The sequence below is a fragment of the Procambarus clarkii genome, chromosome 26 (genome assembly GCF_040958095.1).
Source record: "Procambarus clarkii isolate CNS0578487 chromosome 26, FALCON_Pclarkii_2.0, whole genome shotgun sequence".
In the NCBI taxonomy this organism is placed as follows: Eukaryota; Metazoa; Arthropoda; class Malacostraca; order Decapoda; family Cambaridae; genus Procambarus; species Procambarus clarkii.
Genome location: NC_091175.1, coordinates 19,311,508 through 19,379,286, shown reverse-complemented (window position 1 = coordinate 19,379,286; position 67,779 = coordinate 19,311,508). Strand labels below are relative to the sequence as shown.

At 42.5% G+C, this 67,779-nt stretch overlaps 2 protein-coding genes across 2 annotated transcripts in view; one reads left to right on the top strand and one right to left on the bottom strand.

Moving 5' to 3' along the window:
• The window catches only part of by (focal adhesion protein tensin), a 93,634-nt gene extending 91,228 nt beyond the window's left edge, over nucleotides 1-2,406 (top strand). Inside the window, exon 19 of the mRNA XM_069331519.1 lies at nucleotides 785-2,406. Within this exon, the coding sequence (XP_069187620.1) occupies nucleotides 785-941 (157 nt within the window). The 3' untranslated portion in view covers nucleotides 942-2,406. The remainder of the gene's footprint in view (nucleotides 1-784) is intronic.
• Nucleotides 2,407-39,818: 37,412 nt separating this feature from the next.
• Nucleotides 39,819-64,401, bottom strand: LOC123756849 (solute carrier family 66 member 2). Its single transcript, XM_045740231.2, has 5 exons — nucleotides 64,060-64,401; nucleotides 52,452-52,652; nucleotides 47,030-47,166; nucleotides 46,662-46,878; nucleotides 39,819-40,347 (listed from the first exon to the last, which is right to left on the bottom strand). Exons 2-5 carry the CDS (start codon nucleotides 52,643-52,645, stop codon nucleotides 40,173-40,175), a joined length of 723 nt encoding a protein of 240 aa, XP_045596187.1. The 5' UTR covers nucleotides 52,646-52,652; nucleotides 64,060-64,401; the 3' UTR covers nucleotides 39,819-40,172.
• Nucleotides 64,402-67,779: the final 3,378 nt, after the last annotated feature.

Genomic DNA, 67,779 nt, shown 5'->3' with positions numbered 1-67,779 from the left:
TGTGTATGGAATCAGCTTCCACCACATCACTTCCTAATGCATTCCATTTGTCTACTACTTGACACTGAAAAAATTCTTTATAACGTCTCTGTGGCTCATTTGGGCACTTAATTTCCACCTGTGTCGTCTAGTGCATGTCCCCCTTGTGTTAAATAGTCTGTCCTTATCTACCCTATCAATTCCTCTGAGAATCTTGTATGTGGTGATCATGTCCCCTCTAACTCTTCTGTTTCCTAGTGACGTGAGGTTTAATTCCAGTAGTCTCTCCTCGTAGCTCATACCCCTTAGTTTGGGTACTAGTTGTGTGTGTGTGTGTGTGTGTGTGTAATTACCTAAGTGTAGTTACAGGATGAGAGCTACACTCGTGGTGTCCCGTCTTCCCAGCACTCTTTGTCATATAACGCTTTGAAACTACTGACGGTCTTGGCCTCCACCGCCTTCTTACCTAACTTGTTCCAACCATCTACCACTCTGTTTGCGAAAGTGAATTTTCTTATATTTCTTCAGCATCTGTGTTTAGCTAGTTCAAATGTATGACCTCTGTGACCTATGACCTATGCTCTATGACCTCTGTGACTTAATTGAAAAGTCTGAAAATTATGGCAAATGCAGTGTCTGCCAAAGGGTCATATTTCAAGTAGCTGAACATGTACATATTTGTGTGTACAAGTGTATGCATAATATTAGAATGAAGAGATTACACTTTGTGAAAAATAATAATTAAAGGTACAGAATATTTAAAAAAAATATTGAATAATAATGAGGTTTTGTTTTGCTTTTTCAGTCGAGTTTTTGGATTTGTGGCCAAAAAGGGTGCAAGTAGAACAGAAAATCAGTGTCACATTTTGGCCGAACTGGAACCCGAACAGCCCGCTACTGCGATCTGCAACTTTGTAACGAAAGTTATGATGACCAGTGTGAGCCGACCCAACCTTGTATAGTTTACAAAAAACCAATGATCAACGTGTGCAAATCTCTCGGTGTGACTGACGTATCTCAATTAAGAGTAAAGAGCAATTTGTCTGAGGCTTAATTTTGGCTCACCTGCCTCATTATAAGAATAGGTTGTATATACACAAATAATGTCTTTTATAACAATGATGAATTAAAATTTATAATTTAATGGGAAGGTTGGGGAGCATTTCAATCAATTTTCATGAGTGATTACCTGTTGACTGATTAGGATAACCTTATCAAAAGATAACTTTAGTTAAAAGGCCAATAAACAGGGATGAATATAGTATTGTAATATCAGCATATGTGATATACATTATGCAATTTATTTTTGTTTTTTTTGTTTTGTTTTTTGTTTTACCAAAATTTGATTAGGGAGTAGACTGGCTATCAAAGTACCTAAGGTAATTTTATGTACGAACTAATTGTTCACAACAGTGACAAATTTTCTGCTCAAAATTATATAAAACACGTGAAGTGTAATTTGTTTATTATTTTTTATTTTTCTCTCTCTCCAGTGACGTGTTGCGTAATTTTGCACTTTTAAATATCATGCGCCTCATTTCCATGTAATTCATGTTTTACAATCAAACAAGGGGAAAGTCTCGTTGTTTTGCTTTAAGTGTGTGTTGCATAGGTTATGTGACCTATCATATGATTATACTTTATTAAATACTATAGGCAGATTTTAATATATAAAATATGTTCTTTTTCATTAATGTTTCAAATATATTTCTTCTCTGTAGAATATGCAATAATGACTGTTCAGTCTTGCTTTTATTATGCACTCTCAATCAATATGCAAATAATTCATTCTGCAAAAATTTAATATTATTCATTAACACATTCTGCAAATATATGTATTATTTGTATTTAATATAAATCTGCATTTATATTGTGCATAAATCTAAGGTGACTTAAACCAGTGAAATTTGACAGTGTAAATTTTGTATTTAGTGACTAATCTAGTTTGACCTTTGTATTGGCACTCTCGAGTCTCTGGGGAAAACACATGACCGTGTGTCAGTCAATGTTCCAGGCATATTTGAATGTTTTGTACATAATGTCCATATGTTTAAGTGATAGTAATACAAAAGTTTTATTAGTTTTAAATACTGTAAATCATTCTTCCATACCTTTACTTCCACCTACTGGATAAAAGACATTTGATCAGCACAGTTCACAGTATCAGCAGATTTGTAAAGTTAGCCAAATCTTTAGTCAAGAAGTGTTTGTACACCAATTTGTGGTGGAACAATTACACATTTTCATTAATGAATAATTACAAGTGCTAAAGACACATTTATACTTGCCAGATGAGGTAGAGCAGGTAAGAGGCCGGGCTGAACTGATAAGGAAGCAGGTAGTTCCTTAATAACACTTACAAGGTGCTTCTTAACTCATGTAAATGACCTCTTTCATGCTTCTTCCAGAAATAAAGAAAAATTTAAATTGTTTATTTATTCCTTTATTGAATATACAACACTAAACAAATCTGGAAAACATACTGAGCAACCAACAAAAGTTGATCCCCTAAACTCCAGTACATTATTTTTGCTGAATATAGATTTGTGATTACGCAATGTATTTAGACAATGTATTCAAATGTATTTGACAATGGCAATGTATTTAGGTATTACATTGCCATGTCTACCTGGCAATGTAATGCCAGGTAGACATTTAGAAATGCTTTCTACATTTCATCCAGATTTAACCATACTGAACTAATTTTGTAAATTTTCTTAGGTTAGCTGTTTGTTACAAAATATGCCAATTAAAAACAAAATCAAAAGTTATAATATAGTAAACGTGTGTGGCAATTTAGTTTTCAGTATCTGTGTGTGTGTGTGTGTGTATATATATATATATATATATATATATATATATATATATATATATATATATATATATATATATATATATATATATATATATATATAATAATGTGTGTGTGTGTGTACTCACCTAGTTGTGCTTGCGGGGGTTGAGCTCTGGCTCTTTGGTCCCGCCTCTCAACCGTCAATCAACAGATGTACAGGTTCCTGAGCCTATTGGGCTCTATCATATCTACACTTGAAACTGTGTATGGAGTCAGCCTCCACCACATCACTTCCTAATGCATTCCATTTGTCAACTACTCTGACACTAAAAAAGTTATTTCTAATATCTCTTTGGCTCACTTGGGCACTCAGTTTCCACCTGTGTCCCCTAGTGTGTGTGCCCCTTGCGTTAAATAGCCTGTCTTTATCAACCCTGTCGATTCCCTTGAGGATCTTGAATGTGGTGATCATGTCCCCCCTAACTCTTCTGTCTTCCAACAAAGTGAGGTTTAATTCCCGTAGTCTCTCCTCGTAGCTCATATCTCTCAGCTCGGTTACTAGTCTGGTGGCAAACCTTTGAACCTTTTCCAGTTTAGTCTTATGCTTGACTAGATATGGACTCCATGCTGGAGCCGCATACTCCAGGATTGGTCTGACATATGTGGTATATAATGTTCTGAAAGATTCCTTACACAAGTTTCTAAAGGCCGTTCTTATGTTAGCCAACCTGGCATATGCTGCTGATGTTATCCTCTTGATATGAGCTTTAGGGGACAGGTCTGGCGTGATATCAACCCCCAGGTCTTTCTCTCTCTCTGACTCTTGAAGTATTTCATCTCCCAAATGATACCTTGTATCTGGTCTCCTGCTTCCTACCCCTATCTTCATTACATTACATTTGCTTGGGTTAAACTCTAACAGCCATTTGTTTGATCATTCCTGCAGCTTGTCCAGGTCTTCTTGAAGCCTCAAGCTGTCCTCCTCTGTCTTAATCCTTCTCATAATTTTGGCGTCGTCAGCAAACATTGAGAGGAATGAGTCTATACCCTCTGGGAGATCATTTATGTATATCAGAAACAGGATAGGTCCAAGTACAGAGCCCTGCAGGACTCCACTGGTGACTTCACGCCATTCTGAGGTCTCGCCCCTCACTGTAACTCTCTGCTTCCTATTGCTTAGGTACTCCCTTATCCACTAGAGTGCCCTACCAGTTACTCCTGCCTGTTTCTCCAGCTTATGCATCAACCTTTTATGGGGTTCTGTGTCAAAGGCTTTCCGACAGTCCAAAAAAATGCAGTCCGCCCATCATCCTCTTTCTTGCTTAACCTTTGTCACCTGCTCGTAGAATTCTATCAAGCCTGTAAGGCAAGATTTACCCTCCCTGAACCCATGTTGATGGGTTGTCACGAAGTCTCTTCTCTCCAGATATGTTACTAGGTTTTTCTCACAATCTTCTCCATCACCTTGAATGGTATACAAGTTAAGGACACTGGTCTGTAGTTCAGTGCCTCTTGTCTGTCACCCTTTTTGTATATTGGTACTACATTAGCAGTCTTCCATATTTCTGGTAGGTCTCCCGTTTCCAGTGACCTACTATACACTATGGAGAGTGGCAAGCAAAGTGCTCCTGCACACTCTTTCAATACCCATGGTGAGATTCTGGCCAGCCCAACAGCTTTTCTCACATCCAGCTCCAATAGGTGCTTCTTGACCTCATCTCTTGTAATTTCGAACCTATCCAAAGTCACCTGGTTTGCTGCCACCTCTCCTAGCACTGTGACATCTCCCTGTTCTATTGTAAAGACCTCCTGGAACCTTTTGTTGAGTTCTTCACACACCTCTTTGTCATTCTCTGTGTACGTTGTCCTCGCCCACCCTAAGTTTCATCACCTGTTCCTTCACTGTTGTCTTCCTCCTGATGTGACTGTGTAGTAGCTTTGGTTCGGTTTTTGCTTTATTAGCTATATCATTTTCATACCTTTTCTTAGCTGCTCTTCTCACACTAACATACTCGTTCCTGGTTCTCTGGTATCTCTCTCTACTTTCTGGTGTTCTGTTATTACGGAGGTTCCTCCATGCCCTTTTGTTCAGCTTTTTTGCTTTCATACATTCCCTATTAAACCACGGATTCTTCCTTTGCTTCTCTGTTTTTTCCTGTCGGGCTGGGACAAACCTGCTTACAGCCTCCTGATATTTTTGGGTGACATAGTCCATCATGTCTTGTACGGACTTGGTTCCGAGTTCTGTGTCCCATTGTATATCCCATAGGAATTTATTCATCTCCTCATAGTTTCCCTTTCGGTACGCCAGCCTTTTGTGTGTGTGTGTATGTATGTATGTATGTATGTATGTATGTATGTATGTATGTATGTATGTATGTATGTATGTATGTATGTATGGCCGACAAGATGGAATCACATTACACCCATGGAAAAATGGCAGACAATTAGTGTGAGACTATACTTGCGTATCCACCTTGGCAGCCACATACATCACCCTCTCTGTCGGTCAAGCAGGAGCCTCGGCCACACCACAGTGAGAGAAAATCAATGAAATTCAAGGAAAGTGATAATTGGTACAACTTTGTTCCAATATGATGAGACCCTTGGTCCATGGGAAGATACAGGGAAGATGCACAAGGACGTTTCTTAAGGACCTTGGTTCTAGGCTTATCGGAACAGCAAGAGATGGTAAAGCAGCAAGCTCTTTCTTCCAGCACCTCAGTGTGGCAGTCCAGAGGGAAAATGCCTGCTGCATTCTCAGTTCCTGCCCTACATTGGAGGAGTTTGAAGAAATCTACAGCCTCTATGAAACAAACTTCCCTTGTTCCCTTTTAATGGCCACATTTTGTAAGCATACATATTTAGAGTCAAATGGTAAGTTATTCTCTGAATGCTCTGCCCTTTTTCCAAGTTTCTCTGATCTCTCCGAATTTATGCTCTGAATGCAGCATAAATATATTCAGTTTTTATAGAATATTCATACTGCAAAAATCTAAATTTCAAATCTTTGGATGTTTGACTTACGTAGGATTTATTACAATCTTCATAGTACTGAATATACATTCTAATACTGTATATGTCAAACAGAATTATAAAATCTATATAACTCAAGTTCACTATGGGCTCACCATAGCCCATGCTACTTGGAACTTTTGTTTTGAGTAGCTGAATCTAAAACAACAGCAGCAAATATACAAAAGTCTACTAACCTAGCCAAATCTAGTCTAACCTAACCTAATCCTAACCTAAAATTATTTAATAACATTTAACTAAACACAAGTGTCTTGTTATATGTTACATAACAATAACATAATATAGCAATATGATGACAATAACAGCATAAAGATTGCATAACACTATGTGATCATAATGCTATGTAGTCAGATAATGCTATGCATGTTTGTGGCTTTGCAAGAATGTACAGTACAACTAATGAAATCTCACCAACCCATTATACCTTCTTGTAAACAAAAATAGTATTATTATTATTATATTATAACAATAACATCAAAATAATATACCAGTAATATAACATAACATAAAATAACAATAACATCAAAATAACATACCAATATTATAAGATCTTCTTCAGGTTATCTCGAGATGATTTCGGGACTTAGCGTCCCCGCAGCCCGGTCTTCGACCAGGCCTCCTTTTTGTTACACACCCCCAGAAAGCAGCCCGTAAAAGCTGTCTAACTCCCAGGTACCTATTTACTGCTAGATGAACAGGGGCATCAGGGTGAAAGAAACTCTGTCTATTTGTTTCTGCCTCCGCCGGGGATCAATCCCAGAACCTTAAGACTACGAATATCAAGCGCTGTCCACTCAGCTGTCAGGTCAGGCCCCCCCCCCCCCCCCGACGTCTAATACCCTTAATGCATCCTCATATCCCAGCTCTTAATCAGTCCTATCCTAGCTTGTAATGTATCCTTTCATATCTCAGCGCCTGTCCTATCCTCATGTCCTATCTGTCTGAATTACCCAAAGCTTCCTAGCATTAAGTAAATAAGTAAGTAATTATCAAAGGAAGGCACCAAACCAGGAAGGCTATGTAGCACCATCAAATGTGTGGAATAATCAGAGGGCGCTAAATATCACCACGGATGCCAATACGAGAACAAAAACGCATAAGGCAAACGGTATCAAAAGTATCCGAGTCACCAAGAAGTCTATTGAGGGACACGTGACTGCGAGGGGCAGTCGGAAAGCAAGACACACGCTCGTCCTGGAAGTCAGGACATTCAAGAAGGACATGCACAACTGTAAGAGGGACAATGCAATTAGGACAATAAGGAGCAGGGCGGCGCTCCATCAAGTGACCATGGGTTAAGCGAGTATGGCCAATACGCAACCTCGTCAGAGCCGTTTCCCATCGCCGGTTACGGTGGTAGGAGGACGGCCACAAGGAAACGTAACATTTAAGAGTACGTAGTTTGTTACCAGTAACAGACGACCGAGAAGCCTGCCAACGGGTAAGGATGGAGGAATGGATGACCAGGTAAAAGTTGGAATATGGAATACCTTTACGAGAGATGGGACAAGAGCGGACAGCTTCCTTGGCGGCAGCATCCGTACACTCATTTAAAGACACACCAATATGGCTGAGAACCCAACAAAACTCGACCGACTTAAATTTACTGTGAACAAGAAACAGCCAATACTGGATCTCGACAACTACTGGATGAACCAGATTAAAGGACCCGAGAGCCATGAGGGCACTACGAGAGTCAACAACAACTACAAAGGAAGACTGACAATAAGAAAGCAGGAGACGAAGAGCATAGAGAATAGCATAAAGCTCTGCTGTGAAGATGCTAGTCTCCGGAGGTAAGCGACACATATAAGTGCGATCAGGAAAAACAACAGAGTTGTTCACTTGTAGGGTCAGTAAGTAATCGAATTATTTAAATCTGCATTATGCACAACAGGTAGGGACAGCAGTAAAGAAGCTAACAAAACCCTTGGAATAATCAAGCGTACCTCTGACTTTAAGGAAAAGAAGATAGTGATTCATTTGTATAGATCTCTTGTGCACCTCCATTTGGATTACTGTATCCAAGCACGGAGACCTCAACTTCAGAAAGACATAGCTGCTCTAGAGAAAGTGCACCATCAGACAACAAAAATCATTCTAGAGCTAAGTCAACTCTCATATCAGAAACGGTTCAGGGCCACGGGTAATAACACTGCAAACTACGCATGATGGCAGATCTCTTGGAAACTTTAAATACTGAACAATGTGGAGGATATGTTGATCTAGACAACTTTTTCAAAAGGTAAGATGTAACACAAACAAATAGCAACAAAAAGAAAAAAGTAAAGGAAAAATACTTTCTGAGGTTGGAAGAAAACGTGCTCAGATTGGGGACTTGTTTATTTTATAATGGTAAATAATAAATTAATATATAATAAATTAATAAATAATAAATTAATAAATAATAAATTAATAAATAATAAAATAATTATTATATAATAAATAATAATAATAACAAATAGTATAATGATAAGCAATTATTTTTAATGAATCAAATAGCTAATTAGGATGAATGATAAATAATTATTGACTAGTGCATAACAATAAAGTATTAAGGAATAATTATAATGAATAATCCTTAATGATAAAGTAGAAATCAATTACAATTAATAACTACATCCATAGGTAGTAAATGAAAGTTGCATTAATTTAATTACACTAAATACAATTCATGGGAATATTTCTTAGCTATCTGCAGGCTTATCACTTTGGGGGTTCCAGCGGAGCACCCCCAAAGATACAGCAAATGCTTAGCATGCTAGAGCAAGTGCCCCTTGAGCACGTCTGTGGGCCGTCCCTTTCAAAATTAAAACAGACGATGCAGAGGATCCCGGGAGGAGGGTGGGCGTTATGTAAGAGCAGCTGCTGGCTTGGGAAGAGGGGCCGCGCAGTCTCCGTCCAGGGGCCGGATTCAGGAAGGTACTTACGAAGGTTTTTCCTCTTAGCTAAGAACGAATTCCGTCTTAGCGCCGTCGTGGCGGCTAGGTCCGTATTCAATTAGCTACCCTAAGTGGAAAAACCTTCGTAAGTTCATTCCGGGATTTAAGTGTGGTTTCGACCACTCGTAGCTTTACGTAAACTGGATATAAGTCATTTTTTTCTCTACTACATAACACTGGGATCGATTTATGATATTGGAACATGACCAAAATATTATAGCTGGTGAATCTAGTGAAGAGGAGTCCTTCGTGTTAGTTATATATGCATTCTCTGCTTGAAACTTGAAGTAAATATGTGTTTGATGATAGTAGAATTAGTTTTATAATAGCAAGATATTATACCAGTAGTTATTAAGTAAATAAACACTGGTGAACATGAAATATGAGAGAAGGTGATGAGCCCTGCCTGATGGGATCATTTACTATCACCAAATGCCCCTGTTCACCTAGTAGTAAGGGTGTACCTTAGCTATACATACCCATTTCTAATTTATTTAGTTTGGTTTTAACAGGCAGGTTTTAATTTTTGGCAGGTAGCGGCGAATTTCGCCGCTACCTGCCAAAAATCGACCGATTTTCGCCGCTAGCGGCCAAAAACATGCGATTTTCGCAGCTGGCGGGCAAAAATCGCGATTTTCGCCGCTACCGGCCAAAAATAGCGTGATTTTTGCCTCTAGCGGCCAAAAACAATGCGATTTTCGCAGCTGGCGTGCAAAAATCGAGATTTTCACCGCTACCGGCCAAAAATAGCACGATTTTCGCCGCTTGCGGCCAAAAATCGGGCGATTTTTGCCGCTAACGACCGAAAACCGCGGTATTTTCGACGCTAGCGGCCAGAAACCATGTGATTTTTGAAGCTGGCGGGCAAAAATCGCGCGAATTTCGCCGCTACCTGCCAAAAATCGACCGATTTTCGCCGCTAGCTGCCAAAAAAGGGGCAATTTTTGCCGCTAGCGGCCAAAAAAGGGGCTATTTTCGCCGCTAGCGGCCAAAAATGGGGCGATTTTCGCCGCTAGCGGCCAAAAATCGTGCGATTTTCGCCGCTAGCGGCCAGAAACCATGCGATTTTTGCAGCTGGCGGGCAAAAATCGCGCGAATTTCGCCGCTACCTGCCAAAAATCGACCGATTTTCGCCGCTAGCGGCCAAAAAACGGGCTATTTTCGCCGCTAGCGGCCAAAAATCGTGCGAATTTTGCCGCTACCTGCCAAAAATCGACCGATTTTCGCCGCTACCGGCCAAAAAACTCGCGATTTTCGCCGCTAGCGGCCAAAAACATGCGATTTTCGCAGCTGGCGGGCAAAAATCGCGATTTTCGCCGCTACCGGCCAAAAATAGCGTGATTTTTGCCTCTAGCGGCCAAAAACATTGCGATTTTCGCAGCTGGCGTGCAAAAATCGCGATTTTCACCGCTACCGGCTAAAAATTGCACGATTTTCGCCGCTTGCGGCCAAAAATCGGGCGATTTTTGCCGCTAACGGCCGAAAACCGCGGTATTTTCGACGCTAGCGGCCAGAAACCATGTGATTTTTGAAGCTGGCGGGCAAAAATCGCGCGAATATCGCCGCTACCTGCCAAAAATCGACCGATTTTCGCCGCTAGCGGCCAAAAAACGGGCTATTTTCGCCGCTAGCGGCCAAAAATCGTGCGAATTTCGCCGCTACCTGCCAAAAATCGTGCGAATTTCGCCGCTACTGGCCAAAAACTCGCGATTTTTGCCGCTAGCGGCCAAAAACATGCGATTTTCGCAGCTGGCGGGCAAAAATCGCGATTTTCGCCGCTACCGGCCAAAAATAGCGTGATTTTTGCCTCTAGCGGCCAAAAACAATGCGATTTTCGCAGCTGCAGCTGAAATGCAAAAATCGCGATTTTCGCCGCTACCGGCCAAAAATAGCACGATTTTCGCCGCTTGCGGCCAATAATCGGGCGATTTTTGCCGCTAACGGCCGAAAACAGCGCTATTTTCGACGCTAGCGGCCAGAAACCATGTGATTTTTGCAGCTGGCGGGCAAAAATCGCGCGAATTTCGCCGCTACCTGCCAAAAATCGACAGATTTTCGCCGCTAGCGGCCATAAAAACGGGCTATTTTCGCACCGGCCAAAAATGGGGCGATTTCCACCGCTAGCGGCCAAAAATCGTGCAAATTTCGACGCTAGCGGCCAAAAATCGTGCGAATTTTGCCGCTAGCGGCCAAAAATCGCCCGATTTTCACCGCTAGCGGCCAGAAACTATGCGATTTTAGCAGCTGGCGGGCAAGAATAGCGCGATTTTCGCCGCTACCAGCCAAAAAACGCGCGATTTTCGCCGCTAGCGGCCAAAAACATGCGATTTTCGCAGCTGGCGGGCAAAAATCGCGATTTTCGCCGCTACCGGCCAAAAATAGCGCGATTTTTGCCTCTAGCGGCCAAAAATAGCGCGATTTTTGCCTCTAGCGGCCATAAACCATGCGATTTTCGCAGCTGGCGTGCAAAAATCGCAATTTTCGCCGCTACCGGCCAAAAATAGCGCGATTTTCGCCGCTTGCGGCCAAAAACCATGCGATTTTCGCCGCTAGCGGTCAAAAATCGGGCGGTTTTTGCGGCTAACGGCCAAAAACCGCGCTATTTTCGACGCTAGCGGCCAGAAACCATGCGATTTTTGCAGCTTGCGGGCAAAAATCGCGCGAATTTCGCCGCTACCTACCAAAAATCGACCGATTTTCGCCGCTAGCGGCCAAAAAACGGGCAATTTTCGCCGCTAGCGGCCAATAATCGCGCGATTCTCGCCGCTAGCGGCCAGAAACTATGCGATTTTTACAGCTGGCGGGCAAAAATCGCGCGAATTTCGCCGCTACCTGCCAAAAATCGACCGATTTTCGCCGCTAGCGGCCCAAAAAGGGCCTATTTTTGCCGTTAGCGGCCAAAAAAGGGGCTATTTTCGCCGCTAGCGGCAAAAAATGGAGCGATTTTCGCTGCTAGCGGCCAAAAATCGTGCGATTTTCGCCGCTAGCGGCCAGAAACTTTGCGATTTTTGCAGCTGGCGGGCAAAAATCTCGCGAATTTCGCCGCAACCTGCCAAAAATCGACCGATTTTCGCCGCTAGCCAGCAAAAATGGGGCGATTTTCGCCGCTAGCCAGCAAAAATGGGTCGATTTTCGCCGCTAGTGGCCAAAAATCGTGCAAATTTCGCCGCTAGCGGCCAGAAACTATGCGATTTTTGCAGCTGCCGGGCAAAAATAGCGCGATTTTCGCCGCTACCGGCCAAACACCGCGCGATTTTCGCCGCTAGCGGCCAAAAATTATGCGATTTTCGCAGCTGGCGGGCAAAAATTGCGATTTTCGCCGCTACCGGCCAAAAATAGCGCGATTTTCGCCGCTAGCGGCCAAAAACCGTGCGATTTTCGCCGCTAGCAGCCAAAAATCGGGCGATTTTTGCGGCTAACGGCCGAAAACCGCGCTATTTTCGACGCTAGCGGCCACAAACCATGCGATTTTTGCAGCTGGCGGGCAAAAATCGCCCGATTTTCGCAGCTAGCGGCCAGAAACTATGCGATTTTTGCAGCTGGCGGGCAAAAATATCGCGATTTTCGCCGCTACCGGCCAAAAACCGCGCGATTTTCGTCGCTAGCGGCCAAAAACCATGCGATTTTCGCAGCCGGCGGGCAAAAATCGCGATTTTCGAAGCTACCGGCCAAAAATAGCACGATTTTCGCCGCTAGCAGCCAAAAACCGTGCGATTTTCGCCGCTAGCGGCCAAAAATCGGGGGATTTTTGCCGCTAACGGCCGAAAACCGCACTATTTTCGACGCTAGCGGCCAAAAACTATGCGATTTTCGCAGCTTGCGGGCAAAAATCGCGTGATTTTCGCCGCTACCGGCCAAAAACCGTGCGATTTTCACTGCTGGGGGGCAAAAATCGCGCAATTTAAGCCACTACCAGCCAAAAATTGCGCGATTTTCGCCACTAGTGGCCAGAAACTATGCGATTTTTGCAGCTGGCGGGCAAAAATAGCGCGATTTTTGCCGGTACCGGCCAAAAACCGCGCGATTTTCGCCGCTAGCGGCCTAAAACCATGCGATTTTCGCAGCTGGCGGGCAAAAATCGCGATTTTCATCACTACCGGCCAAAAATACCGCGATTTTCGCCGCTAGCGGCCAAGAATCGGGCGATTTTTGCCACTAACGGCCGAAAACCGTGTTATTTTCGACGCTAGCGGCCAGAAACCATGCGATTTTTGCAGCAGGCGGGCAAAAATCGTGCGAATTTTGCCGCTACCTGCCAAAAATCGACCGATTTTCGCCGCTAGCGGCCAAAAACAATGCGATTTTCGCAGCTGGCGGGCAAAATTCGCGCGAATTTCGCCCCTACCTGCCAAAAATCGACCGATTTTCGCCGCTAGCGGCTAAAAATAGTGCAATTTTCGCCGCTAGCGGCCAAATATCGTCCAAATTTCGCCGCTAGCGGCGAGATATCGTGCGAATTTCGCCGCTAGCGGCCAAAAATCGAGCGATTTTCGCAGCTAGCGGCCGGAAACTATGCGAGTTTTGCAGCTGGCGGGCAAAAATCGCGATTTTCGACGCTACCGGCCAAAAATAGCGCGATTTTCGCCGGTAGCGGGCAAAAACCGTGCGATTTTCGCCGCTAGCGGCCAAAAATCGAGCGATTTTTGCCGCTAACGGCCGAAAACCGCGCTATTTTCGACGCTAGCCGCCAGAAACCATGCGATTTTTGCAGCTAGCGGCCAAAAATGGGGCGATTTTCGCCGCTAGCGGCCAAAAATCGTGCAAATTTCGCCGCTAGCGGCAAAAAATCGTGTGAATTTCGCCGGTAGGGGTAAAAAATCGTGCGAATTTCGCCGCTAGCGGCCAAAAATCGCGCGATTTTCGCCGCTAGCGGCCAAAAACCATGCGATTTTCGCAGCTGGCGGGCAAAAATCGCGATTTTCGCCGCTACCAGCCAAAAATAGCGCGATTTTCGCCGCTAGCAACCAAAAACCGTGCGATTTTCGCCGCTAGCGGCCAAAAATCGGGCGATTTTTGCCGCTACCGGCCAAAAACCGAGTGATTTTCGCCGCTAGCGGCCAAAAACCGTGCCATTTTCACAGCTGGCGGGCAAAAATAGCGCGATTTAAGCCGCTACCGGCCAAAAATCGCGCGATTTTCGCCGCTAGCGGCCAAAAATGGGGCTATTTTTGCCGCTAACGGCCAAAAATGGTGCGATTTTCGCCGTTAGCGGCCAAAATTCGTGCAAATTTCGCCGCTAGCGGCCAAAAATCGCGCGATTTTCGCCGCTAGCGGCCAAAAAACGGGCAATTTTCGCCGCTAGCGGCCAAAAATGGGGCGATTTTCGCCGCTAGCGGCCAAAAATCGTGCAAATTTCGACGCTAGCGGCCAAAAATCGTGCGAATTTCGCCACTAGCGGCCAATAATCGCGCGATTCTCGCCGCTAGCGGCCAGAAACTATGCGAATTTTACATCTGGCGGGCAAAAATCGCGCGAATTTCGCCGCTACCTGCCAAAAATCGATCGATTTTCGCCGCTAGCGGCCCAAAAAGGGCCTATTTTTGCCGCTAGCGGCCAAAAAAGGGGCTATTTTCGCCGCTAGCGGCAAAAAATGGAGCGATTTTCGCCGCTAGCGGCCAAAAATCGTGCGATTTTCGCCGCTAGCGGCCAGAAACTTTGCGATTTTTGCAGCTGGCAGGCAAAAATCTGGCGAATTTCGCCGCTACCTGCCAAAAATCGACCGATTTTCGCCGCTAGCCGGCAAAAATGGGGCGATTTTCGCCGCTAGCGGCCAAAAATCGTGCAAATTTCGCCGCTAGCGGCCAGAAACTATGCGATTTTTGCAGCTGGCGGGTAAAAATAGCGCGATTTTCGCCGCTACCGGCCAAAAACCGCGCGATTTTCGCCGCTAGCGGCCAAAAATTATGCGATTTTCGCAGCTGGCGGGCAAAAATCGCGATTTTCGCCGCTACCGGCCAAAAATAGCGCGATTTTCGCCGCTAGCGGCCAAAAACCGTGCGATTTTCGCCGCTAGCAGCCAAAAATCGGGCGATTTTTGCGGCTAACGGCCGAAAACCGCGCTATTTTCGACGCTAGCGGCCACAAACCATGCGATTTTTGCAGCTGGCGAGCAAAAATCGCGCGAATTTCGCAGCTACCTGCCAAAAATCGACCGATTTTCGCCGCTAGCGGCCAAAAATGGGGCGATTTTCGCCGCTAGCGGCCAAATATCGTGCAAATTTCGCCGCTAGCGGCCAAAAATCGACCGATTTTCGCCGCTAGCGGCCAAAAATAGCGCGATTTTCGCCGCTAGCAGCCAAAAACCGTGCGATTTTCGCCGCTACCGGCCAAAAACCGCGTGATTTTCGCCGCTAGCGGCCAAAAAAGGGGCTATTTTTGCCGCTAGCGGCCAAAAAAAGGGCTATTTTCGCCGGTAGCGGCCAAAAATGGGGCGATTTTCGCCGCTAGCGGCCAAAAATCGTGCGTGCGTGCGTGCGGCCAGAAACTTTGCGATTTTTGCAGCTGGCGGGCAAAAATAGCGCGATTTTCGCCGCTACCGGCCAAAAATCGCAACATTTTCGCCGCTAGCGGCCAAAAACATGCGATTTTCGCAGCTGGCGGGCAAAGATCGCGATTTTCGCAGCTGGCGGGCAAAGATCGCGATTTTCGCCGCTAGCGGCCAAAAATGGGGCGATTTTCCCGGCTAGCGGCCAAAAATCGTGCAAATTTCGACGCTAGCGGCCCAAAATCGTGCGAATTTCGCCGCTAGCGGCCAAAAATCGTGCGAATTTCGCCGCTACCTGCCAAAAATCGACTGATTTTCGCCGCTAGCGGCCAAAAAAAGGGGTTATTTTCGCCGCTAGCGGCCATAAATGGGGCGATTTTCGCCGCTAGCGGCCAAAAACCGCACCATTTTCGCCGCTAGCGGCCAAAAACATGCGATTTTCGCAGCTGGCGGGCAAAAATCGCGATTTTCGCCGCTAGCGGCCAAAAACCGTGCGATTTTCGCCGCTAGCGGCCAAAAATCGGGCGGTTTTTGCGGCTAACGGCCGAAAACCGCGCTATTTTCGACACTAGCGGCCAGAAACCATGCGATTTTTGCAGCTGGCGGGCAAAAATCGCGATTTTCGCCGCTACCGGCCAAAAAACTCGCGATTTTCGCCGCTAGCGGCCAAAAACATGCGATTTTCGCAGCTGGCGGGCAAAAATCGCGATTTTCGCCGCTACCGGCCAAAAATGGGGCGATTTTCGCCGCTAGCGGCCAAAAATCGTACCAATTTCGACGCTAGCGGCCAAAAATCGTAGCGAATTTCGCCGCTAGCGGCCAAAAATCGCGCGATTCTCGCCGCTAGCGGCCAGAAACTATGCGATTTTTACAGCTGGCGGGCAAAAATCGCGTGAATTTCGGCGCTACCTGCCAAAAATCGACCGATTTTCGTCGCTAGCGACCAAAAAAGGGCCTATTTACGCCGCTAGCGGCCAAAAAAGGGGCTATTTTCGCCGCTAGCGGCCAAAAATGCGGCGATTTTCGCCGCTAGCGGCCAAAAATCGTGCGATTTTCGCCGCTAGCGGCCAGAAACTTTGCGATTTTTGCAGCTGGCGGGCAAAAATAGCGCGATTTTCGCCGCTACAGGCCAAAAACCGCGCGATTTTCGCCTCTATCGGCCAAAAACCATGCGATTTTCGCAACTGGCAAGCAAAAATCGCGATTTTTGCCACTACCGGCCAAAAATAGCGCGATTTTAGCCGCTTGCGGCCAAAAACCGTGCGATTTTCGCCGCTATCTGCCAAAAATCGACCGATTTTCGCCGCTAGCGGCCAATATTGGGGCTATTTTCGCCGCTAGCGGCCGAAAATGGGGCGATTTTCGCCGCTAGCGGCCAAAAATCGTGCATATTTCGCCGCTAGCGGCCAAAAAAGGGGTTATTTTCGCCGCTAGCGGCCAAAAATGGGCGATTTTCGCGTCTAGCAGCCAAAAATCGTGCAAATTTCGATGCTAGCGGCCAAAAATCGCGCTATTTTCGTCGCTAGCGGCCAGAAACTATGCGAGTTTTGCAGCTGGCGGGCAAAAATAGCGCGATTTTCGCCGCTACCGGCCAAAAACCGCGCGATTTTCGCCTCTAGCGGCCAAAAACCATGCGATTTTTGCAGCTGGCGGGCAAAAATCGCGCGAATTTCGCCGCTACCTGCCAAAAATCGACCGATTTTCGCCGCTAGCGGGCAAAAATGGGGCTATTTTCGCCGCTAGCGGGCAAAAATGGGTCGATTTTCGCCGCTAGCGGCCAAAAATGTTGCAAATTTCGCCGCTAGCTGCCAAAAATCGTGCGAATTTCACTGCTAGCGGCCAAAATTCGCGCAATTTTCGCCGCTAGCGGCCAGAAACTATGCGATTTTTGCAGCTGGCGGGCAAAAATAGTGCGATTTTCGCCGCTACCGGCCAAAAACCGCGCGATTTTCGCCGCTAGCGGCCAAAAACATGCGATTTTTGCAGCTGGCGGGCAAAAATCGCGATTTTCGCTGCTACCGGCCAAAAATAGCGCGATTTTCGCCTCTAGCGGCCAAAAACCATGCGATTTTCGCAGCTGGCGTGCAAAAATCGCGATTTTCGCCGCTACCGGCCAAAAATAGCGCGATTTTCGCCGCTTGCGGCCAAAAACCGTGCGATTTTCGCCGCTAGCGGCCAAAAATCGGGCGGTTTTTGCGGCTAACGGCCAAAAACCGCGCTATTTTCGACGCTAGCGGCCAGAAACCGTGCGATTTTTGCAGCTGGCGGGCAAAAATCGCGCGAATTTCGCCGCTACCTGCCAAAAATCGACCGATTTTCGCCGATAGCGACCAAAAAACGGGCAATTTTCGCCGCTAGCGGCCAAAAATGGGGCGATTTTCGCCGCTAGCGGCCAAAAATTGTGCGAATTTCGCCGCTAACGGCCAAAAATCGCGCGATTTTCGCCGCTAGCGGCCAGAAACTATGCGATTTTTGCAGCTGGCGGGCAAAAATCGCGCGAATTTCGCCGCAACCTGCCAAAAATCGACCGATTTTCGCCGCTAGTGGCCAAAAAAGGGCCTATTTTCGCCGCTAGCGGCCAAAAAAGGGGCTATTTTCGCCGCTAGCGGCCAAAAATGGGGCGATTTTCGCCGCTAGCGGCCAGAAACTTTGCGATTTTTGCAGCTGGCGAGCAAAAATCGCGATTTTCGCCGCTACCGGCCAAATATAGCGCGATTTTAGCCGCTTGCGGCCAAAAACCATGCGATTTTCGCCGCTAGCGGCCAAAAATCGGGCGATTTTTTCCGCTAAAGGCCAAAAACCGCGCTATTTTCGACGCTAGCGGCCAGAAACCATGCGATTTTTGCAGCTGGCGGGCAAAAATCGCGCGAATTTCGTCGGTACCTGCCAAAAATCGACCGATTTTCGCCGCTAGCGGCCAAAAAAGGGGCTATTTTCGCCGCTAGCGGCCAAAAATGGGGCGATTTTCGCCGCTAGCGGCCAAAAATCGTGCAAATTTCGACGCTAGCGGCCAAAAATCGTGCGAATTTTGCCGCGAGCGGCCAAAAATCGCGCGATTTTCGCTGCTAGCGGCCAGAAACTATGCGATTTTTGCAGCTGCGGGCAAAAATAGCGCGATTTTCGCCGCTAACGGCCAAAAACCGCGCGATTTTCGCCGCTAGCGGCCAAAAACATGCGATTTTCGCAACTGGCGGGCAAAAATCGCGATTTTCGCCGCTACCGGCCAAAAATAGCGCGATTTTCGCCGCTAGCGGCCAAAAACCGTGCGATTTTCGCCGCTAGCGGCCAAAAATCGGGCGGTTTTTGCGGCTAACGGCCAAAAACCGTGCTATTTTCGACGCTAGCGGCCAGAAACCATGCAATTTTTGCAGCTGGCGTGTTACGGACCTGAGCCCAGCGTCCGAGCACGGAGCAGTGACGACCACGCCATCTGTGGGTCAGCTCCCGAAACCCCCTGCAAATGGACGGCGCCATCAAGTGAGGACAGGAAATACCAGCCACAAGGGCTAGTTTCCCGTCCTGATCAGCTCATAACACAGCCGCTGCTGACCTCTGGTGAGGTGGCGCTTAGACAGCAACGCCATCTATGGAGTGGATAGGTGGGCGTTTGGGTCTGAGTCGGTAAGTGACGTGCCCTAGAGTGTCCCTAGTACTGATGACGTGTCTGATTACAGAGTCGACCTGGGACTGCTGTAATGGAAGTTGGATCAGTCTACCCAAGGCAGCCGTCTTGTCTCTAAGTGTTTGCTGCAGCAGCTGTGAGTCACCCCCCCCCCCCCCCCCGGATGAACACTGTGGTGTTAGCCTGTCTGTGACGAGGCAGCTGAGGGATTGTCGTACCCGGGACTGACTGGTGGAGACGCTTAACCACTGGGGTGTTGTGGCAAGGAGAGTGGTCTGTGGGATCACACGAGGCTCCTGACTAGGGCTCGCTACCCTAGTATCGATCGTGGAGTGGCCTAAAAAGCGTTGCTGATTGGAACCTGCCAGCTACCGGCTGGACTTGTGGTTGATGGCCTCCACGACGGTGCCCCCAGTGGAACTGTGATTTGGCTGGCCTGTGGCCAGGGTAGACTCAAGAGAATCGAAGGATTCGTCATGAGGCCACAAGAGGGCCAAGAGCTCAGTATCATTGAGCACCGTGAACGTCCAGAGTCTTCAGAGGAAGACTACGTTGTACATTATAGTGTTTATTCCTCCCCCTTGTGATAATCTTTATATTATTTATGGTGACGGTGATAATTATATTAAGTTTTTGCCTTTGTCTCCCTTCCCCTTTTATTTTACTTGCGTTACGGATCACATCCCTTGAAAGCCCCTACTAGCTTGGGGCCGGATACCCTACCTCTAACAACATCAGAGAAAGAACCCGGTTGCGACCCGAGAGGGCCGTAACATGGCGGGCAAAATCGCGCGAATTTCGCCGCTACCTGCCAAAAATCGACCGATTTTCGCCGCTAGCGGCCAAAAAAGGGGCTATTTTCGCCGCTAGCGGCCAAAAATGGGGTGATTTTCGTGGCTAGCGGCCAAAAATCGTGCAAATTTCGACGCTAGCGGCCAAAAATCGTGCGAATTTCGCCGCTAGCGGCCAAAAATCGCGCGATTTTCGCCGCTAGCGGCCAGAAACTATGCGATTTTTGCAGCTGGCGGGCAAAAATAGCGCGATTTTCGCCGCTACCGGTCAAAAACCGCGCGATTTTCGCCGCTAGTGGCCAAAAACATGCGATTTTCGCAGCTGGCGGGCAAAAATCGCGATTTTCGCCGCTACCGGCCAAAAATAGCGCGATTATCGGCTCTAGCGGCCAAAAACCATGCGATTTTCGCAGCTGGCGTGCAAAAATCGCGATTTTCGCCGCTACCGGCCAAAAATAGCGCGATTTTCGCCGCTTGCGGCCAAAAACCGTTCGGTTTTCGCCGCTAGCGGCCAAAAATCGGGCGATATTGCCTCTAACGGCCGAAAACCGCGCTATTTTCGACGCTAGCGGCCAGAAACCATGCGATTTTTGCAGCTGGCGGGCAAAAATCGCGCGAATTTCGCCGCTACCTGCCAAAAATCGACCGATTTTCGCCGCTAGCGGCCAAAAAAGGGGCTATTTTCGCCGCTAGCGGCCAAAAATGGGGCGATTTTCGCCGCTAGCGGCCAAAAATCGTGCAAATTTCGCCGCTAGCTGCCAAAAACCGCGCGAATTTCGCCGCTACCTGCGAAAAATCGACCGATTTTCGCCGCTAGCGGCCAAAAAAGGGGTTATTTTCGCCGCTAGCGGCCAAAAAAGGGGCTATTTTCGCCGCTAGCGGCCAAAAAAGGGGCTATTTTCGCCGCTAGCGGCCAAAAATGGGGCGATTTTCGCCGCTAGCGGCCAAAAATCGTGCGATTTTCGCCGCTAGCGGCCAGAAACTTTGCGATTTTTGCAGCTGGCGGGCAAATATAGCGCGATTTTCGCCGCTACCGGCCAAAAACCGCACCATTTTCGCCACTAGCGGCCAAAAACATGGGATTTTTGCAGCTGGCAGGCAAAAATCGCGATTTTCGCCGCTACCGGCCAAAAATAGCGCGATTTTCGCCGCTACCGGCCAAAAATCGGGCGATTTTTTGCCGCTAACGGCCGAAAACCGCGCTATTTTCGAAGCTAGCGGCCAGAAACCATGCGATTTTTGCAGCTGGCGGGCAAAAATCGCGCGAATTTCGCCGCTACCTGCCAAAAATCGACCGATTTTCGCCGCTAGCGGCCAAAAAAGGGGCTATTTTCGCCGCTAGCGGCCAAAAATGGGGCGATTTTCGCCGCTAGCGGCCAAAAATCGTGCAAATTTCGCCGCTAGCTGCCAAAAATCGTGTGAATTTCGCTGCTAGCGGCCAAAATTCGCGCAATTTTCGCCGCTAGCGGCCAGAACTATGCGATTTTTGCAGCTGGCCGGCAAAAATAGCGCGATTTTCGCCGCTACCGGCCAAAAACCGCGCGATTTTCGCCGCTAGCGGCCAAAAACATGCGATTTTCGATGCTGGCGGGCAAAAATCGCGATTTTCGCCGCTACCGGCCAAAAATAGCGCGATTTTCGCCTCTAGCGGCCAAAAACCATGCGATTTTCGCAGCTGGCGTGCAAAAATCGATATTTTCGCCGCTACCGGAAAAAAATAGCGCGATTTTCGCCGCTTGCGGCCAAAAACCGTGCGGTTTTCGCCGCTAGCGGCCAAAAATCGGGCGATTTTTGCCGCTAACGGCCGAAAACCGCGCTATTTTCGACGCTAGCGGCCAGAAACCATGCGATTTTTGTAGCTGGTGGGCAAAAATCGCGCGAATTTCGCCGCTACCTGCGAAAAGTCGACCGATTTTCGCCGCTAGCGGCCAAAAAAGGGGCTATTTTCGCCGCTAGTGGCCAAAAATGGGGCGATTTTCGCCACTAGCGGCCAAAAATCGTGCGATTTTCGCCGCTAGCGGCCAGAAACTTTGCGATTTTTGCAGCTGGCGGGCAAAAATAGCGCGATTTTCGCCGCTACCGGCCAAAAACCGCACCATTTTCGCCGCTAGCGGCCAAAAACATGGGAAGGAGAGGGGAGGGTGAAAAAGATAAAAAGGAAACAAGGATGGGGAAATGGTCACTGTTATGGAGGTAATCAAGAACCCGCCACGTGAGATCTAAGTAAAGGGACGACGAACAGAGAGAAAGATCAAGACAGGAAAAGGTTTGAGTTCGAGAGTCCACATGGGTGGGCTCACCAGAAATCAGAAGAGACAGAGAAGAAGAGAGGACAAACGGTTCAAGGCGGCGGCCTCGGGTGTTTGTCAGAACATCACCCTTGAGGGTATGTCGACAGTTGAAATCACCCAACAGGAGCACTGGCTCTGGCAAGGAGTCCAGGAGGTGCTTATAAGATCAGGAAGGGAAAGCGGGACATTTGGGGAAGATAAATGAAACAGACTGTATACCATTTACTCACAAAACACGGGCAGCAGAACAATGGTTAGGCGATGGAAACAGTAGGGAGACGAAGGGAATATCAGTACGAATCAAGAGAGCAGTAGAGTTATGGGCCCCAGCAAGAGCTGGGGAAAAAAGGAAGAACCACAGAAGTGACCAGGACGAGCACCAAGCACCGGTTCCTGGAGACAAGCACAAAGTGGTGAAAAATGTGTAATTAGAAGTTGGAGTTCATGAAAGTTGGCATAAAATCCACGAATATTCCATTGAAGAATAGACATTATCAAAAGGAGAAAGAACAGTAACAGAGAACAATGAAGAAGCAATGGTAAAGAAGAACACAGTATATTAAATAAGCTCAGGATCAGGATCAGGGTCAATTGGGCATGGGTAAACTGAGTAAGGATGGAGTGAAGGGAACGGGATGATAGACCAGAGACGGACGGGTAGAGTCCGGAGGAGGAGGAGACAACCGAGAGGGGAGGTCAAGGACAGCAGGAGGAGGGGAAGGGGGCAGTAACCAGGGATCGAGCGCACCTCAGCCAGGGCAGTAACTGAGAGGGAATCAGGGGTTAAAGAAACCTCCATAGCTGAGACAGGGGGCCCAATCACCGAAATGGAAGGGGACGGATCGAGAGTCAGTGGGGGATGAGGAAGTGAATGATGCCTTCTTACCTGCCGGGGAGGATGAAGGAGAGGAGCCAGGTTTACGTTTCTGACTCAAAGAGACAGGTGTCCCAGTAGCAATGTACTAGGCAACAGACTCGATCGTCTCAATAGGAGAAGACAAACGAGAGCGAACAACATGACCTCTGGGAGAGTGATGGACATCAGCCCGCACAGACAGGGGGTGTGGAGAGCCAAGAGGCGGAGGAGAATGATGGGAAGGAGGATCAGAGGGAGAGGAGAAAGAACATACAGAAGACATGGCAGACTGGGTAGGAAGGGAGGAACTTCAGATGTAGAATCAGGAGGGGGCCCCTTCGGGACAGAACGTAAAGGAACAGTGGAGGAGGTGGTGGGCGTGTCCGAGTCTAAGGTCTGGAAACGGTTGTGAGACTTGAGTAAGGTGGGAAGGACGAGGAGAGGTAGAACGCAACACGCGAGCGTAGGATATGCCAGCGAAAGGGGTGAGACGGCGAACTTGGCGTCTCGCTTCAGGAAAAGGCAGACGTTCCTGGTGTTTCAAGTTGAGGACGGCTTCCTCAAATTTGTAGCGTATACACGATCGGAAGAACGTAGGGTGGGCCTCACCGCAATTGAGGCAGTGAGCCTGGGGAGAAGTGCACTCGATTTAATGTGTGATCATCGGCCCCACACATGGGGCATAGATACACAGTACTTGAGCATTTAAGGACACCATGCCCGAACTTCCAGCAATTATTGCAAAGTCTAGGAGAGAGAATGTACTCCTGAACGGAGCATCTGGCACCAGCAAGAATTATAGAGGGCAGAAGGGTCCTACTATCAAAGGTGATTTTCACAACTCGAAGGGGCTGACGGCGACGACCCCGAAGGGGTTGAGTGAACGTGTCTACCTGGAGGACAGGATGGCCTTGGGCTTCGAAGGATATGTTTAATATCCTCATGGCAGTCTTTCAGGTCCCTAACACCAGTTGCAACATGGTGCGGGAGGAGAACAGTGCCAACACTGGCATTTAACCGAGCGTTTTTGGAGACCCAAACAGGGGTCTCTCCAATGCAGGACAATGCAGCTAAGCGAGTAGCTGCATCCGGTGAAGGAGCAGCGACGACACGTGTACCTAAACAGGTGGGGCTAAAAGTAACAGAGGCATCCACCGAATCAACAAGGTGTTTATGGAGTGAGAAATCATAAGGAGGTGTAGAATCTAGAGGGAGGAGATCAAAGTATTTAGCCCACGATGTAGGACCAAACAAGGCTTGGTACGTATTAGTATGGGAAGGGATCTTGCGAGTGTGGCCATGGCAGGGACGGCGATGAGAACCCCCAGAGAGAGAGAGAGGGGTTAAAAGGTGCAGTAATCACAGTGAGAGACTGAGCCGCGCAAGGGGACGGGGTGGTAACCGCTGGGGGCTATGGCAAACCACAGAGGAGAGAGGGGAGTAGTCAGGAGGGTTGTCAAAGGAGGAGCTAGGTCTGGGCCCAATGTAGCAGGGGCAACAGAGCCCGGTCTTCCAACACAGTCCGACTCGAGGGGGCTTGGTCGCCCATCCCACGAGCCTGAGAAATCATAAGAGGAATGGCATTTATCGACATAAAAACGAGAGGTAAGACTTTCATTCACGAATGTGCCCCACACCCACCACAGAGCCACAATTAGAGGCAGGACACCCAACAAGAGACTTATTGCTGATCTTGCCGGGGTCCCCCAGGGGTGCGTCGTGAGTATATACGCCCCACAAACGGCACCTTAAGAACCGTCAGTCCGTCGAGATCGGGTTCAGTGATGAAAGGAGGATTGACAATAAAAGGGTCCCCTCGCTCTCGACGTTGGGTACTACAGTTCTATGGGTGCAAGAGTATCCCTCCTCAAACACCCGGGTGTCAAAACAAAAGAAGGGTGAGAGAATGATCAAAACAAGCAAAAGGTCGGCGGGAAATGACAATTTGAAAGAAGAGGGGGGCAGAAAAATGAAACACGAGGAAAAGGAAAAGATGTCTAGCACAATTTGTAAAGACAGCAGCAGGAGCATAAGGCTGCAAAAGGTCCGAGGACTGACCCATGGAGCATCACACTCCGGCAGCCGTCCACCAAGCCCCCCTCACAGCTACAACGAACCAGACAGGGAGGGGGGGGGGGGGGAACGCCCCCAGAAAACACCCTGTAGCAGCTGTCTAACTCCTGGGTACCTATTTAATACTAGGTAACAGGAGCATAAGGGTGAAAGAAACTGCCCATTTGTTTCTGCCATAACCAGGGATCAAACCCAGGATTATGAGTCCCAAGTGCTGTCCACTCAGCCACAGGGCTCTCTTGTACTGTACTAGTAAATTTACAGATGACAAAGGATGGGGAGAACAGTTCTTGTGTCTCAACTATATGGAAGTGGAGAGCTGTAGGACTTCATAAATGTTTCTTATGCTGCTACTCTGTAGTCACAATGACCCCTAACTGTAATCCAGTACAGTGAGGCTTCGACTTATGATGATAATCCGTTCCCAGAGACGGATCGTAAGTCGAAATATCATAAGTCGAAGCGATTTTTCCCATAAGAAATAAAGGGAATTGAATTAATCCGTTCCCCACCCTCCAAAATTTTAACTTACAAATACATTTTATACTGAATACAATGTTTTTTTCCTAACTACAATACAGTGCATATGTTTATCTTACCTTTATGGAGGACTCATGATGCGTATGGAAGATGGTGAGGAGGGAGGAGGAGGAGAGGTATTACTGTTTGGAAGGAGATTCTCCTTTCATTATAACATCAGGCAGTGATGACTTCTCTGGGGTACTCTCTCTCCTACGTTTTGCCTGCATACCACTAGGACCTGGTTGTGATTCACTGCTTGTTTGTCTCACTAAAAACGTTTCCAGAGATTTTTGTTTTTCCATGTGTTTTAATTTTTGTCTGTAGTGAGGCATCAGTGTCAGATTAAGGCAATGGCCTACTGCACCATGATTTGGGTGGGTCGTTTCACCAAAAGTTTGCAATTCTTCCCATGCTGCACACATTTTCTTAATTAATGAGGAAGGGACATTCTGTACTGTCTCCTCCTCCCCTGAAGAAATTTCCTCAGCTGTCTCTTGTTGCTCCTCCTAGTGAAGTTCTTCGGTGGTCAGTTCTTCGCTGTGTTTCTCACCAGCTCGCAACACACAACACTCAGAGCACTATGAATGCCACTTCTTTTTCTAAATTTCTCAAACCATCTCTGCTTGCCTTAAACTCTTTCACATTTGTATCACTCGTTCCAGGGGTTTTCTTTAAAAGGTCTTCATGCAATTTCCTTGCTTTTTCACAATTGATGGCCTCTGAAACTCTATCACCCGCTAACTACTTGCTGTGTATCCAAATTAATAATAACTGCTCAACATCCTCAAGTGTTTGTGTTCTATGTTTCGTGATTATTGATACGCCTTTTGCCACTTTAGCACTCATAATGTTCTTTTTCTTAGCCAGTATGGTGGATATCGTTGACCGAGATTTGTTGTACTGCCTAGCTAGTTCAACAACCCGCACACCATGGGAGACAGGGAGCCGGTCGGCCGAGCGGACAGCACGCTGGACTTGTGATCCTGTGGTCCTGGGTTCGATCCCAGGCGCCGGCGAGAAACAATGGGCAGAGTTTCTTTCACCCTATGCTCCTGTTACCTAGCAGTAAAATAGGTACCTGGGTGTTAGTCAGCTGTCACGGGCTGCTTCCTGGGGGTGGAGGCCTGGTCGAGGACCGGGCCGCGGGGACACTAAAGCCCCGAAATCATCTCAAGATAACCTCAAGATAACCATCTTCATATTTATGAATGACCTCTTGTTTTTGCTCTATGGTCATCCTTACATGGGTTTTCATATGTTGAACCTTGCCACTGACTTTCTTGGGACTCATGGCATGATATATAATAATTACTTTTATGTTCAAAAAGCAAAAAATCACCACAAAAACTGAATTTCTTATAGGCGTGATCGTCACTAAGCGGGCAGCTGTAGTAAACTGAGGCAGGGCGGCCTGCATGACCGGGAACCATGCGCTCGGTTGACCCAAACGTGTACCAACAAATACTATTGTTAGTCGACAACACCATCGTATGTCGAGTCGCATTTTTCGATCAAATTTAAATCGTAACTCGAAATTATCGTAAGTCGAGGTGCCACTGTACTCTGTAGTCACAGTGACCCCTTACTGTAATCCAGTACTCTGTAGTCAGTGACACCTTACTGTAATCTGGTACTCTGTAGTCACAGTGACCCCTTACTGTAATCTGTAATCCAGTACTCTGTAGTCACAGTGACCCCTTACTGTAATCCAGTACTCTGTAGTCACAGTGACCCCTTACTGTAATTCAATACTCTGTAGTCACAGTGACCCCTTACTGCAATCCAATACTCTGTAGTCACAGTGACCCCTTACCATAATCCAGTACTCTGTAGTCACAGTGACCTCTTACTGTAATCTAGTACTCTGTAGTCACAGTGATTCCTTACTGTATTTCAGTACTCTGTAGTCACAGTGATCCCTTACTGTAATCCAGAACTCTGAAGTCAATGACACCTTACTATAATACGGTACTCTGTAGTCACAATGACCCCTTACTGTAATCCGGTACTCTGTAGTCACAGTGACCCCTTACTGTAATCCAGTACTCTGTAGTCACAGTGACCCCTTACTGTAATCCAGTACTCTGCAGTCACAGTGACCCCTTACTGTAATCCAGTACTCTGTAGTCACAGTGACCCCTTACTGTAATCCAGTACTCTGTAGTCACAGTGACCCCTTACTGTAATCCAGTACTCTGCAGTCACAGTGACCCCTTACTGTAATCCAGTACTCTGCAGTCACAGTGACCCCTTACCGTAATCCAGTACTCTGTAGTCACAGTGACCCCTTACTGTAATCCAGTACTCTGTAGTCACAGTGACCCCTTACTGTAATCCAGTACTCTGTAGTCACAGTGACCCCTTACTGTAATCCAGTACTCTGCAGTCACAGTGACCCCTTACTGTAATCCAGTACTCTGTAGTCACAGTGACCCCTTACTGTAATCCAGTACTCTGCAGTCACAGTGACCCCTTTATTGTAATCCAGTACAGTACTCTGCAGTGGCACTTTACTGCAATGTTTATCATCATAAAGACCAAACATCACTTTATTTTAAAATTGTTTATTCAAAGTAGAAGCATGGATATATATACATATACCAATTAATCAACAATATTTGCACTAACACAACCTATTGTACCTTTTTTATTTTAAAATAAATAAATAAATACTGTAAAAACAAATTTAATTAACCCCATCACTACCGAAAGTCAAAATGCAACCAAAAACACTAAATTCTGAAATTTTTGTTTTTTTTATTACATCTAGTAAGAGAAAAATTGTTGTTTCAACTGTTCCATTAAATATCTTAATTTAGCAGTGAAAATTTACAAACCTAAAAATATTTGAGTCTCCATTTTGTTAATAGAAATTATGTTACAGTACATGTAACCAGAAACTAAATTATAAATACAACCAATAACAATAATTGTATTTTGACGAAACCACACATCAGAAGATGGAGAAATGCTGACGTTTCAGTCCATCCTGGACCATTATCAAATCATGTGTGGGATCACATACGACTTGATAGTGGTCCATGCCGGACCGAACGTTGTCGTTTCTCCATCTTTTGACGAGTGGTTTGGTCATCATATTTTCAGCCACATTATTGTGTCTCATTGTCTGCAACAATATTTGTATTTTGTTTTGGGGAACCTTACCTTACGTTGCGATGATTTCAGGGCTCAACGTCCCCACGGCCCGGTCCTCAACTTTGAAGGGTTATTTTTTGTTTTGGTTTTCTGCATTTATAATAAAACAATTTGTGTTATTTCCACATGGTACAATATATCTGTACCATGAAAAATAAAAATAATTTTTAGAAAAATTTTGTGTTATGTATTTGTTATTACATAAATAATTCAAAAATGATTTGAGTAATTCAATATCAGCCTATAAGTGTTCCAAATGAATACAATATCATCACTAATGCATCAAACAAGATTCCCTGTATGCCTATGTATATATATAATTGAGAAAAATAATGCTCTTTTCACATTTTATATTAATCATTATAGAGACTTGAATAAGATGGTGTTAACACACCCTTGAGCTACTACACATGCAGGTCTGCCAGTACAGTGCTTCACAATCATTTCACACTGCACACAGTCATTTGCTGGTTTCCCACATTCCTAGCCACTTGCCACAGTTATTCGACAGTATCCAAAATGCACTGGGCAAGTCCACATTCTTCTACCAGAAACCTATAACCCCCCAGTCTCTTCCCACATGTTGCATTTTACACATTATTCAAGGGGGGTACAATTAGAAGCAGCAAATAAAAAGAATGTGGGTCAAAACAACAAATGGATTTTGTGAGATAGACCAATGATCCAGTGTAATAACAATCAAACGATGTTTGTGGTAAGAAAAGAGAATGCTGAAGTATGTTTGTACACGTGTTTTCATTTATAACATTAAAATACATTGAAAAATATTAACACTTTATATTTAATAAATTACAGTATATATTACAATTAGCAATAAACATGTATAAAACAAGACAAAACAGTAAAAGAATTTAAGTGTCCTCAATTGTTCTCTCTTTCCATCCGTATGGATTTCTTGAAAACGTGTTGCAACATGAAAATGCTCAGAATTTTTGTTGAATTTTTCCCATGTGGATACGTACTTACGTATATCCATTCATATGTTACTATTATTTAAAAAAAATAAATTTTATAATCTTATAAACAATGTTTATAGAAAACTCATTAAATATATGATTATTCTTCCTTCAAAGTTATAGACATGAATAACTTTCTCACTTTTGAATCCCTTCATGTTTCAACCACCACACATCCAAACTCATCATTAATTAATAAAAATTACAGTTTGTTTTTAGTAAACACCATATTACGTTATAATTTATTATTTGGACAGCTTTTTCAATTTGATCATTAGGTAGTTTTGCCCCCTCTTAACATTAGTTAAAGTTTTACAACTATTAAAACTGCATCCACAGCAGCATTATAAGTGTACATTCAAATGAAATTTATGATGTACATTCAATCAAATTTAATTTACTGATCAAGATATCCATTCTTCCCCACCCTCAAGACAGTGGGAAAGAATGTATATCTTGGTGCTGCAGTACCATCCACATTATAAACTATGCAGTATAACCACATCCACACTGTGCCACCTACAACATGAACTACACTATAATCCACATTGCCCTTTAACCATACTGTAAGGTTACTTTACCTCAAGTTGTTTTTGAGAATCAGTGTGCCTGCAAGACTAAGCTGACACTTAACCCACCAAGCTGTTGGACCGTGCTGCATGCAGCCTGACATACAAATAACAGTTTAGTTGATCAGATTCTCTTTGGAGGTGTTTATCAAGTTCCCCTCTTGAATGGCAAAAGGATAAATAGGTATGCTCCATAAATTTAGATAGTGAAAAACTTCAAGTTCTGAAGTAATTATGAAAAGTAAGTGCCAATCCCAGTAGGCTATTTAGCACTGTCTGTCACAGAATATTAAACAGGTCCTATATATCATTCAGGATACCATTAAGACATACATAATGTTAAAGAAATTAGATTCACAGGGGAAGTTTATCAAGGGACATAAGACAGAAAACACAAATTCCAATCATTCTGAAAGGCAGGATATTCTACAAGGTGTGCATCTATTAGTGGGATAAGACAGTTCTGACAGTTAAGTGCAAGTCTTTGTTGCATTAAGTGTGCGAGTTAATTGTGTGTTGCCAATACATAATCTTTCCCACTTGCTGTTATGATGGCAGGAGGAAGTCATACATGTATAGGTCACATTGGACAGTACCATAAGGCACGAACACCTTTCTTTAGCACCAGTGTCCATAAGATTGTTGGAGGTAAGACCAGTATGGCTGGGAACTATGCAAAACTCAAACTGTCTTATATCTGCTAAAGATAAGGAAGAGTCAATGTTGGATTTTTATCACTATGGAGCTGCAAGAGATAAACTCAATAGCAAAACTCGACATATAAAATCTCATAAGGTTTTGCTTTAAAAATATTTGTCTCTGGGTAAAAGAGGCACAAAGTTTTGATTGTGAAAAAGTTGATGACGAATCCAATGACATCATACATAGAGCAACAGCAAATGAATAAAAGTAAAAATATTCAAGGAAAAGGTGTTTCAGGACAGTAGGTAGAGGAGTATGAACCTTCATCATTCTGGCTAGGGCCATAAAAAATTCCCAAATGAAACTCTCCATGGAAGTATAGTAAGTACAATATGAGGGAACACATTATAGAAATGCAACACAGAGCGACGGTTAGAAGTGGACATCCATGCAGTAAAAGACTACAAAGGCATGAGTAGGGCTTTCAATGGAGGCAGCAATCATAATGATTTTATCATGACAGAAGTCTGTTTTTTTACACATAAGCTCTGGATTGGAAAAGAATAATAAGCCCCTGAGCCGAGATACAAGTTATATGATGTAAAACGATAAGACAAAGAATTGTTGGGAGGGCTAGTTAAAGAATATGCGGGGTAACTCGAGTAGCCCAGTTGACACACTATAAATGAGTGCAAATATAAGAGCATTTGCCTAGCAGCACCAAGACGATGTACAACAAGAATAAGGTTATCACTTGGATCATTCACAGGTAGCAAACTTGGGATGACCAAGACAACCAGTAATTACACTAATACTAAGAGTTTTGCACAATTGTTTATAACAAAATTGACTTCCATAAAGACAAGGGCATACGGCAGATGATATATTTTCTAATAAAAGTCATAGCACCAGTTTTCATAGTACTGTACAGAACACAAAGCTGTGCCTGGTAGCCCAGGACAACATGCTATCAATCACAAGCTGGAACTATTTCTGTAGGAAAAAAGATCCTTCTTACAACAGCAAATGGTGAGATTATCAAAATAAAACATGGAATAATCCTATCGGGAAAGAAGAGAGAGAGGGAAGATCATTAAGGGGTAAATGGGAAGAAAGTAGTACCTTAAACCCCATCTTGGAGGGACACCTTCATATTTTACACATTTGGCCATACCTCCTGGAATAATTATAATAATAATAATAATAATAATAATAATAATAATAATAATAATAATAATAATAATAATCACACTAATGTGATATATATCAATAAGAAAATCCACAATCCACTAGGGCTGTGAGGTGGCAACTTTACAGCCCCAGTGGTAGAGTATGCGGCTAGCAACACCAGGGGTCGCAGGTTCGCACCACCTCACAGCACTAGTGGATTCTCTCAATAATAATAATAACAAATAATAATAAATACAGTAATAAATAATAATATTTAATCTCCAGAAAATAGAAAATACAGAGGATCAGATAACAGTGGGGAATCAAGTAGGTACAGCATTCATATATTTTATAAAGCCACATATTACACACAAGGAATTATTTAATTGTGCAGATTTGGAAGCAGTCCCATGTTTTTTGTCAATGTCAAAATGTCAAACAGTTTTCAGGTGTAAATTATAATGTCTCTATCTCTTGTTCAGCGAGAATAATTTGAGTGATTTTAAGCCATCCGCAGAAATTTAGATATTTTATCGAATGGATTTGGGTAGTAAATATTCACCAAGTGTTCTCCCGGTCAGCAACTTTTCCAGCTTTGAAAGGGCTGTTAGTGTGCAACAATATTTCACCCTAGATACTAAAAGTACCATTATCTCTAAAGTGTACAACCATCCACACTGCTCCACCCACAGCATGAACTGTACAACCGTCCACACTGCTCCAATCACAGCATGAACTGTACAACCATCCACACTGCTCCACCCACAGCATGAACTGTACAACCGTCCACACTGCTCCAATCACAGAATAAACTGTACAACCGTCCACACTGCTCTAATACACAAGATGAACTCTCAAAACTGAAGCAAACATCTTATGACACCTGACAGGAATTATGGTTCACTTTCATTTATGTCGCAAAACTTCACTAACTTCACTTATATATATATATATATATATGTCGTACCTAGTAGCCAGAACTCACTTCTCAGCCTACTATGCAAGGCCCGATTTGCCTAATAAGCTAAGTTTTCCTGTATTAATATATTTTCTCTAATTTTTTTTCTTATGAAATGATAAAGCTACCCATTTCATTATGTATGAGGTCAATTTTTTTTTATTGGAATTAAAATTAATGTAGATATATGACCAAACCTAACCAACCCTACCTAACCTAACCTAATCTATCTTTATAGGTTAGGTTAGGTTAGGTAGCCGAAAAAGTTAGGTTAGGTTAGGTTATGTAGGTTAGGTAGTCGAAAAACAATTAATTCATGAAAACTTGGCTTATTAGGCAAATTGGGCCTTGCATAGTAGGCTGAGAAGTGCGTTCTGGCTACTAGGTATGACATTATATATATATATATATATATATATATATATATATATATATATATATATATATATATATATATATATATATATATATATATATATATATATACACACACACACACTGTCTCTCTCTCTCTCTCTCTCTCTCTCTCTCTCTCTCTCTCTCTCTCTCTCTCTCTCTCTGTGTGTGTGTGTGTGTGTGTGTGTGTGTGTGTGTGTGTGTGTGTGTGTGTGTGTGTGTGTGTGTGTGTGTGTGTGTGTGTGTGTGTGTGTGTGTGTGTGTGTGTGTGTGTGTGTGTGTGTGTGTGTGTGTGTGTGTGTGTGTGTGTGTGTGTGTGTGTGTGTGTGTGTGTGTGTGTGTGTGTGTGTGTGTGTGTGTGTGTGTGTGTGTGTGTGTGTGTGTGTGTGTGTGTGTGTGTGTGTGTGTGTGTGTGTGTGTGTGTGTGTGTGTGTGTGTGTGTGTGTGTGTGTGTGTGTGTGTGTGTGTGTGTGTGTGTGTGTGTGTGTGTGTGTGTGTGTGTGTGTGTGTGTGTGTGTGTGTGTGTGTGTGTGTGTGTGTGTGTGTGTGTGTGTGTGTGTGTGTGTGTGTGTGTGTGTGTGTGTGTGTGTGTGTGTGTGTGTGTGTGTGTGTGTGTGTGTGTGTGTGTGTGTGTGTGTGTGTGTGTGTGTGTGTGTGTGTGTGTGTGTGTGTGTGTGTGTGTGTGTGTATATATATATATATATATATATATATATATATATATATATATATATATATAGAACATCATAAATAAAAAACAGCATTGACTGTAATGAAATGCCATTTTCTTGGTGAACCCGGGAGGCTCCCTGACGCCTCAGGGAGCCGACGGGGCTCCCAACAGAAATGAAGGTGTTTATCAAGATAGAGCTTAAAGTTTGACACAACCACATGATTCTTAATGATTAATAAACTATACAAATTCATGCACAATATAACATGTGTCGCATATACATGAACATTACCAAACAGCATGTCTTATGCTATCTAAACATATGCTTAAGAATTTGTTCATTATCATAGGTATGTTTATATTACCTGAATCACTATTTACCAAAAGGAATAATGACAACTGAGGACAAAAATATAAATACTGTATATACAAAACTCATACTGTATTCTGATACAATGCACTACACGCAACAGATGTATTAGGTAATGTTCTTAATTTACTTAAAAAGGCACTTTTTCTTATAAATATGCTTTTAAAATTGGTCTATCTTCTACCATCATACCAGTCTACAGATTAAAAGAAAAAAGAAAATTATGTATATACAGTTATACACTGATACCTCAGCACTTGAATTCCTCCGAAATTGAACAATTCGGGACTTGAACACGTACTACCTGTTGAGAATTCTGAGGATCAACGTCCTTGCAGACCAGTCTCTTACCAGGCCTCCTGGTTAATGGTCTGATCAATCAGGCTGTTTGGTGTGGCTTTATTCGAGAAAAAAATGCTCGGTAGCCAACCATTTCCTCAGCCTTGAACATACACACGTAACAAACAAGTCCATTTCCAGTAGATTTTGTTCAGTGCACAACCTCACTAAGCTTTTCTGAAAACTTTCTTATGTTTTCTTGGATATGTTTTATATTTTTAGCATAAATAAGTCACCATGATACCTAAGAAGGTTAGTGATGACACCCAAATGAAAAAAAATTGTGATAACTACGATAGAAAAAGAAAAGAGAGCTAATAGCAAAATATGAAATTGGTGTCTGCATGTCTGTTGTTCCTACCGAGTTTGGTGTGCCAAAATTTATGATCTCTACAATACTAAAAAATTGCGAGGCCATCAAAAATAATGAAGTATTCAATGCCAGTCATGGGGGGTTTGAGAAATTTAAGAGAAGTGGATTTCGTAGTGTGGTAAGGCATAGGAAGGTTGCCAGTTCTAACAAACATGCTCCCGCATACACCATCAACTCTCCTAAGTATAGTACAGGTAAACTGAGAATAAATTTTGCATTTATTTCATCAATTTATTGTGTTTATATGTGTATTTGTTGTGAGCTGGAATGGATTCATCCAATGTACATTGTTATCCAGTACTCAAACAGCCTTCTACAACGAATTAAGCTTGAATACCGAGGTCCACTGTATATATCATGCTTATAATTCTATATTTGTTTATTTTTATTTTGTACATTATTTTAAATGTTATAATGTATAATTAGACTAACAAAAGAAGATGCATTATAATGAAAATAAGAAGAATGATACTGTAGCAAACTTGCATTAAAAAAATCCCCCCCCCCCAAAGCAATAGTCAGTGTCTTAAAGACAATTTACCTTTGAAAATGTCTTCAAAGGTAAAGTAAATCTAGATAGAGGCTTGGAAAATTTGTTCTTTTTATTTTATGAGTTTGAAAGTTTATATGCTAGAGTAAGTACTGTATTGTGAGCATTGGTTGGTAGTAGAGTGATGGCCTCACATTTTACCTGTGAGTACAAATCCCTGATGATTCAAGTGAAAAAATGTTATTACCCAAAATATTGTGCAATGCAGCTTTATAAATTTAAATTGTATACAGTATATGTTATGTGCATATGTATGTATGTGTGTGTGTGTGTGTGTGTGTGTATTAACTTTCCAGAGTTAATTTTTCAATTTCCTTCTCAAGTGAAGTAGAAGGTAAGGAAAATAGACAAGATTCATGCTAGAATCACTGATCTCATCTTTTCGGTCACATAATTTTTATGCATTGATGCATAAAAAGTTATGGAGTCAATCCAATACTTATGATGTGCATTTTTGTAATTTTTGAACCAAAACCAACTTAGCAATCTTACCTAACCTCAGTTCTGTCTTAGGTAAAATTTTTGTCATATAAATAATAGCTTAAACATTGAAATATATCAAAACCGTGATTTTATAAAAATGCCATTAAGATCAAGCATAATATGTTGGAAAATAATTAATAAAATGATCAATGGTTGTCGTAAGGGAATGAATAATTTGTTGTTTATAATGTAGCTTCCCCTACCTAATCCTCCTCCTCTCCTTCCCTATGTAGCTATTACTTATCTAAACAATCTCATTTTCACTCGTCATACCAAATAACCAGGCCAGGCCCAGGGAGTGAAACTCCCAAAGCCCTCTTCAGATAAGAACTAGTACATTCACATTGACTGTTGGTGCTTCTATATATCGTCTTTACTAAAACAACTAGCTCTAAGTTTGTATTAAAGAAAAAATTAAGTAAAGAAAATCCTTCACATAGGGAGTATTACATTGTTGTATCACATGAGAGTCCCCCTGGCGTAGTAGTAAAGTACGCGCCCGGCGTGAGCTATTTGGTCTGGGTTCGTATCCTGGCTGGGAAGGATTGACTAGGTGCAAATCCTTTACTGTACAACTCTGTTCACCCAGCAGTGAATGGGCACCTGATTGTTAAATAATTTTATAAGTTGTAGTCCAGGGAAAACTTATGATTAAGGACCTGCCCAAAATGCTATGCATGCTAGTGGCTTTACAAGAGTGTGAGAATTCTTGTATATATATATATATATAAAAGGTAGTTGGTTGGAGAGATATTGTCGTTATAATGTCAACAACAGTTTAAACCAGCGAGACAAATGTTGGGAAGACAAAAATGTGGGTGGACATCAGCTGTGACTGTGAGAGTGGTAGGAGGGCTAAGAGGCAGAGTAGAGAACTAATATACTGAGAACCAAGGAAACGAAAGGGTATGACTGTGCATGGACGAAGAGGGCCAGGGAAGGGTAGAGAAGAAGGGACATGGATAGGCAAAGGGTAGTCAAAAGGGCCACTTCTGTCAACTGACAATGAAGGGACAAGATACAGAGGTGCCACAGTCAAGGGCTCTTATAAATTTTTACTTAAGTTAGGCAGGAATAATACTGAGGAATATTTAGGTTGGGTTAGATTGCCAAATTAGTTATGGCTCAAAATATACAAAATGTATATCGCAAGTTTCTTTATTTTCTGATATGTGGTGTGATCATCATATCTTCAGCCACGTTATTGTGACTCATCATTTGTATATGTTAAGTGTTGAACTGAATGTATCTATTAAAGTCCAATAAAAAATAAAATAGAATAATAAGGGAATTTGGCTTGTTCAGACATTTTGCCTATAAAGCATGATAAGCAGTACATGCATACTGAATAATCATCTTGTACCGAATAGCCAAAACTGCACTACCAGGTTTAGTAGGCAAAGTGCACTTTGCCTGAGAGCCAGTGTTTTTACTCATATTTCTGGAAAACGCTATCCAATTACAATGAAATGAATATACAGCCATTGATAATATTAATTGCAAACAGTATTTAGACCTAATTTTATCTACCAGAGGTCAAGTTTATGAAAAAGATAATTTTTAGTTAGGTTTAAGTTACAAAGTTAACTTTGGCTCAAATTTCTACAATTCATTTCATGCATATTAAATGCAAATATCTTTTAATACATAAGATAAAATTCTCAAATTTTTTTATATACAGTATAAGAAATTTCAGGTTCTTAGACATCTCTGAATATAGAGACATAACCAATAGGGGTAGTAGGAGAAGAAAATATTAAAAGTGTTCAGTGAGAAACCACAAGGTTGTCTCTGAATACTGTTTATTTTCTTCTCTGCGTCAATGGGACCCTACAATTGCACCAGAGCTGGTACCCTCATACCTTTTATTTATTTATTTATTATATATATATATATATATATATATATATATATATATATATATATATATGTCGTACCTAGTAGCCAGAACGCAATCCTCAGCCTACTATGCAAGGGCCGATTTGCCTAATAAGCCAAGTTTTCCTAAATTAATATATTTTCTCTAATTTTTTTCTTATGAAATGATAAAGCTACCCATTTCATTATGTATGAGGTCAATTTTTTTTATTGGAGGTAAAATTAACGTAGATATATGACCGAACCTAACCAACCCTACCTAACCTAACCTAACCTATCTTTATAGGTTAGGGTAGGTTAGGTAGCCGAAAAAGTTAGGTTAGGTTTGGTTAGGTAGTCGAAAAATAATTAATTCATGAAAACTTGGCTTATTAGGCAAATCGGGCCATGCATAGTAGGCTGAGAAGTGCGTTCTGGCTACAAGGTACGACATATATATATATATATATATATATATATGTATATATATATATATATATATATATATATATATATATATATATATATATATATATATGTGTGTATGTATATGTCGTACCTAATAGCCAGAACTCACTTCTCAGCCTATTATGCAAGGCCCGATTTGCCTAATAAGCCAAGTTTTACTGAATTAATATATTTTCTCTAATTTTTTTCTTATGAAATGATAAAGCTACCCGTTTCATTATGTATGAGGCAATTTTTTTTTATTTGAGTTAAAGTTAACGTAGATATATGACCGAACCTAACCAACCCTACCTAACCTAACCTAACCTATCTTTATAGGTTAGGTTAGGTAGCCGAAAACGTTAGGTTAGGTTAGGTTAGGTAGGTTAGGTAGTCGAAAAAACATTAATTCATGAAAACTAGGCTTATTAGGCAAATCAGGCCTTGCATAGTAGGCTGAGAAGTGAGTTCTGGCTACTAGGTACGACATATATATATATATATATATATATATATATATATATATATATATATATATATATATATATATATATATATATATATATATATATATATATATGTATATACATATACATATATATATATATGTCGTACCTAGTAGCCAGAACGCACTTCTCAGCCTACTATGCATGGCCCGATTTGCCTAATAAGCCAAGTTTTCATGAATTAATTGTTTTTCGACTACCTAACCTACCTAACCTAACCTAACTTAACTCTTTCGGCTACCTAACCTAACCTAACCTATAAAGATAGGTTAGGTTAGGTTAGGTAGGGTTGGTTAGGTTCGGTCATATATCTATGTTAATTTTAACTCCAATAAAAAAAAATTGACCTCATACATAATGAAATGGGTAGCTTTATCATTTCATAAGAAAAAAAATTGAGAAAATATATTAATTCATGAAAACTCGGCTTATTGGGCAAATCGGGCCTTGCATAGTAGGCCGAAAAGTGAGTTCTGGCTACTAGGTACGACATATATATATATATGTCGTACCTAGTAGCCAGAACGCACTTCTCAGAATACTATGCAAGGCCCGATTTGCCTAATAAGCCAAGTTTTCATGAATTAATATATTTTCTCTATTTTTTTTCTTATGAAATGATAAACCTACCCATTTAATTATGTATGAGGTAAAAAAATTTTTATTGGAGGTAAAATTAACATAGATATATGACCGAACCTAACCAACCCTACCTAACCTAACCTATCTGTATAGGTTAGGTTAGGTTAGGTAGCCGAAAAAATTATGTTAGGTTAGGTTAGGTAGGTTAGGTAGTCGAAAAAACATTAATTCATGAAAACTTGGCTTATTAGGCAAATCGGGCCTTGCATAGTAGGCAGAGAAGTGCGTTCTGGCTACTAGGTACGACATATACATATACATATACATATATATATATATATATATATATATATATATATATATATATATATATATATATATATATATATATATATATTTATTTATTTTTCATATACCTACATATACATACATACATACTGCAAATAAGCATGTTTCCCATGATCTTTACTGTTATACAAGTTAAGACTCGATAACTCAATAATTAATAAATGTTAAGGCACAACAAATTCTTTTGATAAGACATTGCACATATGATATAAAGCATCAAATCATACATAAGTTAAACAATGGCAGAGATTTGCATTTGTTTACAACAATACTCTAGCCTATCCAGCTATTGTTTGTTCTGTAATGATCACAAATTCCACATCAACAAATTGTGCATTGTTTCCTTTGCTCTCCTGAAAAAAATTTGATAATATTGATCGATATAGCTAATTAATTAAGTGCGAGTTTTTTTTTCTATAAACAAAGCACTGAAGCAACACTGCTATATCAATACAGATCTGCAGACAACCGCAAATGAAGAATTGAAGAGGAGCTGCCCGTAACCAGAAGTAAACAGTTTTAAACGAGTCCCCCATCAGCCACATCAGCACCATTTGCCTGCTGTAATGAAAAAACCAGTGTTGAATATAATGAAACGCCATTTTCTGGGCGAGACCTGGAGGCTCCCCAGAGCTCTACGGGGCTGATGTGTATATATTATTAGACCATGGCAACAGTCAATCGACGGAGTTCTAGGCCTCAGCAAATTCTAGGCAAATATGATTGATGATTGATGAAGATTAAGCCACCCAAAAGTTAGCACGGGCATGAATAGCCCATAATGAAACAAACTGGAGTTCTAGGCTTTGGAAGAGGATCCCCGGTGGCTGAGGCAAATCCTCGACCACCTGGGACGCCTAAAGAGAGGGAACCTGCATGTAAAGCTGTACCTGGCCAATATCGCAAGGAAGTACAGGGGTAAACAAGCATGCATTGAGGTGCTCCAACTCGCTCCCCAAGTAAACCTGAAGGACCGTAGTCAATTCCCACTACTTAAGCGTGCGGGTCCAACAGAACATATGCCATGTCCTCAACGAAAGGAAAGGGCAGTCTGCCAGCTAAGAAGACTCCGGCACCTCATAATGCACACAGTAAAGAAAAGAGGAGCCAAACTCAAAAGGAGGAGGATTCATTATCGATGCATAATACGGGTCTCACAGGAGGTAAACTGCAAGGGCCTCCCGCACCTCTCTCGGCAAGATGCAGGAAGCTGAAAACCTCCAGAAGGAGGGAACTGAGGAATCCCCAAAGGAACCCGGAACCAAAACCCGGGAAGGAGTTGAACCCATATCAAATTCGTATAGGAAGGGAGGATAGGAAAACCCCTCCTTTTGTAACAACAAGCCATGCACCGAGGGTACCAACAGCCAAGCGGGGTCAAACGGGGCCCAAGTCCCCCAAGTCAACTCCTCGACAGCTCCAGGATTCTCCACAGTAGGACCCGGGGCCAAGCCGTACTCCAAACCCTCTGTCTCTGGAGAAAAGGCAGAGTCCACCGGAAAAGCAGGGAAGAAGGGGGCCTACTGGCACAACCTGAAAGCCCTGGCAGAAGGAACAGGCTCGAATGCCTCCTCCACCGATCTGGAATGGGCAGTCCCAGAGGCTGCCCAATTCTCACCACCAAGAAAGCCCTACCCCGACTCTAAAACACTCAGACTTTTGGGAGCCAGGAGCAGGGAGGGAGGCGGAGGGAGGAGAAGGATGACCCACAGCAGGGAAATGACAATAGGGCGCGGACGAAACCAAAGTCGAGGCGACTAACACTCCCAAGTCCGTATCCCTATAACCTAAACTGCACATGCAACGCTGAAGCTGCCTGTACCCGAATATCAATATAAGTGGACTGGGTGAATTGGAGTACTGTACAAGCAAGGAACACCACTCGCAGGACACTGGATTAAAGGTGTTTTTGATCCAACAGGCAGTATGGTGGAGGCAAACAGCGAGTGTCACCCTGAGACTAGGGAACAGAGAAACTTTCAAACTCGTACGAAGCGAGATGGGACTCGGAGGATGCATCCATTGGACCAATGAGCCTCCATGGGGGTTTCCAGGGCCCCTTAGGCTGATTGCTAAGGAAAGCCCAGGCAAGGTACTGCTAACCGGTTATCTCAGAACTACCAAACAAACAAACAAAATGCTGAACCCCTGTGACGTGTGCAATCACGGGACCTAGCAGAGGTTCACCAAAATCATACAAGTGGTCCTACAGCTACACCAGGCAGACCCCACCAGGCAAAACAAAAGAAAAATACCCTGCAAAAGCATGTCTCCAGGAGGAACAGAACTGGCCGCTACGTATTTTATAAGACAGGTGCACACCGCAGCACAACACCAGAAGGCACAGCATTACATGAAGATTGAACCCAGAGTCGATCAACCGCCACCCAACACAACAGCCTCAGAACTGGGGTTGAGTAGCAAGCGCAGGAGGTTTGGGACCCCCCTTCCCACTCCCAGGGAGGGGGAGTTGCGCAGACAGCAGCATGGCAGCTGTGGTGATGTCATGCTTGTTTGCTTGTTTTCTGATTGGGGAGTTCTGCTTGCTTGTTCGACTTTCGGTTTGCAAAGTTTATTCAGCTGTAGTTTGTTTTGGGATTCCTACCTTTCTGGGTGCTTGACCTGGTAGATAGTAGACAAAGACTGCTTCCAACTACAAGGGGGTGTCTATAGGCCATTGCACCTCGTGCCTCTCTGAGGGGGCCCAGGTTCTAGCTTGTGGTCTCCGGTAGGCCTTGAACTCCATCGATTGACTGTTGCCACGGTCTAATATATACACAACAGCCCGGTATAGCTCCAGGGAGCCGGAGGGGCTCTCCACAGAAAATGGCATATGTATACACAAATGTTAATTACAATCACTGTTTGTGATGACAATAGTGTCACTCAGAATGAACTTGTAAAGTTATTGTACTAATATCTGAGCAAGAAAAAGCTATGAGTGGAGAGCCCTGGGGCCTGTATTATTTACCATATAACGTGTATACTGTAAATGATTTAGACAGGAATATCTAGCATGTACACTGCCATTTGGTGGCATTCAATGGTAATAACCTAATGATTGTTTGGCAAGACAAATCTTGGCAATCTCAGTGTTGCCAAACTATCTGAGGTAGATTTCATTTTTTATGGCAAACACTTTTCTGTCTATATTCTGGGTTGGACTGAGTATTCTCGAGTGTCTTCCTAGCACCAGTAGTATCCAATGAGGACAGTATGAAAGATTTCCCCATCGGGTTGGTGTGGAATGTTCGATTGCCTGTTACCGATCCCATGCAGACCCTAGAAGGATTTTGTTTTAGGGAACGACTGAGTGGAAAAGTTAAAAATGGGAACACAGTACTGTATGCACACAAACACAAACACACCAGTATGTGTTAGTACTGGATCTAGTATTCACCAGGAAAGAAGAAGAGATATTTGACATCCAGTACTTTCCTCCCTTGGGAAAGAGTGATCACGTCCTCTTGGACATTAAATACGCTATGTGATATAATCAGTAGAGAATGGGGACAGTGAAACAGTTGTTAAACTCGATTTCAAGAGAGGACACTATGGGGAACTTAGAAATTTTTTCTTGGGGTATAATTGGACAGACTTGTTGCTAGGCAAGGAAGTAAATGAGATGTATGCCAAATTTTGCAAAATATACGATGAAGGCATACAGACATTCATACCAAAAAAGACATGCAGACCTAGGAAACAGGGTTGGTTCAACAGAAATTGCGAGAGGGCCAGAGATCATAAGACACAAGCATGGAATCATTATAGAAAGAGGCCAAACCCCCAAACATACCAGCAATACAAAGATGCAAGAAACAACTACACGTCAGTAAGGAGAGAGGCAGAGAGGAACTTTGAGAACGGTATAGCAGACAAATGTAAACTAGATCCAGGCCTTTTCTATAAATTCATTAAAAGCAAGCTGCAGGTAAAGGATAATATTCAGAGGTTGAAAATGGGGGACAGATACATGGAAAATGAAAAGGATATGTGTGAAACATTAAACGTAAAGTTCCAAAGTGTGTTTGTACAAAATGAGATTTTCAGAGAACCAGACACAATAAGAATTCCAGAGAACAGCATAGAGCACATTGAGGTGTCTAGAGATGAAGTGAAACAAATGCTCCTGGAGCTAAGTAAGAACAAAGCAGTTGGCCTGGATGGAGTTTTACCATGAGTTCTGAGAGAATGTGCACCTGAGCTCAGCATTCCACTTCAGCCGATTTTTCAGACATCCCTGTGTACAGGAGTCGTAGCAGATGCGTGGAAAAAGACTAACATAGTTCCAATCTACAAAAGTGGCAGCAGGGAAGACCCCCTCAATTATAGACCTGTATCATTGACAAGTGTAATAGTCAAAATATTGGAAAAAATAATAAAAACTAAATGGGTAGAACACCTGGAGAGAAATGATATAATATCATACAGACTTGTTTTCGATCTGGAAGATCCTATGTATCGAATTTACTCAGTTTCTATGATCGAGCCACAGAAATTTTACAGGAATGAGAAGGTTGGGTTGACTGCATTTATCTGAACCTAAAAAAAGGCTTTTGACAGAGTTCCACAAAAGAGGTTGTTCTGGAAACTGGAAAATATTGGAGGGGTGACAGGTAAACTTCTAACATGGATGAAAAATTTTCTGACTGATAGAAAAATGAGGGCAGTAATCAGAGGCAATGTATTGGACTTGAGAAATGTTACAAGTGGAGTACCACAGGGTTCAGTTCTTGCACCAGTAATATTCATTTTCTACATAAACGATCTACCAGATGGAGTACTCTTTATTCGACTTGAGAATGGTCTAGGACAGACCGATACGTCGTCGTCCCTTCACCTTTTAGTGTGTGGTCTGGTCAACACACTTTAGCCACGTTATTGTGACTCATCACCTGCAGTACAGAATAATATGAATATGTTTGCTAATGATGCTAAGATTATAGGAAAGATAAAAAACTTAGATGATTGTCATGCTTTTCAAGAAGACCTGGACAAAATAAGTATATGGAGTACCAATTGGCAAATGGAATTTAATGTGAATAAACGCCATGTTATGGAATGTGGAAGAGGAGAACATAGACCTCACACAGCCTATAAATTATGTGAGAAATCTTTAAAGAATTCTGATCAAGAAAGAGATCTCGGGGTGGTTCTAGATAGAAAACTATCACCTGAGGACCACATAAAAAACATTGTGCGAGGTGCCTGTGCTACACTTTCTAACTACAGAATTGCTTTTAAATACATGGTTGGCAAAATACTAAAGAAATTGTTCATGACTTTTGTTAGACCAAAGCTGGAATATGCAGCAGTTGTATGGTGCCTGTATCTTAAGAAGCACATCAACAAACTGGAAAAGGTGCAAAGACATGCCACGAAGGGGCTCCAAGAACTGAAGGACAAAAGCCATGAGGAGAGAGAGGTTAGGAGCATTAAATATGCCAAAACTGGAAGATAGAAGGAAAAGAGGTAATATGATCACTATGTATAAAATAGTAACAGGAATCGATAAAATTGATAGGGAAAAATTCCTGAGACCTGGAACTTCAAGAACCAGATGTCATAGATTTAAACTAACTAAACAAAGATGCCGAAGAAATATAAGAAAATTTACTTTTGCAAACAGAGTGACAGACGGTTGGAACAAGTTGAGTGAGAAGGTGGTGGAGGCCAAAACCGTCAGTAGTTTCAAAGCGTTATATGACAAAGAGTGCTGCAAAGACGGGACATCACGAGCATAGCTCTCATCCTGTAACTACACTTAGGTAATTACTCAGGTAATTACACACACACACACACACAAACACAAAATTAATGAGAAGAGCTGTGACAGATGAGGATTGTAGGATCCTCCAAGAGGACTTGAACAGGTTGCAGAAATGGTCAGGGAAATGGCTACTGGAAGCAGATGATAAGTCACAATAATGTGGCTGAAGATATGATGACCAAACCACACACCAGAAGATGAAGAGATGATGTATCGGTCTGTCCTGGACCATTATAAAGTCTATTTTGATCACAATTATTGAAACTGGATTAGGTGACAGGAGACCAAAGGACCAGTACACAATGAAGGGAAATTACCTACTCGAGACGATTCGAGAAAGAGACCAGGTAGTGGATGTAACACCTAATCTACTCTTGAGGTATATAAATAGATTAAAGACAGCAGCATACTCTATGCTGGCAAAAGTTAGAATATCAAACTTAAGAAAAGAGGCATTTAGGGTGCTTTACACTGCTTACGTGAGACAAATCTTCGAGTATGGAGCTCAGTCATTGAGTCCCCAACCTGAAGAAACACATAAGGAAACTGGAAAGGGTTCAGAAGTTTGAGACGAGGCTCATCCCAGAGTTGTGAGGGATGGGATATGAAGAGCGACTGAAGGAACTGAACTTAACGACACTAGAAAAAAGGAGGGAGCGGGAAGACATGATAGAAACATATAAAATACTTAGGGGGATTGACAGAGTAGAAATAGATAAAATGTTCACACTGAATACTAACAGACCAAGGGGAGATGGGTGAAAGCTGGAAACTCAGGTGAGTCAGAGATGTTAGGAAATTTTCCTTTAGTGTGAGAGTAGTAGGAAATTGGAATGAACTTAAGGAGCAGGTTGTGGAAGCAAACTCTATTCATAATTTTAAAACTAGATATTATAGGGAAATAGGACAGTAGTCATGCTTTAAACAACCGACAGCTAGAAAGGCTGGGTCCAAGAGCCAATGCTAGATCCTGCAGGCACAAATAGGTAAGTACACATACACACACTAGGTATAATATATTATTTTCCTATACTCAAAATTTATATTAAGAGTAGTGTATCTTTAATAAAACTCTATATTAAAGATTAAAATGAAAGTTAATTACCTCATTCCAAAAGTTGATTTGGTTACAAAGTTTTTGTAAAACTGTGGAACAGCAAGTAACGCTTCTGTCAATACAGAGATGAAGCCAGCTGTTTCCACAAAGACGGCAGAGTCGATGAACACATACATAAGAAGACAACCCATCGTGGAGAATGTCAGCATAAACTCCACATATGACTGCACATCACTCCATTCCCAAAAATAATCATAGTCAAAATCTGAAAACATTGTAAAAAAATTAGAACAGTAGAGTATTGTTAAAAATATATGCTATTTGTCAGTTTATGTTATATAGAAGATGCTTTGATAAAGTCATAAAAAGTATGCTAAGACAGCATACTATAACAATACAGTGGTAGTATAGTTTACCAGTGAACACATGTTCTTTTCCATGCACGAGCTGACCTCTATTACGGATAGATACACATAGTGATATGATCATCATCATGGTAATATTCATGATTATACTCTGGAAAAGCAATGGCAGCTCAAACCAATGGCCAAACCTGAAAAAAAGAAAGATTAAGAATGTTTTAATTCCATCTAATCACTAATAAGGGATTAAGGCATGACCCAATTTGGTCATGCCTTCTGATCTTTATAAACATTAAATGGCACAGGGTTATACAAGTCATACATCATGGTGTGCAGGACAAAAAACCAGCTTTGAATGTAATGAAATGCCATTTTCTGGGTGAGACCCGGAGGCTCCCCCAGAGCTATCCAGGTTGATATGAATGTATTAGACCCTGGTATCTGTCAAGGCGAATGGAGTTCTAAACCTACTGGGGACCACGAGCCAGAACCTGGCCCCCCCCCCTTCCAGAGAGGCATAAGGAGCAATGGCCTATAAAACCCCCCGTGTGGTTGGAAACATTCTATGTCTGCCATTGATAGGGTCAGGCACCCAGAAAGATAGGCACCCCCAAAACAAACACTATCTGGTTAAAAAATTGCTACCAAAAGCCAAACTATGGGACAGAACTCCCCAAACAAAAAATTGAGCAAACGAGCATGACATCACAACCGTCACCACACTGCAATCTGTGCAGCTCCCCCCTCCCCAGAAGGGGAAATGGGGAGCCCCAGACACCTGCACTGGCTATCCACTCTTTAGTTCTGAGGCTGGATATTAAAAAACGCGAAAAAAATGCCGACAGGAGGGGGGGAGGGAGGGAGGGTTGCTGGGAAGCCTCCAGGTCTCACCAAGAAAATGGCATTTCATTACATTCAAAGCTGGTTTTCTGGAAGGAGCCCCATAGGCTCCCCAGAGCTACTTACCCAAAGATAACACAAGAGGGACATACCCGGGAGGCGGTCGCCACTCGCTCCTCAACTCAAAGTTAAGACAATTAGCTGCAACCACTGACCCAATGCGACACATGCCCGACTAGGGCCAGGAACATTAATGAGGTAGTGAACAGCCAGGACCCTGTTCGACCTCCAAAAACCCTGTGTTTGAATGTCAGCCCAAAACATGTTACCAACGACGACAGCCAACGCAGCAAACTTACGAACATCATGGGCACGAGGATAGACTGCAGACTGACTGGACCGAATAACCCTGCAGACAACCTGGGAGACCCAAACCCTAGAACAGGGAAGAAGGGAAACCGGGTCGACTTAAAGAGCATCCCCGGCCGCCGAGGCTGTGGTGCGCAGGTAACGGCGAAGAACAGCAACCGGACAACACATGATGCACCCCCGGCCGAACCAACCAAGCATCAACAACCCAAGAATTCCTCCAGAAAGCAGCAGTCTCATTCTTCACCAGAAAAGAAGGAGACGGCTGCAAACGAACAAACCTACCACCAGGACCAAAAGAGCAGAAGCCTCTGCGCCAGAGAAGAGCATGAAGCTCCTCAACCCTACCCCCAGAGGCCAATGCCAGCACGAAAAGAGTCTTCGTAAAACAATCCTGAATCGAAGGGGTCACAACAAACTGAGGAGAAGAGAGAAAAGAGAGCACCAGGGCCAATGACTAGGACAGCTCAGGCAGGGCATGAGCAGGCCGGAGTTGAAACAACGCACGAGACATCTTGCGGAACGGAACAGAAGTAGCATCTACCCAAAACGCAAGCTAAAACGGCTCCCCCAACGCCGCACATTACGAGGTGACAGTATTCAGCATAAGATGACGGTCCTGAAATAATCAGGAAAGGTAGGACAAGACAACTTGTTCTGAAACAGAAGAGAACCTACGGAGGGACAAGAAATAATGGGAGGACCACCAGGAAACTTCACACTGCCACCAATACGAAGCACGCAGGTGGGACACCATCAACAAAGCCACCTGCTCATCATACAATTGGTGATAGACCCACATGAGAAGACCAGATGTGAAGACTTGAGGAGAAGATCGAACCAGCTACGTAATGGACTGGCCCAATCTGCTGAAAAAGGCGGAGTCGCGGGAAGACCCACAGGTTCGGACACCGAGCAAGCAGTGCCTGAAACCAAGGCTGGGCAAGTCACCAAGAGTCCAACAAGACTACTCTCCCTTGGTAAGTCTCCAAGTGAGCTGGGAACTGAAGTAACAGCAGAACCGGGGGAAAGAGGTACAAGTAACCCCATCTCGACCAGTCTTCTCTGCAGGCATCGACCCCGATGGCCTCGCAGTCGGAAAAGGACACCACATATATCGGGAGAAACCGCGACCATTCGGGAGAAGAAGTCCATTTCCTACACTGGTACTCTTCCACGCCAATGTGAAGAGGACCAACGAGCAGAGTGATCACCGCACCAGCTCTGAACCTGGCACCACTGACCTACCATGACGGGAGGAACCCCGAGCCCTGGCACGACCCTTCTGGGAAGACCCAGCGAGCTCCCCAGAACCAAAAAGTTAGACATAGGACAACAACTCGAAGAAGCCACCTGCAGATACTGCACCACAGCAGACTCTGCAAACAGCAAACAACAGAAAAGGGGTAGGAAACCTAAGAGCCAGGGCCCAAGCAGATTTCACAGATTGAGCGAGCACTGCCTGTCAGCATGCGAGACGTGAAGCAAAAAACATAGTCACCGCCTCCCTCAGGATCAGTGCAAACAGCTTCAACATGGCAGCTGACGCCCGCACCGCTGAGACCAGCACACCAGACCCAGGATCGGCCCCGAGCACCTCCACGTCCTCCTTAAGCCAGTCCGAAGACAGCTCGAGAAGGGAAAAGAAATGTGTGCCAGTGGCCATTTGGCTTTGGTCTACAAGTCCTTAGCAACCAGGGCAGCTGAAAGGGAGGGAACCTGCACATTAAGCTGTACCTGGCTGACATCCCACGAAAGGGCAGGGGCGAACAAACATGCATTGAGGCATTCAAACTCGCCCCTGCAGGTAAACCTGTACCACAGTAAGGGCCTCTCACCACTCAAGCGAGCAGGACCGACAAAACATATGCCACGCCCCCAACAAAAAAAAAAGGTCAGTCTGCCAACCAGAATGACTCCAGAACCTTGTAACGCACCCAGCAAGGAAAGTGAGAACCGAACTCGAAAGAGGCAGGATCCATTATTGAGACGTACTCCGGGTCATGCAGGAGGTAAGCCGCAATGGCCTCCCGAACCACATGATTCATGATGTGGGAGGCCGAAAACCTCAAGAAGGAAGGCACAGAAGGACCCAAGGGAACCCGGAACCGAACCCAGGGAGAGGTTGACGCCATATCAAATTCGTACATGGTGGGGGGGTAAGAAAACTGTCCCCCTCCTGCAACAACAAGCCCTGCTAAGAGGATACCAAAACCCAAGCGGGGTCAAACGGAGTCCAAGCCCACCAAGTCAGCCCCTCCCCAGCCCTGGGAACCTTAACATCAGGACCTGGGGCCGAGCCGTCTTTCAAACCCTCCACTTTAAAAGAAAAGGCAGAAGCCGCCGGAAAAGCTGGAACGAAGGGGGCCCACTGGTCAGATCCAGAAGCACCGGCTGGAGGAACTGGCTCGAACGCCTCCGTCATCACACTGGATGAGTGGACAGTGCTTCGGATTTGTAGTCCTGAGGTTCCGGATTTGATCCCCGGTGGAGGCAGAAACAAATGAAATGGGCAGAGTTTCTTTCACCATGATGCCCCTGTTACCTAGCAGTAAATAGGTGCCTCGGAGTTAAGACAGTTGCTACGGGCTGCTTCCTGGGGATGTGTAACAAAAAGGAGGCCTGGTCGAGGACTGGGCCGTGGGGACACTAAGCCCCGAAATTATCTCAAGATAACACCGGATGGGGCATCCCCCCAACACTGCCCGAATTTCACCACCAGCTAAACCCTGACCTCGACTCCGAACCCCTTAGATGCTTCGGAGTCGGAAGCGGGGTTGGGAATGGGGGGGGACAGGGCGAACAACAGCAGGGAAAGGACAATGGGAAGTGCATGGAACCAAAGTCGAGGCAACTAACATCCCCAAGTCTGGAGTCACTATAACTAAAACAGGGAAGCCTCAGGGCATTCGGGTGGGCAACCAACCAAGCGCCCTGCAGCAGCCTATGACGCACATGCAATTCCGAAGCTGCCAGCACCTAAATATGATCAGTAGACTGGGTGAAGCGGAGTACATGCAAGGAACACCACTTGCAAGACTCTGGGTCAAAGGTGTCACTGACCCAACAAGCAGCTTGACGGAGGCAGAACAGGTGAGCGTCACCCTGAGACAAGGGGACAGAGCAACCCTCAAACTCGCACGAAGCAAGATGTGACCTAGAGGATGCATTCATTGGACCACTGAGCTCCAGTAGGGTTTTAAGGGGCTCTTAGACGGTCTGCTAAGGGAAGCCCAGGAGGGGTACTGCTAACTGACGCCCAAAAACTACCATGCAAACTGCTAAAGCTGAATCCCAGTGACATCTACACACACGGGGACCTAGCGGAGGACCACCAAGAATACAACAATATAGGGATCAACACACCAAGGGCAGACCCTCCACCAGGTAGAAAACAAAAATAAAAGAAAAATCCAGCACGAGTACAATGTCACAGGCAGAACAGAGCTGGCTGCTGTTATAAGGTGAAAACTAGCTGCACAGTACCTCATGCCTCTATCAGTGATGAAACTACCTCTTACTAAGATGCAAACATGGGTGCATGAAACACCCCAGCTGACTCCAAGGGCAGGCAATCACCAATCAACAAAGACCACGGCGGAGGTAGATCCCGAGTAACTTGTGGAAGATAACCCCAAGCCACAAGGGCAGTACTTACAGAGAATCTAGGGAAGATAACTCTAGGTGCATGCACCCCGAGTACTGATCAAATTACTGGAGCCAGAGTCGTGCGACCGCCAAGGTCTCACATCAGCTCAGAACTGAAGGGTGGATAGCCAGCACAGGGTGCCGGGAGGGGGGAGCTGTGCAGACGGCAACATGATGACAGTTGTGACGTCATGCTTATTTGCTCGTTTTTTTTATTTGAGGAGTTCTGTCCGATAGTTCGGCTTACGGTAGCAATTTTTTAACCAGATTGGGTTTGTTTTGGGATGCCAACCTTTCTAGGTGCCTGACCTGGTCGATGGCAGACATAGAATGCTTCCAACCACACGGGGGTTTCTATAAGCCATTGCTCCTTGTGCTTCTCTGAGGGGGCCAGGTTCTGGCTCGTATTTCCCGGTAGGCCTAGAACTCCATTCGCTTTGCCTACTGCCAGGTTCTAATACATTCATATCAGCCTGGATAGCTCAGGGGAGCTGAAGGGGCTCCCCCCAGAAAGCAATTAATAAGCAAATAACAAAAATTATATAGAGATATTATGCTATACTGTAGAGTTTCCCAGTTTATAAAAAACGTAAACTAGATAATTTTTAAATACACTTACCAAAACAATATTCTTAATGTGTTGGCAATTAATAGTACAAGGCACACATAAAGAGAGAATCCCTCGGGGTTCTCTGTCCGTTTGATCTCCAGATACTGCGGAATGTATGGAACTACACCCCCAAACATCATGGCCAGGGCCGATGTCCCGCTCAGACCCCATCGTAGTGTGTTTAACCAGCTGTCGTCTGACATGATCAATCTGAAAATATTATATTAATTATAACATGTCATAGTCTAGAAAATTAAAACAAAAAACCAGCGTTGAATGTAATGAAACGCCATTTTCTGGGTGAGTCCCGGAGGCTCCCTGGAGCTTACTAGGCTGATATGCTAATGTCAGACTTTGGCATCAGTCATGTGTATGGATTTCTTATGAGCCTACCGGGGACCACGAGCCAGAACCTGGCCTCCTCTAAAGCGGCATGGGGATCAATGGCCTATAGAAACCCCCGTGTAATTGGAAGCATTCTATGTCTGCCATCGACCGGGTTAGGCACCCAGAAAGGTAGGCATCCCAAAAGAAACTCCTATTCTGGTGAAAATTGCAACCAAAAGCCGAACGAGTGGATAGAACTCCCCAAACAAAAATGAGCAAACTAGTATGATGTCATTCATCGTCGCGCCGCTGTCTGCGTAGCCCCCCCTCCCCGGGAGGGGGAAGGGGCAGCTCCAGACTTACCGCGCCAGCGATCCACACCCCAGTTCTGAGGCTGGATGTCAAAAACACACACAAAAAAAAGCCGACCGGAGGTAGGGAGAGATGCCGGGGAGCCTCCGAGACTCACCCAGAAAATGGTGTTTCATTACATTCAATGCTGGTTTTCTGGGGGAAGCCCCTACGGCTCTTCGGAGCTAACTACCCACAGAGGAAAGAATAGGGACTTACCCGGGAGGTGGTTGCTGCTCACTCCTCATCCCAAAGTCGAGACAACTGGCTGCATCCACCGACCCAAAGCAACACAGGCCCGACCGGGCCCAGGAACGTTTACAAGGTAATGAGCAGCCAGGACCCTGCTCGACCGCCAAAATCCCCATGCCCGAATGTCAGCCCAGGACAGTATCCACTCAATTTAACAGCCTCTTTTATACTGATCTGCCGGTAATAACGACTGGTTTGAGAGACCGGTATTTAGAGCCTCATATAATGGTCTGGCAGTCAATATTACCGAAGGTCGGTATTAGGTTTGTCTTGGCATCAGAGGGTCCTCACATGGCAAGCAGGCCACCTACCCCTTTCATCCCCTCCCTCACCCTCACTGAACCTCTACCCCGACACTCTCACTTTCTTTCTCCCCCCCCCCCTCCCCCAAGACCCTTCTGGGAAATGGCTCAGTAGACTGCCAGCCAGCCAGAGACAGCCTGGAGAATCTCCATCTAATAAAGCATTCATGAAACAAGTATTTATATATATATATATATATATATATTGAATATGACCGCATATTCTGTATTTATTATTTTCTGGTTTAGGGCTTCTATCCCTCTAACTATTTTCTTAGCATCAGGGCTTAATTGAAATAGGAGTTCTCCAAAACTCATTTTCGTACTTTTAAGGTGAAGAAAAGAAGTGATTTACTATAGAGTATATTACACTTATTTGTATAATTTTCACGACGTTTCGAACCTCCATGGTTCATTCTCAAGAGAACAGATCTTACAATACTAGTTGATTTTATACCCGCATTAGGTCAGGTGATAATACAATGAAGGTGAAAACATGGGGGGATACATAAGGGATAAACATAGGGGCTGCAGAAGGCTTATTGGCCCATACGAGGCATCTCCTATCTAAACACAAAGATTAATCCAGTAATCTTAATGTCCTCTCATGATGGGTAGAGAACTCTACCCACCATGAGAATAAGGACAAGACAAGAACATATCGATGCCAACACAGAAGACAATGTCCAACATAACAGGCCAATTACACTGGATTAATCTTTGTGTTTAGATAGGAGATGCCTCGTATGGGCCAATAAGCCTTCTGCAGCCCCTATGTTTATCCCTTATGTATCCCCCCATGTTTTCACCTTCATTGTATTATCACCTGACCTAATGCGGGTATAAAATCAACTAGTATTGTAAGATCTGTTCACTTGAGAATGAACCATGGAGGTTCGAAATGTCGTGCAAATTATACAAATAAGTGTAATATACTCTATAGTAAATCACTTCTTTTCTTCACCTTAAAAGTACGAAAATGAGTTTTGGAGAACTCCTATTTCAATTAAGCCCTGATGCTAAGAAAATAGTTAGAGGGATAGAAGCCCTAAACCAGAAAATAATAAATACAGAATATGCGGTCATATTCAATGAAACATGTTTGAAAGAAAACCTGCTGCCAGTATACACCAATATATATATATATATATATATATATATATATATATATATATATATATATATATATATATATATATATATATATATATATATATATACATATATATAATATATATAACTGAAAACTCACACCCCAGAAGTGACTCGAACCCATACTCCCAGGAGCAACGCAACTGGTATGTACAAGACGCCTTAATCCACTTGACCATCACGACCGGACATAATGAGGTGATAGCCGAGGCTATTTGAACCACCCCACCGCCGGCACTCGGATAGTAATCTTGGGCATAGCATTTTACCAAATCACCTCATTCTTTGGGGCACATGTGAGGAACACAAATGCGAACAAGCCTGAATGGTCCCCAGGACAATATGCAACTGAAAACTCACACCCCAGAAGTGACTCGAACCCATACTCCCAGGAGCAACGCAACTGGTATGTACAAGACGCCTTAATCCACTTGACCATCACGACCGGACATAATGAGGTGATAGCCGAGGCTATTTGAGCCACCCCACCGCCGGCACTCGGATAGTAATCTTGGGCATAGCATTTTACCAAATCACCTCATTCTTTGGGGCACACGTGAGGAACACAAATGCAAACAAGCCTGAATGGTCCCCAAGACAATATGCAACTGAAAACTCACACCTCAGAAGTGACTCGAACCCATACTCCCAGGAGCAACGCAACTGGTATGTACAAGACGCCTTAATCAATGGGTTCGAGTATGGGTTCGAGTCACTTCTGGGGTGTGAGTTTTCAGTTGCATATTGTCCTGGGGACCATTCAGGCTTGTTCGCATATATAATATATATATAATATATATATAATAATATATATATATATATATATATATATATATATATATATATATATATATATATATATATTTCTTATGTTTCTTATATATATATATATCTTATATATATGTTTCTTATATATATCTTATTTCTTATATATATATTTTATATAATATTTCTTATGTTTCTTTTTACTATCGATAGTAATTGAAAAATCAATTCTCCAAAATTCAGTTTTATTTCTAGTCTGACGCGACACTTGAATGCGTTTCGTAATAACTTATTACATTTTCAAAGACTTTAGTTTACACACACAACTGTAACCTGTAAACACGCTAATCCGTCATACTTATACTCGCATTTGGGTGAGGTCATCCAAATTTCTTTGCTTCTTTCCTTGGACTGATGACGATTCAATAAATCCCTCACCCACCCTTCAGCCAGACTTTGCTGCTAGTAGCCATTCAGGGTGAATTGGAGTGCTTGGATACTGAAGTTTATTCCTACTGCCTCTATCACGCTGCCTTTCGGATTCAGTGGTTGTTTTTCCCCCATAATCCAAAAATACTGGTACTGTACTTAAAAAAAAAGGAGAAATAAAAATGTATTATATAATATGGTTTCTTTTTTGAGGTGATGTCCACTATGGTGGTGTCTTATCTGATGTCTTATCCTTATAACCTTGTGCTGGTCATAAGGTATTGTAGGTATTGCAGCCTTTTGCTGAGAGTCCCATTGAAAGATTGGGGCTTTTCTCTCTCTCTTATGTTGAGGCTCTAGAGGTTTGGGTGTTTTGGCCTGTTCTACCTCCATATCTTTTCCAGTGGCTCCTGGATGGAGGGAGGGAAGAACAGAGGGAGGAATGGAGCAATGGATGTTGAGGTGAAGCAGAGACAGCGTGTGTATGGGAAGTATGGGGAGGGGGCGGGTGGCAACCCGTTCTCGCAAATTCGTAAAGTCAATATTGACTTATTAACTACGTGCATAGGTGATATACTAAATATAATAGATACCCTTAAAAAGATTCATAGAAAACACCGACCTTACCTAACCTTGTTAGTATCTTAAGATAAGCATCTTATTGCTTTGTAATTACAATTATTACTTAACCTATACCTATTATAGGTTAGGTAATAATTGTAATTACGAAGCAATAAGATGCTTATCTTAACATACTAAGTAGGTTAGGGAAGGTCGGTGTTTTCTATGAATCTTTTTAAGGGTATCTATTATGTTAAGTATGTCACCTATGCACATATTTAATAAGTCAATATTGACTTATTAAATTTGCGAGAATGGGTTGCGGGTGGGGGTGTGTGTGTCGGTGGTGGGGAAGGGAAGAGATAAGCCTAACACTTGACCCACTTAACCAGATGTTTCGTAATAAAATTCTGGATGTACATCATATATATTTTTGCTTGCAGATTTTATTTAGTAATATTATTAGGATAATATAGTTATAATATACTTGTTTCATGAATGCTTTATTAGATGGAGATTCTCCAGGCTGTCTCTGGCTGGCTGGCAGTCTACTGAGCCATTTCCCAGAAGGGTCTTGGGGGAGGGGGGGGGAGACTTTACGACATATATATATATATATATATATATATATATATATATATATATATATTATATATATATTATATATATATATATATTATATATATATTATATATATATATATATATATATTATATATATATTATATATATATATATATATATATATATATATATATATTATATATTATATATATATATATATATATATATATATATATATATATATATATACAGTACAACCTCGATTCAACGTACCCCGATTCAACGAATCTCCGGCTAGTTCGCACACTTTTCAGGCCGGATTTACTCACCCGGTTCGACGAACAATGGTTCGCCGAAGCGGGGGATGTTCGGATTTGCTTACGACGTCGAGACAGAGTTCACAGACTGGTGGAAAACTTTCACATTCTATCACAGATTACAATTATTAATTCCTTCATATGACAAGTTCGATCACACAAGTGGACCACACAACTGGACCGCACATGTGGTCCACAAGTGGTCCACAAGCTTACGATTTTGGGACAGAGTTCACAGTGGTAGAAAACTTTACCATACCATCACAGATTACAATTAATAATTCCTTCATATGACAAGTTGGATCACACAAGTGGACCACACAAGTGGACCACACAAGTGGACCACAAGTGGTCCACAAGCTTATGATGTTGGGACAGAGTTCACAGAGTGGTGGAAAACTGTTTCATTCTATCACAGATTACAATTAATAATTCCTTCTTTTTTTTTGTTTTTTTTTTAGATATATACAAGAGTTGTTACATTCTTGTACAGCCACTAGTACGCATAGCGTTTCGGGCAAGTCCTTAATCCTATGGTCCCTGGAATACGATCCCCTGCCGCGAAGAATCGTTTTTTCATCCAAGTACACATTTTACTGTTGCGTTAAACAGAGGCTACAGTTAAGGAATTGCGCCCAGTAAATCCTCCCCGGCCAGGATACGAACCCATGACATAGCGCTCGCGGAACGCCAGGCGAGTGTCTTACCACTACACCACGGAGACTGAAAGTAGACTGTTCATAAGACAAGATGGATCACGCAAGTGGACCACACAACAAGTGAATCATATGAACCAAACACCAGCCAGAATGGTCCACAAGAAGTGACGCATATTAACCAAACACCATCCAGAGTCGTCCACACAAGTGAACAACTGAGTTTCAATGATTTTCGTTCACCGATTTGTGGCACACGTATCTTTGTAAATTAATTTAAAGGCTGAAGCGTGAATAGCTAGCTAATATGTTGAAATCTTCTTATATACATTTTCTGTGATGAAACAAGACGAGTGAGGGTGGACAGATAAGGGTATACTGTACAGTAAATCTCACTTTACAGTGAGGTTTCACTCACTTTCGTCTGTGTTGTCATAGTTCAGTGACCCATGGCTTTGAACGTTTCAAATTAATAAATCATTTCTAAAACTGGTGTTTTAATAACTCTTTATTATCCTAATTAAACTAAACTAAATAAAACCAAAAATATACTGTAATAAGATAGATATCTCCTATTTGAGAAATTATTCACGTTATTGGCAGCACAACAACAGCACGAGTGGACAGGTCTAATCCCTGTCCATACAACACCATGCTTGTTGTGTTCGATTTCGTCGCCACAGTTCAGCGATCTACGGCTTCGAAATAATAAAATTAATAAATCAGTTCCAAAGTAAGTATTTTTATAGCTCTTATTATCGTAATAATGTTGCTAAACTAAATATGTAACCCAAAAATATATAATTTGATGTAAATTGAATATTTGAGAGAAATGTGTGTTACTGGAAATCGAACACAACACCAGGCAGTGTTTTGTTCGATTTCGTCGCCACAGTTCAGTGACCTACAGCTTCGAAATAATAAAATTAATAAATCAGTTCCAAAATAAGTATTTTTTATAGCTCTTATTATCGTAATAATATTGCTAAACTAAATATATAACCCAAAAATATATAATTTGATGTAAATCGAATTGTTAAGGGAAATTTATGTTACTGGATCAGGCTTAAACACCAGCCTACTGAAGGTTGTACGTATAGACTTAGTCTGCGTTCGTACAGTATGCACCCAGTGCCCTTAGCTTTGTCTGCGATTGACGTACAGTATTTATCAGCCGGTGGAAGAATAATCGTGGAATTGACCATTTTTTTACTACAGCTCTTTCGTTATAAAACAAAATGTCTCAGGGGCTTACTAATAGTGCCTTATTAATGCCAAAAATGAAGCAATATTTTGCAAGAACTAGTAGCAGAAAATCAACCAGCACGAGAACAGCCGTACCCCCAGCACGAGAACAGCTGTACCCAGCACGAGAACAGCCGTACCCAGCATGAGAACAGCCGTACCCAGCAAGAGAACAGCCATACCAAGCATGAGAACAGCCGAACCCAGCACGAGAACAGCCGTACCCAGCACGAGAACAGCCGTACCCAGCACGAGCACAGTTGTACCCAGCACTGGTACAACAGCCATACCCAGCACATGCACAGTTGTACCCAGCACTGGTACAACAGCAGCCAGCACCAGCTCAGAAGCAGCTGAACCCACAGCAGCAGCGAGCACCAGCAAAGCTGATGCAAACATCTAAAAACATCGTGTGCAGCATGAACAGTTAGAACAAGTGTTAAATTTAAGTGTGTACACAGTGTTAAAATTAAAGTTGCAGTAATTTTAGTGTACAATAGTTTTCATAAACTGTATTGTAGTACTCAACATACAGCAGAACTACTTTTAATCAACACAGTGCTAACGGCATAATGCACTACAGTACGTATTTAATGTAGAGCATTCACAACTTCACGAAACTTCAAGATGGACATAACTTCAACAATAAGGTAAATTTATGAAATACAGTATTTTTTAGTAGAGAAGTAATATATAGGTAGAGTATGTAATATGATAATGCATTTTTATTGTGTACAAGAAAAAAAAAGACACTGACACAAACGCCTCCTGAAGATCACCTCTTGCAACGAATCCAACGCTCCAACGAACTGGGGTTGGTCCTATATAGTACGTTGAATCGAGGTTGCACTGTATATATATGTCGTACCTAGTAGCCAGAACGCACTTCTTTGCCTATTATGCAAGGCCCGATTTGCCTAATAAGGCAAGTTTTCATGAATTAATTTTTTTTCGACTACCTAACCTAACTTTTTCGGCTATCTAACCTATAAAGATAGGTTAGGTTAGGTTAGGTTAGGTAGGGTTGGTTAGGTTCGGTCATATATCTACGTTAATTTTAACTCCAATAAAAATAATTGACCTAATACAGTATGAAATGGGTAGCTTTATCATGTCATAAGAAAAAAAATTAGAGAAAATATATTAATTCTGGAAAACTTGGCTTAATAGGCAAATCGGGCCTTGCATAGTATGCCGAGAAGTGTGTTCTGGCTACTAGGTACGACATATATATAAATAAATATATATATATATATATATATATATATATATATATATATATTATATGAATGATATATATATATTATATATATATATATATATATATATATATATATATATATATATATATATATATATATATATATATATATATATATATATATATATATATATATAATATATATATATATCGTACCTAGTAGCCAGAACACACTTCTCGGCCTACTATACAAGGCCTGATTTGCGTAATAGGCCAAGTGATTTTCATTATGTTCAAAAAAATTGTTCCAATTGGTTTATTTGAAATATTATTATTATAATATTTTAAGTACATAAATTATTGACTTTGTTATGTTAGTTTAGGTTAGGTTAAGATAGGTTAGGTTAGGTAGGGTTGTTAGGTTCGGTCATATATCTACGTTAGTTGTAACTCAAATTTAACAAAATTAACTCATACACAATGAAATGGATATAGGATATCAAATTGTTCTACAAGGTAATATATCACTGTAATTATATGGGAAATGGGTAAAATACCCATCTGTCTGGAGAAATGCACCAGAGTCCAGACACTTGGTGTGCACCGATACTATGAACACTGCCAGCTTTTCATTAATACATTCAAGAGTTTTGCACATCCAGCATACATTCCAATGTTAATGTATAGAATAACAACACCTCTTTCAATCTATACAATAACTTTTTGAACATTTTTTATTATACAGTAATTTAATCCACTGAGAATGTCAATAAATTTGTTTCTAAATAAGAATGACTTTACCCCTAATTGCAGCTTTTTGGTATTACCAAATAGGCTGATATTTGATCATATCACTAGCAGATACTGTAGTAGAATTTAACTAAGCAAAGTGCATAAATTATAGGTCAGAGAACCTAAGCAAACATACATGGCTTGACTTGGGTCTGTGGGCCACTCCAAGCAACTGGGCAACAAAAATCATTCCAGAGCTAAGTCAATTCTCGTATTAGGAATGGTTGAAGGCCACTGAGGCTAACAATACTGCAAACCAGGCATGACAAGGCGGATCACACTGAAACTTTTAAAAATCCTGAACAAGTTATAGGATGTTGACAAAAACAATTTCTTCAAAACATCAGAAGTAACACAAAGAGCAATGGTTTCAAGCTCAACAAGCCACAATGTAGGACTGACAAAAGGAGACGCTTTTTCACCCACAGGGTTATAAACCCATGGAACTGCCTACCCGCCAAAGCTGTAACTGAGAAAACTTTGCTGAATTTCAAAATATACCTAGAAAAGATCATCAAGGCAAATGGGGGGACTTCTGACAAGGTACTGGCTTCCTGTTTTCTTCGAGGCCACTAGTGTTAGTAGCCCTTGTGTAAATCAGGTATTACGCAAATGGCATATGACCTATGAGAAGTGCTCGTGTTCATAACAGTTTACGCTATGCCATGACAGGTGCCTCTGAGATAGCACTGGTAGCATGGATATGTGTAGTCAGGCAAGGGCCTGTATGTTAAACTCAGGAAGTGGCCACCTAATATTCTCAGGGACACCCCAACAACCCAAATCTAAAACCATCCTCCACACCCACCACAACCCAGCTCAGGGACACCTAGCAGCACCCAACATCTGTAACTACCCTCAAAGACCTTGCCCAGGGCATTAAAACCTTACCAGGGAAAAATTATGACATAATTGTGACATTACATATCTTAAGCATATCACATATAAAACTAAACATTTTATCTCTTAGTTTGGTTAGGTTAGGTTGCCAACACCCCACATCTGTATCCACTCTCCACAACTGTCCCTAGAGACAGCACCAACACCCCACATCTGTAACCACCTTCCACAACTGTCCCTAGAGACAGCACCAACACTCCACATCTGTAACCACCCTCCACAACTCTGCCTAGAGACAGCCAGCACCCTTCACAACCCTACTATAAAAATAAAATAAAATAAAATGTTTATTCAAGTAAGGTACATACATACACGAGATTTTACAAAAATTGATAGATTTATAGATAGAGCTAGTACATACAATGCCTAAAGCCACTATTACGCAAAGTGTTTCGGGCAGGAAAACATTAATGACTAAAACTTAATGCTAATTGAGTATAAAGAATAAAATGTGTTGAGAACAAATAAAAATAAAAAATGGGGGAACATGGCTGAAAAAGCAGCACAAAAACAATTAGGTCGACAAACAGCATTGTTTAAAAAAACAGACATGGGTTGACAATAGAGGGATAAGGTAGGTTACAGGGAATTTATTAGGTAGTGCTTCGCTTTTATCTTAAACTGGTTGAGAGAGGTACAGTCTTTAACATGATTGGGAAGGTCATTCCACATTCTGGGTCCCTTGATTTGTAGAGCATTTCTAGTTTGATTAAGTCGTACTCTTGGAATATCAAAACTGTATTTGTTTCTGGTGTGGTGCTCATGGGTTCTGTTACAACCTTCAATTAAGCTTTTGAGGTCAGGATTGGCATTACAGTTCAGCATTTTATATACAGTATGTATAATACACATGAGAGAATGTGCAGTGACTTAATATCTAACATATTCAGAGATTTGAGTAGGGGTACCGAGTGATGTCTGGGGCCAGAGTTGGATATTGTCATAATAGCAGCTTTGTGTTGAGTAATTGGAGGACGTAAATGATTTTGGGTAGTAGAACCCCAAGCACAAATACCATAGTTGAGATATGGATAGATGAAGGAGTAGTAGAGAGTCACCAGGGCAGGGTGGGGTACATAATATCTGATCTTAGAAAGAATGCCAACAGTTTTTGAAACTTTTTTTGATATATTTAGAATGTGTTACTGGAAATTCAGCTTGTGGTTAATGAGAACGCCAAGGAATTTGCCATCTATTTTGTTACAAATTTGGGTACTGTTTATTCTGAGATTTATTTGATTAGAGGATTTATTGCCAAACAGAATATAGAAAGTTTCGTCAATGTTAAGGGTGAGTTTGTTGGCAGTTAGCCAAAGAAGGACTTTATTTAGCTCAGTATTTACTGTGGCATTTAGAGCAAGGGGGTCAGGACTGGAGTAAATGAAGGTTGTGTCGTCAGCAAATAGAATTGGTTTGAGGTGTTGGGTGGCATTTGGAAGGTCATTAATGTAGATGAGAAAGAGAAGGCCAAGTATGCTGCCCTGAGGAACACCGATGTTGATGGGTAGGGTGGGAGAAATTGAATTATTCATAGAAACATACTGGAGCCTGTCAGTAAGGTAAGATTTGAGGTATTGCAGGGAGTGTCCTCTGACTCCATAATGATGTAATTTAAGAAGAAGGTTTTGGTGTTTGACAGTGTCAAAAGCCTTATGCAGGTCCACAAATAACCCAACAGGGAACTCATTTTTATCAAGAGCTGCATGAATCAAGTTAATCGTATTAATAAGTGTACTCAGGGATACCCACAACACCTTACATGAAAAGGGCAATGATTCACAAGGTGGGGTGAGAGCAGACTCACCAGGTGTGATAGGGCCGGTGAATGAGTAGCATCCTTGTGATAAGAGAAAGAGAGAGAGCAGGCTCTCGCCTAATATTATGACGAGGCGCTCTGCTTTCCACTCTTATTGTAGGCCTATATAGGTGGGTGTCAATCTCCTCGGGTGGGTGTAAGTCACTCCAGGTGTGTGCTGGCTCTCCCCAGGCGGCTTTAGGCCTCAGGTGGCGTGAATGGCGGATCCAGATCAGGTGTTGTCGTCAGCTGGTTGTTGTGGCAGCTGATGTTTGTTGACACAGCTGACACATGCAGTAGCGATCCGTAGAATTACACACACAACTAATTAAACTACACAAGACGATATACTGGTATAATATATTTCTACTAAAATGTTGGTGCTGGATGTAGAACGCGAGAAAATTTGTTTTACCTAGAAATAAACTTATTTTATAATTAATAAAAACGGAAATTGATGGCAGGTGGCGTCAAAGGAAGTCGATGATCTAAGCGGGTATAGTGTGGTGCGACTTGTCCAAGAAATATTGGTACCTAAATGTAAAATCAAAAACCAAATTTGAATTTATTTTATTTATTTATTTATATATATACACGAAGGTACATTGGGATTGTGAGGATACATAGCATAGTAATTACATTCTTGTAAAGCCACTAGTACGCGCAGTGTTTCGGGCAGAAACGCCCGAAACAAATCAAATAAATAAATAAATATATATAAATATGTTTATTCAGGTAAGGTACATACATACAAGTGATGTTACATTAATGGATCAATATATAGATAGAGCTAGTACATACAATGCCTAAAGCCACTATTAAGCAATGCGTTTCGGGCAGGAAAATGTTGTTTTGAAAATCAAATGTTTATTTAGGTAAAGTACATACATACAAGGCGTGATACAGATTTTGATGAATTTATAGATAGAGCTAGTACATACAATGCCTAAAGCCACTAATACGCAAAGCGTTTCGGGCAGAAAAAACACTAAAGACTAAAACTTAATACTAATTGAGATTAAAGTATAAAATGTTTTGAGAAAAATATAAAAATAAAGGGGGAACATGGCAGGAAAATAGCAAAAATATAATTTGGTCGACAAACAGCATTGTTTATAAATAACAGACATGGGTTGACATTATAGGGATAAGGTAGGTTACAGGGAGTTAATTAGGTAGTACTTAGTTTTTATCTTAAACTAGTTGAGAGAGGTACAGTCTTTAACATGATTGGGAAGGTCATTACACATTCTGGGTCCCTTGATTTGTGGAGCATTTCTAGTTTGGTTAAGTCGTATTCTTGGAATATCAAAAAGGTATTTGTTTCTAGTATGGTGCTCATGGGTTCTGTTACAACCTTCAATGAAGCTATTAAGGTCAGGATGGGCATTAAAGTTCAGCGTTTCATATATATATATATGTGTGTGTGTGTATATCACGAAAATAAACACGTGATTAAGAATGTGACAATGTCAGACCACGGAGGAAAAATGAAACAGGAAATTTCCTTAAGTACTTTCGTATATTAAATACATCTTCTATATATTTATAGTATATTAAATATGGACCTTCTGAAGATGTATTTAATATACGAAAGTACTTAAGGAAATTTCCTGTTTCATTTTTCCTCCGTGGTCTGACATTGTCATATATATATATATAAATATATATATATATATATATATATATATATATATATATATATATATATATATATATATATATATATATATATATATATATATATATATATATATATATAATACACATGAGAGGATGTGCAGTGACTTAATATCTAACATATTCAGAGATTTGAGTAAGGGTACCGAGTGATGTCTGGGGCCAGAGTTGGAAATCGTCCTAATAACGGCTTTGTGTTGAGTAACTAAAGGACGTAAATGATTTTGGGTAGCAGAACCCCAAGCACAGATACCATAGTTGAGATAAGGATAGATGAGGGAGTAATAGAGGGCGAGGTACATAATATCTGATCTTAGAAAGAATGCCAATAGTTTTTTAAACTTTTTTTGATATATTTATGATGTGTCCCTGGAAATTCAGTTTGTGGTTAATGAGAACGCCAATAAATTTGCCGTCTATTTTGTTACAAATTTGGGTATTATTTATCCTGAGATTTATTTGATTTGAGGATTTATTGTCAAACAAAATATAGAAAGTTTTGTCAATGTTGTGGGTGAGTTTCTTGGCAGTTAGCCAAAGATGGACTTTATTTAGCTCAGTATTCACTGTGACATTCAGAGCAAGGGGGTCAGGCCTGGAATAAATGAAGGTTGTGTCGTCAGCAAATACAATTGGTTTGAGGTGTTGGGAGGCATTTGGAAGGTCATTAACGTAAATGAGAAAGAGGAGAGGGCCAAGTATGCTGCTCTGAGGAACACCAATGTTGATGGGTAGGGTGGGAGAAATTGAATTAATCACAGAAATATACTGGAGCCTGTCAGTAAGGTAAGATTTGAGGTATTGCAGGGAGTGACCTCTGACTCCATAATGATGTAATTTAAGAAGAAGGTTTTGGTGGTTAACAGTGTCAAATGCCTTACGCAGGTTCACAAATAACCCAACAGGGAACTCATTTTTATCAAGAGCTGCATGTATCAAATTAATTATACTAATAAGTGTATCATTAGTGCTTTTTTGGGTCTGAAGCCATATTGACAAGAGCTAAGTATATTGTGTTTGGCTAGATAAGAGTAAAGCTGCTTGTAGATTAGTTTTTCAAATATTTTTGACAAGTTTGGCAGAATTGATATAGGTCTGTAGTTGTTAACATCAGTGAGATCACCACATTTGTGGACAGGGGTTACTCTCGCTTTTTTTTTTAGAATATCTGAAAAGGTTTGGAGTTCAAGTGACTTGTTGACGAGCAATGCAATAGCAGGGGCTAAAAACCTGGAGGCTTTTTTGTAAATTAAAGTTGGTATCTCCTCAAGGGCACTAGACTTGGTTTTAAGGGAAAGGATTACCTAATTTACATCAGTGGAATTTGCAGGCGTTAGGTACAGAGACTGTGGGTAGTTTCCTGTAAGATAGTTGTTGTTGAGATAGTTAGGATACAAAATATAGTTGATAACAAACAAATGTTGTTTGCTGGCACATTAGTCAGCAGAACTATTCGCATACTTTGCGTCATTATAAATAAATAAATAATAATAAATGTTTATTTAGGTAAGGTACATACATACAAGAGATTTTACAAAGTTTGTTGGATTAATAGATAGAGCTAGTACATACAATGCCTAAAGCCACTATTACGCAAAGCGTTTCGGGCAGGACTTATAATGGAATGTGAAAAAATCGCGGAATTTAGAGATAACACCATCAATAGTGTCCAAGAAATGTGTATAAGTACTTCATTCATAATGATGTGCTGGCCGAAATCTTAGCGAAGTATCCAAAATTTGCTTACTGTAAGTAATGCATGCACATGACTAAAGCTGCCGCCCAGTTGGGTGGGTGTGGAGCAAGACTAGTAACTGTGTGACTCATCATAGATGTAAAGTGCCTTATATAGTGACTGTTGTGAGCCTAATGTTGAATCACTTGACACAAAAGATTATTTATGTGTGTATTTGTGTGAGTGATTAAATATGTATGTGTATGTATATATGTATACGTATGTATATATGTATACGTATGTATATGTACATGTATGCATGAGTATGTGTACATGTGTATATATATATATATATATATATATATATATATATA

Coding starts and splice junctions, on each gene's coding strand:
- LOC123756849 (XM_045740231.2), bottom strand. CDS start 52,645: ATGTCAGACGACAGCTGGTTAAACACACTACGATGGGGTCTGAGCGGG. Junction 47,167..52,451: donor ACATTAAGAATATTGTTTTG/GTAAGTGTATTT, acceptor TCTTTTTTTCAG/GTTTGGCCATTGGTTTGAGC. Junction 46,879..47,029: donor AAAAGAACATGTGTTCACTG/GTAAACTATACT, acceptor CAATGTTTTCAG/ATTTTGACTATGATTATTTT.